The sequence below is a fragment of the Erigeron canadensis genome, chromosome 5 (assembly GCF_010389155.1).
Source record: "Erigeron canadensis isolate Cc75 chromosome 5, C_canadensis_v1, whole genome shotgun sequence".
NCBI classification, from domain to species: domain Eukaryota; kingdom Viridiplantae; phylum Streptophyta; class Magnoliopsida; order Asterales; family Asteraceae; genus Erigeron; species Erigeron canadensis.
The window spans coordinates 8537050-8609138 of NC_057765.1; the positions used below are offsets into that span (position 1 = coordinate 8537050).

The 72089-nt window shown below is 35.6% G+C and overlaps 3 protein-coding genes and 1 pseudogene across 3 annotated transcripts; 2 read left to right on the plus strand and 2 right to left on the minus strand.

Moving 5' to 3' along the window:
- The first annotated feature begins 7765 nt into the window (after nt 1-7765).
- LOC122601127 (ankyrin repeat-containing protein ITN1-like) lies at nt 7766-10704 on the plus strand. Its single transcript, XM_043773895.1, has 5 exons — nt 7766-8231; nt 8373-8951; nt 9059-9169; nt 9559-9980; nt 10066-10704. Exons 1-5 carry the CDS (start codon nt 7766-7768, stop codon nt 10702-10704), a joined length of 2217 nt encoding a protein of 738 aa, XP_043629830.1.
- A 1811-nt stretch (nt 10705-12515) lies between these two features.
- LOC122601128 lies at nt 12516-22582 on the plus strand (annotated as a pseudogene).
- Nucleotides 22583-27951: 5369 nt separating this feature from the next.
- LOC122600801 (cytochrome P450 CYP736A12-like) lies at nt 27952-32396 on the minus strand. Its single transcript, XM_043773568.1, has 2 exons — nt 31701-32396; nt 27952-28876 (listed from the first exon to the last, which is right to left on the minus strand). Exons 1-2 carry the CDS (start codon nt 32382-32384, stop codon nt 28037-28039), a joined length of 1524 nt encoding a protein of 507 aa, XP_043629503.1. The 5' UTR covers nt 32385-32396; the 3' UTR covers nt 27952-28036.
- Nucleotides 32397-62627: 30231 nt separating this feature from the next.
- LOC122601129 lies at nt 62628-65799 on the minus strand. Its single transcript, XM_043773897.1, has 5 exons — nt 65433-65799; nt 64792-65297; nt 63738-64685; nt 63300-63491; nt 62628-62957 (listed from the first exon to the last, which is right to left on the minus strand). The coding sequence occupies exons 1-5, from the start codon at nt 65797-65799 to the stop codon at nt 62628-62630; spliced, it is 2343 nt and encodes a 780-aa protein (XP_043629832.1).
- Nucleotides 65800-72089: the final 6290 nt, after the last annotated feature.

Below are 72089 nucleotides of genomic sequence, written 5' to 3' on the forward strand. Positions count from 1 at the left end.
AATTCCCGTGTTGCTTTGGCTTGCTTTTGGGCCGACCCGCTTCCTTGGCCCTCCTCAACCTGCTTCCTCTTGTCAGTTCCTGAAGCATCCTACAAGCACAAATCATAAGACAAATAAACATGTTAAATGCGGAATACAAACCAGGAACCGTATTAAAAACGAAGAAAATCTATGCAGGAAAGTGTCCCACTGTGGCGCAGTGGGCATCAATACCCCCTCACTGCGGCGCAGTGAGGCTAAGTCAGAACTTGGTCGAGGATTACCACTGTGGCGCAGTGGTCTGAAGCAACCCTCACTGCGGTGTACCCTTCAACCTAGGATTGAAATGTTCAATCCACTGTAACCTAACTACGGAATTCAAACTTTGTAAGAAACCGTCTCGACTTGTACCTTGGGTAGCAACTCATGATCCTCGTTAGCCAAGACCCTGAACGTTATTCTGCACAAATAAATCAAAATAATTTGCACACCAAGAATAGACATTAATTGACTTGACTAATGCCACTCCGACGCCCAAGTTAGTACCATATTAAAACAATAGTTTCCTACTGATAATAAATTTTAAGATGAATCGCATTCCATGCCCTTTGGAGCATTCTACCTTCTGTCTCTTGGAGCCAATAAGATCCTTTACCTGCTTCTGAATGTATGAAGTAAGGACCTTCCCATTTTGGTGCAAGCTTTCCATCAGACTTCTTTGTAGTATTTTTTAATGCTTTTCTCAACACTAAATCTCCGACTTTGAACCTTCTGATCCTTATGTTCTTATTGTATGCCTTTGTTACTTGATGTTGATATGCAGCTATACGAGTTTTTGCAGCTTCTCTTAATTCATCAACCAAGTCAAGATCTTAAAATAATGCTCGATTATTATCTTGAACTGTCTGCAAACTGTATCTTGCTGTTGGCACCATCATTTCTGCTGGGAGTACTGCTTCAGTTCCAAATACCAAAGAGAATGGCGTGTGTCCCGTTGCGTGCTTCACAGTAGTCCTATCAGCCCATAATACAAATGGTAATTCTTCTACCCATAAACCCTTCTTGCCTTTCAGCCTTTTCTTAAGATTATTGACAATTATCTTATTGCTTGACTCTGCTTGTCCATTAGCTTGAGGGTAAACGGGTGTAGAAGTGATCATTTTTATACCATAACTTTCACAAAATCCAGTTGTCCTTCTTCCAATAAATTGTGAACCATTATCACAAATTATCTCCGCTGGTACTCCAAATCTGGTGAGTATATTTCTTTTGATGAAAGAAATTACTTCTGTTTATTCTACTTGAACAAAAGCTTCAGCTTCTATCCACTTCGAAAAGTAATCCGTCATTGCCAGCATAAATCTTTTTCCACATGGTGCCTTTGGCATTGGTCCAACTATATCCATCCCCATTTCATGAAAGGCCATGAAGAAACAATGGGATACATTGGTTCAGCTGGTTGATGATACAGATTACCATGCCTTTGGCATCCATCGCACTTTTTGATGTATTCCTTTGTATCTCTATCCATAGTGGGTCAGTAATATCCTGTCCTTACTATCTTAGCTCGTAACGCTCTAGCTCCAGAATGATTCCCGCATTCCCCATCATGTATTTCTCTCATGACTTCTCGTGCTTCCTCTTTTTCCAAACATCTTAAATATGGACCTGCGAGTGATTTCTTGTACAATCTATTTTGTTTAATGAAGAAATATGATACCTTTACCTTGAAAGCTCTGTGATTTTCCTGTTCTGGAATAATTCCTTCCAGCAAATATTTCATAATTGGTTCAATCCAGGATTCTGAACTGTCCCCAGAACTATGCTCTCCCGATACTTGTTCATCAACTGCTTTAATTTGTATCGTTTCTATGGCCGGGTTCATTATTTTTATTATAGGTATCTTAGTATCTAGTGGAATATTGAGTGAGGATCCTAAATAAGCTAAAGCATCTGCTTCTATATTCTTTTGTCTTGGGACTTGTTCTATACTAAAGGAATCAAAGTGTTTAGCTAAAGTTTTTACTATTTCTAAATAAGCTATTAATTTCTCTCCTCTAACCGCATAAGATCCATTAAAATGATTTGCTAACAACAAAGAATCTACATAAACTTGAAAGCGTTTAATACCCATGTTTTTAGCTAATTCTAATCCTGCTATTAAAGCTTCATATTCTGTTTCATTATTAGTAGCAGTAAATTCACAACTATTAGATTGAGGTAACATATCCCTCTGTGGCGATTTTAGTATGATTCCTAAACCTATTCCCCTTACATTTGCTGCACCATCAGTATGCAATATCCATTTTTCACAATTTTCAGTTAACATTTTAACTTCTAAATCAGCTTCTGGTTGTAAATCATTAGTAAAATCAGCTAAAGCTTGAGATTTAATAGCAGTTCTAGGTTCATAAGTTATGTTAAATGCACTTAACTTTACAGACAATTTAGCCAATATATCTTCCTGACAATTCTGGTTTTCTGAGCACACTTTTTATAGGATAATTAGTTTTTATATGGATAGGATGTGTTTCAAAGTAATGCCTAAGTTTAGTTGATGCCATTATCAAAGCTAATATTAATTTTTCTAAATGTGAGTACCTAGTTTCAGCATTTAGTAAACTCTTACTAACATAATAAACAGGATGTTGTTTACCTTCGTGCTCTTTTAGGAGCACAACACTTACTGCTTCTGATGATACTGAGAGATATAGAAAAAGTATTTCACCTTTTTCCGGCTTCATCAATAAAGGTGGAGTTGATAGATAAACCTTTAATGCTTGGAATGCTTCTTCTTGTTTTCCCCCCCTTTGAACTTTATATTTTTCTTCAATATATCATAGAATTCCTTGCATTTGTCCGATGATCTTGATATAAATCTGTTCAGCGCTGCTAATCTCCCAGTTAATCTTTGAATATTCTTTACATTCCTGGGTGATTTTAGCTCCACAATTGTCTTTATCTGCTCTGGACTTGCCTCAATTCCTCTTTTGTTGAATAGGCCTGAAACTTTTATCAATACCTAAATTATGAGTGATAATATCTTTAGTGATACCTGTCTTATCTTCCTGCTTCCAAGCAAATGTAGATTTTCTTTTTCCTAGAAAATCGACGAGATCCTTTTCAAGATCCTCTGGTATCTTCTTTCCTATGAACACCTTAATATCAGGATCTTCATTTGATATCTGGACCTCTTTTTCGTCTTGATCTTCAGATTCCCTGATATCAAGAATGTTCTTCTTTGATTGCTATGCTTCAGTAGATTTGCTTGTAGATTTCATGGAGGCCATATAACATTCCTTAGCATCCTACTGGACTCCCTTTATCTTCACTACCCCCCAAGGAGTTGGGATCTTCACACATTGATGATAAGTTGAAGGAACAGTCTCGTTTCATGTATCTATGGCCTGCCTAAAATAATATTGCGACCAGGTAAAGAATCAATAACACAAAATTTTTGCATTGAATTTACCCCTTCGACATAGACTGGCAATTTTATTTCGCCATAAGTATTCTTAATTTCTCCGCTAAAACCAACGAGAACCGTGGATTTCCCGCCAATTTCTTCTTCAGAGATTCCCATCCTTTTCAAGGTTTCCAATCTAATGATATTGACCGAACTGCCATTATCAATTAAGATCTTGCGCACAAAATGGTTAGCCACATATAAAGTTACTACCAAACCATCATGATGAGGATCCTAGATGTTTTCCATATCATCCTCCTCAAAAGTCACTTTATCCATTCGTAACACATTAGATTTTTGTAGTGGCTTTTCCCCTTTTTCTGATTTAGCTTCCTTCGCATTCCTTTTTGCCGCTGAATAGGATGTACCACATACTTATGATCCACCTGAAATATAATTAATAATTCTAGCATTAGTTGGAGGTGATTTAGTTTTCGCTGGCTGTTGGAGGTGATTTGAGCCTTCTTTTTGCCAAATAGTTCTGTCAGATCTCCTTTGCCAAGGAGTATCCCGACTTCTCTCCTGAAAGCAAAACATTCTTCAATAGTATCCCTAAAATCTTCATGATAGGCACACCATCTTGACTTGTCTTTGTTTGCATCACTCTTAGGATTCTTGGGAAGCCATCTAACTTTGTCCCCAAGATTCTTCATTGCTGCTACAATTCCTGCAACATCAACAGGGAAACAATATATAGATAAGTCAGGATATTGATAACTTCCAGGTCTTTCGACTGTATTTTGTTGCACAGCTCTTGTATATGGCTTGTTTCTGCTTGGTCGGAATACAGGAGTTTCTGTTCTTCTGTTTGGACGATCATATGTTGATGGTGTCTCTATCCTTTTCCTCAGCATTTCGTCTTCTTCCAACCTGATGAACCTCAAAGCACGATTTCTTGCTTCGTCGAGTGACCTGCAAGGTGTCATAACAAGATCCTGATAATATAAAGAATCTTTGCTTAATCTCATCTTCAGGGCTTGAACTACAGTGTTCATGTCCAACTTTGGAATCTGCAGAGATTCTCTCGTAAACCTGTTAAGAAATTCTTTCAAAGATTCATTATTCCTTTGAGTGACTTGATAAAGATCACTCGTTATCTTATCAAAAAGTCTACTACAAGAAAATTGTAAATTAAACTGATTAACTAAATGTGCAAAAGAAGTGATAGATCCATTTGGTAAGTTTAATAACCACTTCAGGGCTGCTCCTGACAATGTAGCCCCAAAACCTTTGCATAAGCATGCTTCCCTCAGATCCATCGGAATTGGAACTGTCTCCATTTTTTTCCAAATATTGGGCCACATGTTCTTCCGGGTCAGTGGTTCCATCATATGTTTTCATATGAGGTGCTGAGAATTTCTTCAGAATTTCCACGTTAGCAATAGCTGGTATAAACTTGGAAACCCTGTACATCTGTAGATCGGCTTCTAGGATTGGCTGACAGTATCCCGGAAATGTTGAGATTAGTTCCTTGATTTTCTGCAACTCCCTCGCTAAATACACATTTGCCACATTGTCCTGCATATCGTTAGCAATATTTTCATAATTAAGAGGGGAATTAGTCAAACCTGGAGTTATCGTATGTCACACCCCACCTTAGGCGGAATTGTAGGATATGACGAAAAGATATAGCTATAGCACATGGACTTTATAATAGAGTCATACTAAATGAAATTCAAATAAATGTAAATTCCACAAGCAGAAAGTTTAAGCAACACGCCTCGAATATCAAAAGAAGTATCAAATTTCTAATAGAGTTCAATGTTTCAAATGCAATTTAGGAGTCCATGAAGGATCTCTTTATTGGTCTTCCTAAAGTCCATAAGCTCACTCTCCTTAAGCATTGTTATTACCTGAAAATGAATGCTCGAAAATGTCAACATAATGTTGGTGAGTTCGTAGGTTTAAAGGATTACAAATGAATTTGTTGTGCATGATAAATGAGGTTTAGACAATAGTGTAGATATAAACATGTAGTAGCATGTATGCATACCAAATACTGATCATTGCCATCATAGTTATCCAACAACATAAACTCACTACTGCTTGCCAACAACTCAATCACATCACTTGCCAACAACTCAATCACACATTGTTATACCAACAAACTACCAGCTGGAGTATAAAGTTGGTTATTTGTTATCATTGTTATCCATTGCCATAAATTGTCTTCAATAGATATCGACAGACATCTATTGCATCATGAAATCACGCAAACAAGCTAACATACACATTTCATAAGTACACGTATATGTCCAATAAAGCAAACTAGTTTTCGCACAGCTGGTAAAGAAATAAAAAATGTTTTGAGCATCATTTTCCCCCAAAGAAATAATATAAAAAGGGGCCACGAAACTCACCTCAATCAGCAAGTAGTTGTGCAAAGTCCAAAAGATCACTAGAATCTACACAACATATACATGCACAAGTTACAATTATCGACATGGTCAATAACCGTCCATTGTAACCCGCATTTGATGATATACATATATGGCTACTTTCATCAGGAAGAGAGAAGAAGTTTTCACAGGCTCGTTTTAAATCAATTCTTTTTGTTTTGATTGTGTCGGCAGAACCTTCATACATGCTGCACAGTCTTTCCCACACTTCCTTGGAAGTGGGATATTTGATGATGAGCTTCATGATGTCAGTAGGAAGAGTGGTGACAATCATGTTTTTGAGTCTGGAGTCAAGATTTACCAGCCTCTGCTCATCATCGGTCCATTGCACATCTGGTTTGACAAATTCAATCACAATCTCAGGAGTGTCAGCAGTTGCTCTTGGTGTTCTTTGTACCAGGGTGGGTACATATGGACTAACAATCAAAATGGTCATAAGGTAAGGTTCCACACCCACAATGTGAAGTAGCATTCTTTCATTCTAAGATCCAAAGTCCTTAGGCTCGAATCTTGGAGAAACAGACACATAACCAAAGTCACGTGTGTTAACGAGGGTTGGAACAACAGACATGTTCTTGTTTAAAAAAAAAAGAGATTTTTTGACAAGAAAAGAATAGAGGTACAGAAATTTAAAGTAAATACAAGAAGGCAAACAGATCTTGTTCCAATAGTTTAGGAACAGTAGCTCTGATACCACTTGACAGTCCACGATTTGCACAACTTGTAATCAATTAACTAGGCAGTAAGCAAATGAGAATAAGTAAATAAACAAGAACATAAATAATATTCAAGTACACGAGTCTATGCAAGTCTAATCATATGTATCATTGATTAAACAATGAATACATGATCGATATTACAATTTGTCTTACAAGGAATTACATTTGTCAAGTTTTTAGACACACTAGAAAAACTTAAACAATTTTACAGGATAAATAAGTGACACACACTTTTTTAAGGTGACAAACACAACAATTGTGTTGCGGTTGTGTTGCCTTTTATAGGGGAGAATTAGGGCAACACAACCTTCTTTTGATAGTGACTGATGGTGGTTGTCGACATCTCATTGGCTCGAAGTACTTGCATCTAGGAGCCTTTGTCTTCTTTACTAAATTGGGTATGAAAGAGAAAACCCTTAACTTTGGTCCACATGAATCTTTACCTTACAAGGTAAAATACAGTTGGAAGAACCACCATGTGACTCTTGTCTTCTTCTTGTTTAAATTCTTCCCGCCTTGACTTACAAATTGGAAAGAAATCATCCACTGATAAATAGTCACTGGACTCGCTGATGACTTGCTGACGACACACGTTAGCGACCAAGTCTGATAAGCGAATCCAAGTCTCAACAGATTATTGTTTTGTTAATTAGATTATGAAGTATAGAAAGTATATAGGGATAAGGAAAGAAAGATGAGAAATATGTACAGATAAAAGTGGCGATATAGATTAAAGGAAAAAATATTATGCCGGGGCACAGACGGCAAAATTATGCCGGGATCTGTTTTTTCTTTTTGTGTTAAAGACGCCATCCGGGGCGTTGTGAAAGGCGGAAAGGGGCTGTGTCAGGCTCTAAGGTGCGTCGCTCTCACAGTTTATGATTTTAAATGAGATATTGATGTTTTTAAAATTGTTTTTGGTGTATTGTTTGTCGTTGGATTATTTTTAATAACTCAAGTATTTTTTTAATTGATGATAACTGAACCAAATTACAAAAACTAAGGAGTGAAGCTCCCAAATATACGGAAACTTAATTAGGGCCATGTGGGCATCCCCACTTGACCCATTACTTAATTAGCTGAGATCCATGGAAAGCGGAAAGCACGTGTGTGAAGACTTCATGCAATGACCCGCTTCTCATCCGTATTTTATTGTGATTTATCAGATGAAGTTGAAAGGTTACAAATTAGTTGAAGTGATTATGGCAGCTTCAACATCCAACAACAATAATCCGAGCATCATAGTTGAAGTTAAAGACGATCCATACTCATACCCATACCCATACCCATACCCATCACATGTTATAGCTCCACATTTTGTTACTGTGAAGCTGGGTGATAAGAGCAAGTACAACACTTGGAAAACACAGATGCTATGTCTCTTCTCGAGTCACGGAATGCTTGGTTTCATTGATGGAACATTTGTAAGTCCCGATGATGGTCAAAATGAAAAAGGGAGAGGTGCGGAAGATATGAAGGAGGCATGGAAGAGATCAGATTCACTAGTCAAAGGTTGGATTCTTGGTTCACTCTCTGAAGATGCCGCCATTAAAGTTGTCAATCGCCTGACACGGAAGCACAAAGAGTCTAATTTTACTGCAAAACATGCATGGGATGAGCTACAGAGTAATTATGGTCCTTCAGTAGATCATCAAATGGCAGTAGCAGGTACACTAGATCTGCAATGTTCTATAGCTTATTTGATTATAATTTAACCCGATAAAAAACTAATTAAGTAGACACCCACTTTTTGTTTTGTTTTTTTTTTGGTTTATTTAATTTGATTTTCTTTTTTTGGCACGCTTGAAGATGAAGAAGAAATTACAAGTAAAGGGGATTCAGAACCTGAAGATGCAAAGTCGAAAGTTGAATTAACAAGAAAGGAAGAAACCGAAGAAGATAAGAGACAACAGACTAGAATCCAAAATATTTATTGGAATATCGTAAGTGGAGATTCGAGTGATGTGTTATATTATCTAAAACAAGAAGGTCTTGCACCCACGGACAAGCTAACCCATAATGGCAACACAACACTGCACGTAGCAGTGGGTTCTTCAACCAAAAATCATCAATTGTTAAAAGATTTGTTAGATATGGTACCAACAGAGAACACACTACTATTGAATTTGGTAAACTCGGATGGAAGCACCTTGCTTCATGTAGCTGCTATTGTTGGCAACACTGAAGCTGCTAGCATCTTGGTTGAAAGAAACCCAGATTTTTTATTGGCCAGGGATAAGGAAGGTTACACACCATTAGCCGTGTCCCTTTTGAATATGCAAATTGATACCTATTGGCGTCTGTTGCACCTCGCCAAAGCCACAGATTATCACAAAACTCTGTTTTCTGGCACGCGTGGTGATGAGCTTCTAGTTCTAGCTATCTCTTGTAAACTATTACGTACGTGTCGTCTATATATTGACTTCAAATTCCAGAACTAAAAAAGCTAACCCCCCATTGTACGTACGACTAACTTTCTCAAAATGTGCATGTAGACGTAGCACTGGACATCTCGTGGGAATACAAAACCAAATATAGTGAAGTTGTGCTAATGACTTTAGCTCAAAACTATCCAAGTAAACCCAACTTCTGGGAAAGGTTGAAAGGTTCGTTTATTGATATCTTGATTTTATTATAAGTTCCTTTTGACCAATTTCATGAACACCCGACCATTTACTATATATGTTGAAGCTAGGAATAATACCAGTGGACGATAGTGAGTTTCACCTTTTAACGTTCAAAGGATATTATGAATCGCTTGATAGAGCAGTAATAGTTATTACAATAGATAAATAACTGAAAAGACGGAGATTTAATCTCTTGTCCCACACTTCCAATAGACAAAATGTAGCGAACCACACCACCAGCCACATTTTTTTTTTTTTATAATTAGTTTTATGATTATATTTTATTTTAATTTTTAGCAAAAACTTATATAAATACTAATTAAAAACAAATTCTCATCAGTAACATATGATTTGGCCTTATGTTGCAGCAACGCGACCCGGTGACGTCCACTACTTTCTCGATTATGATTATGCCTACAACCTATTAAGGCGCGTATGTGAAGCAATAGACACCACCAATGGTAACCATTGTTACCTCAATCCTGTTTTTGAAGCCACAAGACTAAATAAACCCGAGTTTTGTAAAGATATCATGAAAATATTCCCGGATATGATTTGGAGTACCAATGAAGATGGGCACAACTTTATCCAGTATGCAGTGATAAATCGTTCGGAAAACATTTACAACCTGTTGTACCAGATGAGCGAGCATAAGAATATTTATAAAACAATCAAAGACTCTTATGGGAACAACCTCTTGCATTTGGCTGCAAGATTAGCACCTTCAAACAAATTGAGTCTTATATCAGGTGCAGCTTTGCAATTACAGCGGGAACTCCAATGGTTTAAGGTAAGAAATGACTCTACGTTTGACTTTTATTATACATACAAAATGTTAACATATTCTAATTTCAATTCCAATGCTAATACTTTAGGAAGTAGAAGGATTCGTACGTCCCATAAACAAAATTCAAAAGAACTCTTATGGTGAAACACCTGAAATGGTATTTACTTGCGAACATAAGGACTTGGCGATTGAAGGAGAAAAATGGATGAAGGCAACTGCAGAGTCGTACACGATTACAGCTGCTCTCATCACCACAATCGTATTTGCAGCGGCTATTACAGTACCGGGAGGAAACAAGGATACAGGGATACCAATTTTTTCCAACAAGGCAGCTTTCACAATATTTGCAATATCAAATGCCATATCATTATTCACGGCTGTTACATCATTGTTAATGTTTTTATCAATCCTCACCACACGTTTCGCTGAACAAGACTTTCTATTCAAGTTGCCTAAAAGGTTGATTATTGGTCTTGCTGCCTTGTTCATCTCGACGACGTCAATGATCATAGCTTTTGGTGCAACATTACTCCTTGTGTTTGGACAAGGGAGCTCATGGATTCTTCTTCCAATAGGGGTATTGACATGCTTACCAATTACTTCTTTTGTGACATTGCAATTTCCTCTTATTGCCGACTTGATAAATGCCACATATTTTCGTAGTATCTTTGTTAAAGAGAAATTTCATGACTATAGCTATGGGCATAAGCGTGACTTCTTCTACTAAATCTTTTGTAGATATAGGTCATTCCCCAATGATACATGATACATGATATATTGGGAAAAAAAAGTTGATTGCCTAATGTTGTAAACTAATTTATATGGCAATGGTTTTTTATGTTTTGCACCTTGTTTCCAAAATTTGAATGAATTTTGTTTTGGTAATAATAAAGAAAGTGAGAAGATTTTGTGAGTTAGTTTGCCAAGATTTTTAACATGAAATGTTGTCATGGTCCAACTTATAATACCAATTTTACTCACTTTAACCGGTTTCTGAACCAATGATCTAAAGTTGCCCGATCAACCTATAACGATTCCTCCAATATATATTATTAGGGAATATATTAGCTACTTTTAGCTGTAACATACTAACTAAACCTCCTAATATCTACTTTCTATATTTTACTTAAATAAAGAACTAGAGTGACCATTTTCTTAATAAACCTCCTGGAATATGTTCCATTTACATTCATTGTGAAGAAAATCTTTGAATTTTTTTTTAACGGCAAAAATGATATATATTAATATAATTCACAAACTAGCAAGGTACTTGTCCCGAAGAATACAATTACAAGTCCAGTATATAATAAATACACAAGACAGCTAAAAGTCAAGACTTTTCTTATACCATTAACGTACTGCGAGGACCACTTCGTGGTGTTTTTGATGTAGTCCCAGCCATGCCTTGAGGACCGACCCGAACCTACAAATACAATCATGAATCACAAGCCAAGTAATATTACAGTCATGCAACCGAACTCTAGAGACCAGATTCAATATTGAATCCATACAGCTACTACCAGGAAAGAACAATATAGCTATGACACCAACCGAAGATAACCAAACACTACTAGACAACCAGCCGCCCCGTGAATACCTGCTGTGACGATTGAATTTCTATAACAACCTCATCCAATAGACATAGGATTCACTTTCGATACACTCTAATCAAAATGATGTTTCCTGTCACGAGTAGAAATCCACCGAAAAGATACTAATATAATAGAAACGAACCCCAAACTTCTAAAGATACCCCAAATAATCCCCCTTCCACCCCACGCCCGACATATGTAAAATGTGAGGAGTGAATCTCGAACTCGGTTGCTTAATCCCTTGTACGAAGACACGTAAATTGTATTGAATTGTCTGAATAAGATATAAAATAGACTAATTGTAACATCCTAAACTTTTCATGTTTGACTTGTTGACTTGTCTGTAACGTTAAGTTTCCTCAAGTTTATGTGCCTTAATTGGATTATGTGATTAAATGCTTATGTGATTAATATGTTATGACTAATATGAGTTAAATGAAAGTAATTGAAAGTAAGTTATGAAAGTCGAGTGTTTGTTAAGTCATAAAGTATTCCCGTTGAAAGAAAAGCCTTCGAACGTAACGTTGATAGAGTCGGGGGACTTAAGATGACAATATGAAAGTGTTGGCCAGGGGTTAAATGACAATTAGGTTTCCCTAATTGCCATTATACAAATTTTCGGTACGTGAGAAACCCCCAAGGCACCCCTCTTCCATCTCAAAGCAATTCTCCATCCAAATCAATCCTTATCTTGATGTTTGATTCAAGTTTGAGCAAGACCTATCATCCTTGTGATCATCTACAAGTAATATATATGATATTCGTTTGATTTTGATCATATGAACCAATTATATTCCTGGTCTTAGGGTTTGGAACGGGATAATTACAATTCGTTACAGATTTTGAGTCATTCGGGTGATCAATTGAATGGGTAATGTTTATGATTGGTTAAGGAATCAATTGATTGAATAAAGTCATCAATTGTACCATAAAATATGTTAATTTTATGTCTCCAGGTCGATTTAAGGTGTTAAGGACGTATAGGATTCGAATAGGATTCCAAAAAGGGTTAAATCTGATCTGCACCACGATACCGCCAAGACCACACCAAGGTACCTTCGTGACCATTGTTTGGTTTTTTGATTCTGGTCCACGATACCGCCGAGACCACACCAAGGTACCTTCATGACCACTGTATGATCTTTTGGTTGGTGTGTTCTAGAGCTCGATATCGACAAAACCACTAATGGTCTCGGCGATATCACATGTCAGAGTGTTCCAAGGTGTGATTAAGTGTCTAGTTGACTTATGCTTCAATCATTCTTGTACCATAGGTTGTCGAGAATGCTTATCAAGTACGGTAGACTTATTAATGATTCTTGTGCACTCCATTGAGGTAAGATAACATCTTTTATCACATGAGGAACACCAAAACATAGTTTTCATAAGTTAACTTCCCCTAAATGAATGCTTGTATGTTTATATGTATTCGGGAATGTATGTGAGGTTATTATGGGATTGATTATGATTACCATTGATGATGAATGATAAGCTTATGCATGCTATGATGAAATGATAATATGGTTATATTATGAAATGATGTCATGATGGAATAATGTAAACGATAAGCTTGTATGTACATGATGTAAAGATAAAATGATATGATGATAATACGATAAGATGCCATGATGATATGGACGTATGATGCTATAATGCAATGTTAGGACGATATGGTTATGAAATGATATGACAATGTGTTGCACACATGTTAAGATCAAATGATGCCAATATGACATGATGATATGATGTTATTATGATACAATGATATGATGTCATGAATGATACATTGATAAGGATCTATTATGATATGATGAAGTGATGTTATTATGTGATGACGATATGTTGATGTACATATGTCATATGATTAATTGCATGGCTTGATCACCTAGTCACTAGATTTCTATAGGTTTGCCTTGACACGTGCACGAGTAAGAGCCCTAAAGTAAAGAAAGATGTATGTGATTAGTTTAGGTAAAAGTGTAGCCCAAGCTAATATAAATTAAAAAAAGATGAAAGTGATTAGTTTAGGTGAAAGTGTAGCCTAAGCTAATATAATAAAAAAGTCTCGAGCATAAGTAAAGTTGTGTTAAGCTTAACCCATGCTAGTTCTTTGGAGCTAGTGTGTATGTGATCACGTGGTGTGGAAATCTAGATACCTCCCCGTGGCATAGTTATGTTTGAGTGTAACCGGGTGGATTAACTAACCACTACATGCGCAAAGTTCAAACGGTATACTCAGTTGGATCGACTTTGTCTTTCCTTAACGACGATGATGGACCACCGTAAGGTCTACCCATCAAGTCGGGTGTGAGGATCCCATGTAAGGTCTTATGGCCGCCTACACACAACCCCACAACCCTAAGTATGTATGGCTTATGTCACATAGCCTACGTCTAGCCAAAAGAAAAGAAAGTAAAGAAAGATAAGAAATAAAGAAAGTAAAGAAAGATAGAAAGTAAAGCTTTATGATGATAGACACATTTAGGACTACGAAGAATTCCTAATGTGTTAACTGATGTATATTGCTTAAATGTTGATGATATGACTTGCTAATGTATGATGTGATGGACACCATAGTAATGTGGTGATCTTAATGTGCTATGACGAATAGGTGATATTAACAATATGAAATGCTTTTGTTAATATATAATGAAATGCTTGGTAAGGCGGGTAGTTGCTATGAAGAAGACATTTAGTTTTCCCGCTTAGTTATTATGTTAGCCTTATGATGATTGGCTACTTTTAATATGACTTATGTATTGTTTATGTTGGCATTTATGTTGGTGCCAAATCTGGATTAATCTTATACTATTTTAATGATATGAATATTGTAACACCACTTTTATAAATGAACTATCCATTAAGGGTTAGTTATGTTTTAAGGATTCTGTTTTCCGCAATTCTAAACGCCATTAGGAAAAAGTTTTTGAAAATCCAGATTTTAAAATGACGGGTGTTACACTAATTTACATTAAGATCTCTCTAATATTGACTAATATAATATTAAACCTAATATTTCTAATGTTCCTCCGCAAGCTGAGGCCGGGAAGCGACCTACAGCTTGTTCCGTAAGAATAGGAACCGATCTATTGATAAGGGTTTGGTGAAGACATCTGGGATCTGATCCTGTGTAGAAATGAATTGGACTCGTATTCTCCCCTGGGCAATCTTCTCAAGGACAACATGGAAATCAACCTCTACATGCTTTATACGAGCATGGAACACTGGATTGGCAGAGAGATAGGTTGCTCCTAAATTATCACACCATAAAATAGGGACAGGTCGCGACACCATTCCAAGCTCACGCAAAGGAGATTTAACCCATGTGAGTTCAGTGACTGTGTCCGCTAAGGCTTTGTATTCTGATTATGTAGAGGAGCGGGAGACAGTGCATTGTTTGCGAGCTGTCCAAGAAATCAGATTGGACCCAAGATAAATAGCAAAACCACCTATAGAGCGACGGTCAATGAGACAGCCAGCCCAATCGACATCAGAAAAGGCGGTAAGATCTTTCCAGCAAGTGTCAGTAAAGGCATGTAAAGTAGAACCAGAGGTATGCTTCATACATAAACCATAATTTGAAGTTCCAAGAAGATACCGCAAAATTTGTTTGACTGCAGCCCAATGTTGATCAGTTGGAGAGTGCATGAACTGGCAAACCTGATTCACAGCAAGTGAATGAATGCATCATATGTATTCATATCATATCATATCATATTGACCATGTTTCTTAGATCATTTTCTAGCACAATTGCTTCACATAATTTGTCTTCACGATCAGTCGATCACCATGGTTTCCCTTAATCCGAACTGCCATTGTGCAAACCGACTTGATGTTGGGTAAGGCCACACCTGCAGCTGCCATAAAGCATGGAAACACAACAGCTGACCGCTATCTTACAAACAATCTAATCAGCATGTATTCCAAGTGCGGCTCTTTAAGCTCCTCTCGCCATGTTTTCAATGTAACTCTGCACAAAGACCATGTTACATGGAATTCCATTTTGGCTGCTTATGCATTCAACTGTGATTTGCAGACAGGTATCGTGGAAGAGGGTTTGTGTCTTTTTGGACTTCTTCTTAGATCATTTGATGTTAACAAGCTAACAAATATGACAGTTGCTCCAGTTTTGAAGTTATGTTTGTATGTCAGAATGTGTACATGGGTATACTCTGAAACTTGGGTTGGAAATAGAAGTACTTGTTTCTGGAGCTCTTGTTAATATTTATATAAAGTACGGTATGATAAGAGAGGCGAGATTGATGTTTGACAACATGGCAGAGTATAATCGTGACGAGGTCTTATGGAATGTGATGCTGAGAGCCTATGTTAAAACAGGACTTTAAGAGGAAGCATTCCAATTTCTATTAGATTTTCGACGGTGTGAGGATTTAAATATGGATATTGACAGTGTGCATTGTGTTCTTAGTGCGTTTGCTAATGATGTTTATACAAACAAGAACCATATGGACCAAGTTTTACAAATCTCTTGATTCCGTGATGGCACTTGGTGAACCAAGTTTGGGGAAAAAATTCATGTTATAGCTTTGAAATCAGGATTTGATATCGATATTGATGTTTCCAATCGTTTGATTAACATTTACGCAAAGATGGGCTGCTTCACATCAGCAAAAAGAGTATTCTTTGAAATGAAAAAAACCGATATTGTTTAATGGAATTCAATTATAAGAAGTTATGTGCAAAATGGGTCACGGGAAGAATCTGTGGTCTTGTATATAGATATGTTACGCAATGGCCTAAAACCTGATCATTTCACATTTTCAGGCGTGTTAAGTTCGTGTTCTGCACCTCCTGCAGGTTTATATCTAACTGAGAAAATCCATGTTCATGCACTTAAAAGTGGGTTTGATATCGTCATCATTGTTTCCACAACACTTGTTAACTCTTACTCGAGAAATGGAGGAATAAACCAAGCAGAGTCACTTTTTGTCGATATAGATGAATTTGATTTGGGACTATGGAACACAATGATTTTTGCGTTTATAAATACTGGCAATAGTTATCGAGCATGGGAGCTCTTTATTATGATGAAAAGAGTTGGATACAGACCAGATGAGATTACACTAGCAACCATGGCTAGAGACTGCAGGTTACTAAAAAGTCTGAATCTTGGGAGCCAAGTTCACGGCTATGTTCTGAAATTTGGGGTTGATCAAGATTTGTATCTTAGTAGCAGCCTTCTGTTGGAACCATGTTAGTGTGACCGTCACTGATGATGTGTCATTCCTGATTTGATAATTGACGATAATTGAAATCCCTATGTCTAGTAAATATATAATGGGCGTATTAACTCTTAAAGACGTAGTATAGGGTTCCCATTAGATGATTGAAGTTATGAGGACCAATATTACACACATTAAACACCAAAGGGGTTAAATGTGTAAAAACTTTCATTATAAATAGAAAGTCATTAACCCTAAATTAGGTTAATGGAGAATCACATAAACACACCCTAATCCCTCCTAAATTCGTGTGTGTCTTCCTCATAAAATTTGTGCATCATGTTACAGCTGAATTTATCATCCCATTATCACTCAATCATCTTGTTATGGGAACTCGAAATCAATAGCAATTATGCTTTATGCTCTTACAGGTTTCACATGACGATTGGGGATGTTTTATCCCTCGAATCGAATCATGTTTATTCTAACATGTGGTATCAGAGCCTCGTTACGAACAATCAGTCGTGATTTGGTTCGAATTTGATGAATTTTGCGAACTAAAAATCTGCACAATAAGAACTTCGTGCTGACGTCATCACGAGTTCTCGTGCTGACGTCATCACGAACTAAAGCCCACGTCGTGCTGACGTCATCTCGTGCTGATGTCATCATGGCTTCTGCAGCTCCTCGCGCTTACGTCATCACGAACTTATGCTTATGTCACCACGAACTTCAGGTTAATTTCATACACGACTTACTGAAAACCCGTGCTTACGCCATCACGAGTTTATGACTTCATCGTGCTGACATCATCACGAATTTGTGACATCTTCGTGCGTACTGTTCACGACTTACTGATGTCTTCGTGTCTATGTCATCACGACTTATTGATGTCTTCGTACTTACATTATTAGGAGTTATTACTTATGTTCATGTTATAGTAAAGATGATCTTAGCTGGTGAATGTGTTCATGCTTATGATTTTACCCTATAACTTTGTGGTTGATCTGCCCCTTGGACCCTGCCAGGGGCTGCCGGCCCTTGGACCCCGCTCCCAGGGGCGCTGCCCCCGGACCCCAGTAGTGTGGGGGGGCTTCACACTATTGTACAAGATTTTATCATTTGTGCCCCAAGGTCAAATGTGATTCTCATGGTGCTATTGTTCTTTTCTTTTTACATAATGAACACTAAGTATATTGATTCTGCCCAATGGTGATTTAATATATTTTGTGTTCTTAAAGGAACATTTTCATGCATAATATACACGATTCTTGATTTTGTGCCCAAAGGTCAAAAGATAAGCGTTGTGTTGCATGACCTAATGCTCATTTGTACTTAGATATTAGTTACTTCTGCCCAAAGGTGATGTAAATTCTAAGTAGAGCCTTATGTTAACTTATTGTTTTGATGTTTACAATAGGTTACTTATCACTAGCTTCATTGATATAATGGTCTTAGTCTCATTATGTTTAGGAACATTACTTATGCCTCTTACGTATTCTAGGCATTACGTTAGTTCCATTACTTTTAGAGACATTACTTAATAAGTCTTAGATATCTAATTATGTTATTATAAAGAACATTATTATTAACCCTTAGTTAAGTTTAGGCATTACTTTAGTTCCATTAGTTTTATAGATATTGCTTAGTCTACCTTAGATAGCTAATTATGTCACTATAATCTTATTGCCCTTAGTTTTAGGCATTACTTTAATAATCTTCTATTACTTGTATCATAAACTGACATCCTCCTTATTTCCACTGTAGTACCTAACTTAGGCATTAAGCCGCTTATTGATGCAAACTTTGCTTTATGAAAGGATTAATTACCTCTAACTCTAAAGATGCTAGACCTTGACTTACACAACTATTATGACCAAGAAATTCATTATTATGAGTAATGGCAATCTCGTCGTAACCATGAATTATTACATAACTTTCAAGGTCTTAAACTAGAGAAATAGATACAAGGTTCCGAGAAATTCTTGGTACACATAAGGTATCCACTAGTCTAATACACTTTCAAGTGTTTATATGTAAATCATAAGTCTCCATGGTTTCGACATATAAGAGATCAACCCTTCCAACTCTAAGCTTTCTTTGGTCATTTGATAGCTTCTGAATTGTGTGGAATGCTTATGTTGAGTTAATCACATGAACCATAGAACTAGAATCACTCACACATGTATTAGAAGATACATTAAACATAAAAGAATCAAATATTACATGAAATAAGTTACCTTTCTTAGCTAGCAGTTCCTTGAAATTAAGGCAATCTGGGCACAATGAGAATTTGCAGTTAGGATTTCTAGTCAAGGACTTAAAGCTAGAGGCAGTAGCACCATGATTATCCTTTTGAACTGTAATTGTAGCCTTATTATTGTTATATCTTTCCTCTTAATGGAATTAACAGTGGTAGTAAGGTGAACACTTTAGGTTGGCCCAACTTAAGACGAACATTTTCTTGCACACACATTGCATTTAGTTCACTCATCGACCATTTATCCTTCATAGCGCTAAAGTTAATTTTGAAGGTGTCAAAATGAGCATGCAATGAGGTCATTAGAAAATGCACAAGAAAATTGTCAAAGACTTCCATTTTAGGACTCTTAAGCTTATGAGTCATGTCAGTCATCTTCATTATGTGTTCACAAATATTGTTATTTCCTTTATTCTTAAGCTACTTGCATACGCTTTGTACATTCCCTCAGATACTATGATGAAGTTCTTGACCATCATTAGTGACAAATGATCCGCCATATCCCACTTTCTTAAAATTCGCTTTCTGAGCTGCGGAAAAGTTAGCAGTAATAGCAGTAGGTTCATTATGGCGAATGACATAGTCAAGGTCTAGCATCTTTAGAGTTAGAGGTAATTAATCCTTTCATAAAGCAAAGTTTACATCAATAAGCGCCTTAATGCCTAATTGTTGTGTAAGTTACATTATCATAATTCTTGGTCATAATTCTTTTATGTCAACATGTCCAAGTTGCGTGAGTCGAAGCGTTTACTTTTCGCAGAATGTCTAGTTTCTTTATCAAAAGACTTATATTGAACACATCTTAGAATGCAATAACTTGCAACACTACACACCCACTATAGATCTATTAGTAAAAGGAGACGTATTTGATTGTTTTCGAAGTCTGAACATTGAGATTAATAAGTAGCAAATGAGGATGATACCTTACTCGTAAGTAGTTAAGAGCATTACGTAAGCTCAGGTCTGTACTCGTCCAGATATCGCTCATATTGCCAGTATGCTTGGGAGTTAAGTATATAATCCTGGATTAGCATATTGGAAAATGGCTAAAAAGATTCTACGATATCTGCAAAGGACCAAAGACTACATATTAACTTATAGAAGAGGTGAAAACTTAGAAGTAGTGGGAAGTTTTAATTTCAATAAGAAATCTACTTCTGTATTTATATTTGTGATTAGCTGGCAAACCTATCTTTTGACGAAGTCATTAGTAGAAACTGACTGCAACAGCTACCATTATGTCTGAACGTTCATAATTTCATGTCATGAGATGTTGTTAAAGAACCTGGTCAGTAGACTCGAAAGTCGTCAACTTTATTATTAGACCATTGAAGTTTTACTGTGATAACTCATCTACCGTAATTTTTGAACAGTAACAGTTCAACTGGCGCTGAGATGTATCTCGATACAAAATATTTGTTTTACATGAACGGATTGAGGAAAATGTTCTTTGTATTGAGTACATAAGTACACATAAATATGCTACTGGATCCAATGACCGAAGGTCTTCCTCCTAAAATCTTCGTAGGACACGTGTCGAAGATGAGGCTTACTTAAAGACATATTATGATATCATGTTATACTTATTGGTCATTATTATTATGTTAATGAAAAATTTTCCTCCTTATTCAGATTTTGTTTGTCTATTAGTTACACTTCGAGCTCATAACAGTGTAAAGACATTACATAACAAAATTTGTCTTAGTCAATTGATCATTGCTTATTAGTTTTAAATTTGAGTCATAGTTTGACTAGTAGGGGTCCTAAGTTGATGTTCTTCTCTACAACTGTACTTATTGGCTATGATTTCGGTTTAAAACAAAATGAGTATTATCCCGGCCGGACTTATTAAATACTCATAGATAAATGATCGCTTGGTCAAGTAGGAGAATGCTGGAAACACGTTAGTGTGACCGTCACTGATCATGTGTCATTCCTGATATAATAATTGACATAACTGAAATCCCTATGTCTAGTAAATATATAATGGGCGTATTAACTCTTAAAGACGTAGTATAGGGTTTCCCATTAGATGATTGGAATTATGAGGACTAATGTTACACACATTAAACAACAAAGAGGTTGAATGTGTAAAAACTTTCATTATAAATAGAGAGCCATTAACCCTAATTTAGGTTAATGGAGAATCACATAAACACACCCTAATCCCTCCTAAATTCGTGTGTCTTCCTCATTAAATCCGTGCATCATGTTACAGCCGAATTTATCATCCCATTATTACTCAATCATCTTGTTATGGGAACCCGAAATCAATAGCAATTATGCTTTATGCTCTTACAGGTTCCACAGGACGATTGGGGATGTTTTATCACTCGAATCGATCATTGTTATTCCAAACGTGATATGTATATAAAATGTGGATACATGGTGGATGCTGATAGTGTTTTTCAAGAAATCACATCTCCAGATGATGTGGTATGGACGTCTATGATATCTGGATAAGTAGAAAATGGAGATGAGGATCGTGCCCTTATAACATACCAGAAAATGAGGCAATCTGGTGTATTTACTGATGTTTATACCTTTGCAACGTTAATCAAAGCGAGCTCTTACTTAACTGCATTTTAACTCTGAAGACAAATACATGCTAATGCTATTAAGTCCAATTGTGTTTCAGATGCTTATGTCATCACTTCACTTATAGACTTTTATGCCAAATGTGGTAATATACAAGACTCCTTTCGGGTATTTAAAGGAACAAATGTCAGAAGTATCTTAATTTGGAACGCCATGTTGGTGGGCTTAGCTCAATATGGTCATGGTAAAGATGCACTTGATCTTCTCAAAGATTTGACATCAAATGGTAATATTTTGCCTGATCGGGTCACGTTTATTATTGGAGTGCTCTTGGCTTGTGGTCATTCTGGTTTAATTTCAGAAGCTTATTCGTATTTTCTGTCAATGATTAAAGATTATGGCATAGAAGCTGACACCGAGCACTACTGGTGTCTCGTAGATTGTCTCTTCAGAGCCGGAAATGTTCAAAGAGGCAGATAAACTGATCAACTTTATGCCATTAGAAACTTGTGGTTCAATGTACAAATCCGTGATCAGTGCTTGTCGGTTTCAAGGGGATGTTGAAACTGGAAAACGGGTGGCAACAAAGATTTTAAAACTGGAACCATTTGATTCATCAACATATGTACTTGTATCTAGTATCTATGCATCTTGTAACCAATGGAGTGAGATGGCCCAAGCTAGGAAAAACATGAAGAGGAAGAATGTTAAAAAGGATCCAGGATTTAGTCGGATAGATGTGTAAAATATAACACCCTTTCATTCGTTGTGGATGATAGATTGCATCCACAACGTGAAATGATATATGATGAGGTCGAACATTTGATAAACATGATAAAAGATGATGAGTACATTGAGGATACAGACTCGATCTGTGTTGCTTGAGGTATAGGAAGCAAAAAAAGAACAATGTTCTGTATGGTAGCATGGAATGGTCTAAGGAATGGAAAAGCTCATTCCATTTCCATCAAAAAATAAGTGCTGCAAGTGTTTACAGGTGCGTTATGTATGTGTGTATGTCCTTCCTCTCTGCTCATCCTTCCCCATTCCTAGCTTAGCTCTCACTATTGAAGCTCGTACGCAATGAGCCTCTCACGTTTCACTAAGATTGCCGCTTAGTCCTTCTCAAAAGCCTAATTCGTTCGCCTTAGAATAGTCAGAAAAGTCTAATTCTCTCGCCTATAGGTAGATCTGATGTGATAAAAAAAAACCGTCTGGTATGAAAATAGGGCTGCATTTACATGTATATTAGTCCAGTACCAAACACATAATAGAAGTCACTGTAACTTGTACTTCACTATCTAAAATAGATGTATGTTAATGTATTCTCAATACTATCTTTACATTTACCCGGTTTGTCACTAAAGCATTGTCGATTACAAGTAAAGAGACGGTCTGCCTGTACATTTGGACTAACAGTACCAAAGAACATACCTATAACAATCTAATCAATCAGTAACTAGACTTTTCAGAGGGCTTTTTTGGAAAAATATCTGAAGTAACCATCCATTCACCAAATCTTCTTAGGCAGGGGATAGACCAGGAAGTGTATTTAGTAGTGTACTTTTATCCATAACTTTTTTGAAAAAGTTATATGTAAAGGCCCCCAGCCCCAACCAACCAATCTTGGTTCAGCCCATCCTACTAAAATAGTCAATCTTGATTGTACTCAAAGATCCATATCATGGAACAATGTTTACCAGTTACTTACAAAGTGGTTCACAGGACTAATCTGCTGCTTTATATGTATACCGCTGTTACATGATTGCATAAGGCCCGATCATTTTACGTTTATTATACCATAGTCATTGTTTCTTGAATGGAAATTCAGAAGAAGCAAAGCTCAGAAGAAGCAGAGCTCTTTATGCAATATATCAATGAACTTGATTTAAACATGATGACAGTGGCCATAATAACAATATAATAATGCAAAAAAGAATCACAATATTCAAGAATTCATATGTACCATCTTTTCATTCAAATTATGTTCAAACAATAAAATCATTATATACTCTGAGTTAGTACCAATCAAATAAAACCCTGATAACAAAAACACTACAGACCATATAAACAAATTTAACTAACAAAACATACTCAGAACCAAATGACTGGTTCTGGAATCTGAATGTCTTCAAACTGTCTGATCAATTAAGTGCCAAACAGAGTTGCTCATCGACCCGAAACGCCCAAACTCTAATCACCATACCTTGTTTCAACCCATTTTCTTTGACAATATTGTTCCATCCTGTTTTCAACACATACACTTCCTTATTCATATTCCACCGAGCAAAATTCACCATTTCACCGTCGATTCACGCCTTTTCAGATCAAACAAAGACACACTTATATTTTCCTTCTTTCCCAGTTTCCTTCTCTCATCACTTGTCAAGAACCCGGAATTCTTGACATTCGTTCATGGTATCAAAAGCCGCCCTAGGCCCTTTGTTACATCTGATGACGTAAGCACTTTTTCGATCACCAATTTAGCCTCTGACCCACCAATACTTTTTATAAAATTATGGAACCCCATGCAGCCTTCATCAACAACATCATTCATAATCTGATCAAGATTAGTACTTTTTGAAAAAGATACATTCTTTTTATTATTATTATTATCATTATTTCTTAAATCTGCAATTTCCATATAATTATTATTATGATTATCAAAAGAATAATGTGGTTTAAGAGAAACCGTAGTCGTTTTTCCACCACATTTGAAAGTAATCTTCTTGAAAGTTGAAGAAACAACGGGTTTCTTGAATAATGTCGAATGGCCCGGTTTCTTGAATGTTGAAGAAACAACTGGTAATTTCTTGAATGTCGAATGGGCGGGTTTCTTGGACTTTTCTTGATTTTTTTTTAGTCTGCAAAGCATGATCTTGACAGTAGCAGCAGGGTCTTCATCTTTAAAACCCATCAGAGACAACAATGTAGCAATGTTGTTTCGACATTTTCTTTCTTTTGTGGGTTTGATTCTGCTTTTCACCATTTTTTGAAATCAAGAATTCAATTGATCAGAAAAGAAAGATAGAAAGATTACAATTAGGAAAGTATTGAAGTAGCAGGGAGTTGGAGTTGTCGAATAGATATAGATAGATATACAGATACTGTATATATATGTGATGTAATTATTATCAGGGGATCTTTGAGAAATTGAAATATAAAAACTTGGAACCCAAGCAGGGGATGGACTTGTGTTTTTAGTTTGGTTAAGTTCCAACGGTAAAATAAATCCAGCTAATCACCGCGGGTCATTTTTACGCTGCATTTTGAGCAAATTTCACCTTTTTTATTTTTCTAAAAATTAGTTGTTCCTCACTAATGGATTTTTTGGCTCAACCCAAATATTTATTCAGTTAATTTCCTGTTTGAGATTATATTTGAAGTAATTATTCTATTATTATATTTGTAAGTACAAGTAATTAAAAAAAATGTTTGGACGAAAAAGTAAGATTTGTTACGAAAATGCAAGCATGAAATGCAAAATCAATTTGAAATGTAAAATTTGTTTTAAAAACGCAACACTAAACGTCCTCTAATGTCATTTAAAAGAATAACATTAAATAAAGTAGAATTGTAAGTAAGAAGAAATTAAAAATCAAATGTACTATTTATGTGTTTACTTACTGTAAAGTATAAAAGTCTATAAAAAAATCGTTAAATTTATGTATAACATAGACTAAGGGGTGTTTGGTATTGCGATTATAAAACAAAATCTACGTTTTGAAAAAGCATGTAGGTACATGTTTCTTCAAAACTGCGTTTTCATATCCGATAATCACTTTTTCATACAAACACTTTTTTAGATTATTTGCGTTTTACAAACGCAATAATCAGATAATCACTTTATAACGCAATCCCAAACACCCTCTAAGTAGATGATTAAGTATCGGATTTATACATAATTCAAGCCATATAGTTTACGACAGCTAGTAGTAGCGAGAGATACAAGGGGTGGTCCGGCGGGTAGGCTGGAGGGGGGCTCGTCAGGGGGAGCAAATCGAGAAGTCCTTCGAAAGATAGGGCTTCCCGGAGAATTTGGTGTCTTTCTATTTAGAAACAAAGGAAATCTCTATTTTTGCTAATATTTTGCGTCTTTTTATTTATGGTTCTTATGGAGCTACATTGCAACAAATCTTCTTTTTCTGCAACATTGCTTCTATGATCTTAGGAGCGCTGAGCAATCTTAGTTATTGGTGGGGGTTCGGTTCGTTAGCTGGTGTTTGTTTAGTCATTCAGATAGTGACTGGCGTTTTTTTAGCTATGCATTACTGTAAATCTCAATTTAGTAATTAATATTGATAATTAACTTATATTACGATAATAGTCAAATATACAAATAAATTTATAAATTGAAATTATTTGGTACAAAAAATAAACGTCGGTTATTTTTTTTGTAAAGTTAGTTTCGATTAAGAAGTGTTGGATAATTTTAACAAGCGATTTGCTAGAGCTCCAACCCCCTCCTCATGGAAAATACCTTGAGATGAGAAACCCAAAACTCGAACCTGAAACCTTGAAAAAACTCACCTCAGGGGCCCACATAGTAGATTTAGAAGATAACCCTGACCAACCCATCTAAGTGGAGTTAGTTATTATTATGAGCATCAAGTTATTTGTTATAATATTCTTTTAAATTTTTTTACAAGTTATTGCTCCAATGGTAAAACTCAAATAAAGTATTTAGATTATTTTAGGGATAATGACATGGGAGGGTAACCAACTATGACCAAAAGGTTATGTAATGTAACCAACTACTCGACTAGCTATGTAGTGTAACCAACTTTGTTTTTTGGGTTATGCAATATAAGCTAGCTAGGAAACAAGTTGTCGGTTAACACTTTCATTTTTATTTCTTTTTTATTAAAAAAAACTGTCACATATCACGAATCGTCCATGTGGTTTGATAAAAACTTTTTTCTCCCTTAGGCCGCCGACCGCTTTTCTGACCAAATTCCGGCCATTCGGAGGTTGGATAGTTCCAAACAAAAACCCATCAGACCTCGTGTGTATGCTCGATGGAAAAGAGTGGTGGTGGTTAAGAACAAAAACCCAATCGAGTCAGTTTCTTCAAGTTGTATATATCGATGTGTATTATACAGATTTGGGAGTCTTACCAAAGACTAGATAATCAACTTTCCTGAATGTATCAATATTTTGTTACTTTGATACGTATATATTAAATATTTGCGAGATATTGATTTTTCCGGCGAGTGTTGGATTTGAAAACTTTTGGTCAGGGTTTGGTGCGGGATAAATTTTTGAGTCGATTGGTGGTAGTTTTGAAGTCTTAATTCGAAGAAACAACAAAGTTATCGCGCAATTTTAATTTTTCTGATAAATCACCATTTTTCCGGCGAACTTTATTTCTAACATCTTTTGGCTAGGGTTTGTTTGGAAGTTGTTTCTAAGAGTATTGGTACAAAGTGAATGAAATTTTGTTATTTGATAATATTGGATCCGTGTGCTTTTGTTTTTGTGGGTTTATGTTTTTTTTTCTTCATATTTTGATACGAGAGAATCGACTAGATTGTGGGTAAAAATATTAGAGTGGTGATAATGATATGATAGATACATGGCTTTGGCTAGATTATCATGTGGTTGTTTTTGGCTTTGGCTTTTGGACTAGTGAGGATGATGATGATAGTATGATATGATATAGGGTACAGATACATTATGTACATATAATAGATACAAGCAAAACGTAATTACATTTTGGGTCCTCTGACAAAAAAAAAATACAGTATCATTTAACCCATGGTGTGCGTGTCATTCCATGTGGCCACATGTGTATAACCGGATGAAAACCTTTTATATCCGGTTACTTACATCACATAACCCAAAAAACAAAGTTCGTTACATTACATAGTTAGTCGAGTAGTTGGTTACATTAAATAACCTTTTGGTCATAGTTGGTTATACTCCCATGCCATTATTCCAATATTTTATAGTGACAACAAAAAAAGAAGAGTATCTCAAATTCTTTTAAAAAATTAAAGTTCTTTTAAGGTATTGATAAAAACGTTTTCACTCCTATGATAAAAAAAAGTCTGTACAAAACCATTTTTAAATAATAAAAAGCTTATTTTTGTGAAAAGCTCTACTGAAAAGCCCTAAGGGCAAAAACAAATAAATTTGATTTGGCTGAAAATATTTAATTTTTTTTCATTCCCTCCGAATGAATATATTTTTCCATCAAACTTTTGGAGATGACAAACGGGACATTTGGCGACGACATAAGTCATCGCGAAATCCCCGATTTCTTGTATATATCGATGGTCTGGCCGTATAATTTTTTTGTTCATATGCATATATTTTATATTGAACATGAATATTTATAAAGATAAAAACAAGTTATGTTATACATAATTATTGAACATAACCCCCTGAGATAAGTTGGTCACTTTTCGCAAAAGGCTACTTATTCAATAAATATAGAAACCTATATACACTTTCAAGATAACTTTCAGCCATTCTTTCATCATTTATAAGCGATAAGTTGGTACGGCAAGTAAAGGCTTAGCTCTAGGCATACTCAAACCAAACCTCTCATCCATATTCAAGTCACTAGGTGACATCCCATTTGGTAGATCCCAATCGAAGGAATGAACCAACTGCGAAACCACCAACCCAGTGTTAATTAATCCCAATTTTAATCCCGGACATCCTCTTCTTCCAACACCAAATGGAATAAGCTCGAAATCCTGACCATATAGGTCAATTTCTTCATCAAGAAACCTTTCTGGCATAAAATCATCACAAGTTTCGGACCAAATATTTGAGTCGCGACCAAATGCCCAAAAGTTGACAAGAACATGCGTCTTCTTTGGTATGTGGTATCCGTTAATTATAACATCCTTCGTTGATGCTCGTGGAACTAATAACGGTGCAGTTGGGTATAATCGAAATGTTTCCTTGATTATCATCTCTAAGTAACTTAAATTTCTCAAATCTTTTTCATCCACCATCTTCTTTTCTCCAACAACATCTTTCAACTCTTGTCGTAGTTTCTTCATCACTCGTGGATACTTGATAAGTACGGATAAAACCCATTCGATGGATGTTGATGAAGCATCACCAGCACCCACTATCAAATCCAGTAAAACTGCTTTCAAGATTCCCTTATCAATTGAATAGGACTGGTCTCCCTGAGAATTCAAATGTTGTCTTTCAAGTGATAACAAAACATCAATAAAACACATGTGATCATCATCATCATTAGCTCTTAACAAAGTTGTATCGATGTCTCTTTCATGGTCCTTTATTATAGTCTCCAACATGTTATCGCACTCCTTGCTTATCAATTTGATACGTCGAGTCAAGCCCTGCAACGATTAGACGCACGGGGTGAGAATGTGAGATTTGATCCCTGACCATTGTTTTTATGATGCATGTCTCCCACCACTAGGCTACCTACCAGCGGGAGACAACTCCCCGTAGGAAATGCGATTCAAGGGATTAATAACTAATGCAAGTAATTAACAATAGATATAGAACTAAAACATACGTAATCAATGAAATGAACTCCATATGTCCCATTTTATATGTTCTAGTTCGATTTTCAAACCCTTCGATCTTTCCAAATTTTGACCGTATATATTTTCGTTCGTATTATATAAGGGTTAGTTACCGTAAAACAAATATTAAAGTAAAACAAATAAGACAAGATCATTACCCTTAAATAATGATAAAATTGATTCACGGAGATTCACGAAGTACAAGTATATATATATATATATATTGATGCAAGATGTTTTTCATGAAGCACGGTGATTTTCAGTGAAATAAAATCTATTATTTTATTTGTTTTACTTTGATACTTATTTTATTTTACCTTGAATATTGGATGAAATTTATATCAATGAAAAATAAATGAAAATTCAATCCATTCTTATACTTTATATTAAGTTTTATATAATACAAATAAAGTTAACTTTAGGTAAAAATTGGGAAAAAAGAAAGGACTACAAAAATCACGATATTTATAATGAAACCGAAAGAAATATTGTAACACATCTTTAATATATCTTCACCTTCAATTATGATAGGATTGAAGACTTTAGCTTGTAGGAGGCTTGTATATATTCTAAGAAGTGTAATGAGTCTCTCTTTAGCATATATATTTTGTTCCGACCAAATTCTTCATTATTGTTTCCGTTATGTTTTCTTTTCAAACATGTGTTCTAACACATTTTAGAACGTATTTTATCAACATGTAATTTTTTATGCACTTTAATTAAATATAGTTTCTAAAGTTATATTTAGCAAAACTCAAGAGATAATGCAGAGAAAAAAGCATCACTAATGTCATAGGCCTTACATTTAATCATGTGTCGTCATTATAAATTGATCTACTAATTTACTAATGAGTCGTTAGGATATAAAGCAAATAGAATCTAATCATATTTATTTTATTCCCTTCTTTTCCCTTCAAAAACTATGTTCACATGCACTAAATAACAATTCGATCTAATTCCAATTATTATCTATTATCTAATATACTATGATATATGATTGTGATGTTAAACTAATTAAACTTTTTTTAAATGAAATAGGGTTGGAACTTATGATCTTTAATTTAATAACAATGGTGTTAAGTTGACGCTAGATTTGTGTTTACTATAGATCTCTTCTTAATTACAACCTAAATTTGTATAACTTATACTTCATTATAGGTTTTAATAAAAATTTTTTAATAATTATAACAAGAAAAATGCTAAATAAAGCCCTCGAGGCTTCATTTAACGTGCATAAAAAAGTTGTACAGTTCTATATCAAATGTCGGCCCCTTGATTTTTATGGTAAGTATACAACTAATTAAAGTATCTTAACGAAAGCCCTTAGGGCTTTGTTTAGTAAAACCCTTATAACAATACATAAAATACAATTTAAATTATTCATAAAATATAATTTTATATTAAAAATCTGCAGGTTAGATGATTACCCCTTCTATGTATTACTACCCTTTGCAAAAAGAACATTTGTTTTCCAATTATAATCCTAAATTAAGAAAAATCAAGAAATGATTGTCAACATTTAATACCGATCACAATTCATATAAAAATATAGGAAAACTTGATCAAAGAATATATATACAAGTTCAATCCATGGTAGTGATAAAAGAAAGACACATAAGACTGATTCCAGTTTAATGAATTTTAAATTTTCTAATGACAGAGTTAGATGAGGTCAAGCCATGAGATTTAGAGACATCCTTAGGATTTGCAAGGTGATCTTTCTTGAGGTATTGAAGCCTCTTATTAGTCTTTAATATTAACACAATCAAGAAATCCAATTAATAAGTATAGATAATTATGTCCAGTACTATACCTTTTTTAATTTGAAAAGTGAATTTTGCTTCAAACTTTATGTCACGATTTGACAGCGAGAAATTTAACATACTTTGTCTTAACTGAATCCGCGCTAAAAAGTTTTTTTGAAGTAGAAATACCGACCTATTTCAATTAGCCGATGGCGAAAACCCCTACTAATCTACTGCATGACGATTAATAGAAGTAAACTTTGTCCTCTCAGACTTGAACCTGGGTAAGCCAAGCTCTATGTGAGGGACTACCTATATCTTAAAAATGCCCAAATAGGGATTCGAACCTGAGATGTGAAAGTCACCATATCCATCCCAACTTCAAGATAATTATGTCCATTATATAAAAAGATAAATGGATGGGAACCCTCTGATCCCATGTATCGTTTTTGGTACCCATAGTGCACACTGCATAGAACTTATGCCCAGTAATTCACCATCTTCACATATGGGATCACAAGATATTGTTTCTCTACTTGCTTTTGACAAGTTTTGAACCTTCGACCTCTAGTATTTATCTGTGAGCCCATGTGATCACATGATGGCGGTACCACTAAAGTTTCACCTCATTAGTTTATGTCCACTATATAATTAGACGTTTAACAGTAATTAGGTCATTGATTAATAAATGCATAATCTTAAGGGAGCATGAATAAATATTTTTTTTTCACATGCTTAATTTGAATGAGATCCTCTACAATTGGATTAAAATCATAGGTAAAAAAAAAAAAATTATATTTAAATTGGTTCATCAATTTTAATCCAGGATCAAGATCATCAATTATAAGTTAACTTTGATTTTAGGGATCTCAATCCATAATATTTACCTGCAGATCAAGAGGGGCTAGCAAGGGAACATAATCTGCCAAATTGAAGGCACCAACCACTTGTGAACTCTCCTCAACAACTCTATGAAAACCACTTTCCTTATAACTTTTTTTCCCAAAAAGCATCCTAAATGTCATCTTTTCTATCAATCTACTAGCCACCTCACTCAAATTCACAACCTTATTGTTCATGGAACTAGCTCTAACCTCATCTACACTCAACTCAATCTCTTCTTTTCTCATATTCGAGTAACCACTAAGCTTGGCAGAACTTAGCAATTCCATTGTGCACAATTTCCTCATACTTCGCCAATGTGGACCATATTCCGCAAATGCAATTCCTTTAGTTCCATACGACAAGAATTTCGATGCTTGCATTTGTGGACGAGAACAAAATACCTCATCATGGGTTCCAAGAAAAAGCTTGGTAGCCTCAGAAGACGAGAGTACCACAGTTTCAACGTTGCCTAAGCGGATAGACATAATCGGTCCATACACTTTGGACAGTTTGTCGAGAACGCGATGAGGATGGTTTCCTAGTAAGTGAATACTTCCAATAATTGGTAAGGGGAATGGACCGGGTGGTAGTTTGCGACGCACGAAATGGGTGTTGTTATTATGTATTCTAAACAATATTATTCCAATGAGTAGCAAGAATAACAATGAGAGGATGAGTGGAAACATTGTGTTCGGTTTTTTGTGAGACTTTTGTATAAATCAATGTTTTCAGTGCTAACATTTATTTATACTACTTTTTTTTTTTATCAAATTGACAATATATAATTCTCTATACATCCCCTCTTCTAATTTTTAACTGCTATATAAACGTTTTTTGAAAAAGTTAGATCTAGATTAACTTTTCAAAATTAACTAAAGTTTTAATTGAGTAAATTAAACTTTTCATCCCTGAAGTTAGCATGTTTTTCACTTTTGATCCCTAAACTTTAAAAATTACAATTTTGACCCTAAAGTTAGCCAATTTTTTCAATAATCATCCTTTAGCCTTACGGCGTTAAAAAATGGCCGTTAACGTACGCACGTGCTAGACATGTGAGGGCACTAATATCATTTCACGTTACACTGAGGGACGAAAAGTGAAAAAATAGCTACTTAAGAGACGAAAAGTGAACAAATAGCTACTTGAGGGACGAAAAATGAAAATCATACAAATAAATTTATTCTTCCATTCTTTCTTTTCCTATCATCTTTCTGATCATCTTTTCCGATGGAATTTTCCGACTAGACATTTATTTCCCCTTTACCCCCAAGCCTCTCCAATCAACACCACCTAATAACCACCAACAACAGCCGTTGCTGCCAGCCACCGCCGTTTGTAACCAACACTAGCCACCGCCGTCTATAACCAGCACGAGCCACTGCCACCCACCGCCGCCTATAATTACCACCAGCCACCGCCACTATAATCAACACCAGCCACCACCGCCTACAATCAACACTAGCCATCGCTGCCTACAATTACCACCAAACACCGCCGTCTACACTCACCTCCAACCACCGCCGTCTACACTCACCTCTAACCACCGCCGTCTACATTCACCAATAACCAACCGCTGTTGACATGTTTGAACTATAATTTGTTTGATTGGTTGTGTTTTGAATATCATAAATTTGAGTAAATGATTTTGTTTGTGGTTTAGGTTTGGATTCAAAGTCGAGTTTTTATTAGGTATCATCGGAAAATAAATGTCTAGTTCGAAAATTTCATTGGTAAAGATGATTGAAGAAGATGCTCGGAAAAGAGAGAATGAAAGAATAAATTTATTTGTATGTTTTTCATTTTTCGTCCCTCAAGTAGCTATTTTTTTATTTTTCGTCCTTCAACTAGCTATTTTGTCACTTTTTGTCCCTCGGTGTAAGGTGAAATTGTTAGAATGAAAAGATTGCGGTTCCCAAAAATAAGATAATCTCAACTTTGGCAGCAAGAAAAAGATCAACTCAAATCAAGAAAAGGATCAGCTCCGTTTTAATACCTATGATTTAGTTATCATAATTAAAGCTTCAAAATTATGTATAAATAGAGTGTTTGGCTCCGTTTGTAATCATCACAATCAATAACAATGTAGTTTTCAAATATCAATCGTTCTCTTTGTTCTTGATAATAAATCTTTTAGTTTTCTTTTATTTTTCAATCTCAGTTGTTATCATGGTATCAGAGCAGTGTTTTTGAACCTTGGAACAAGCTATTTACATATCACAAAATCCCCAATCAAATTCAGAGAAAAAAAAAATACCCAAACAATACTTTAAAAAAAGGAAAAAAACAAACAAACAATAATTTTTGAGTAGCAGCATCCGTGAAAGATCGAGGACCCATCTTTGGGATTCCTTGCTTCTCGAACAACAACAACAACATTTATAAATTTTGGGATAATGGCACCAGAATGTAACCAACTATGACCAAAAGGTTATGTAATGTAACCAACTACTAGACTAGATATGTAGTGTAACCACCTTTGCTTTTTGGGTTATGTAATGTAAGCAACCGAATAGAAAACAAGTTTTCGGCTACCACTTTCATTTTTATTCTTTTTTATTGGGATAATGGCAACGGAATGTAACCAACTATGACCAAAAGGTTATGTAATGTAACTAACTACTCGTCTAACTATGTAGTGTAACCACCTTTGCTTTTTGGGTTATGTAATGTAAGCAACCGGATGAGAAACAAGTTGCCAATTACCACTTTCATTATTGATGTGCAAAATCGAGCTTTAAATTTATAAAACTAGAATTATCTAAAAACTCACTACTACGCACTCACGGGCAGTGGACCCGATCGTTTGTTATATAGTTAAGAGATAAGTCCGTGTTCGTTCACAGGGATTGGATATGACTAGTTTCTTTTTATGAAATGGTTTGGAAAACAGGTGTTGCTTCGAAAATCCTCTTTGACAAATAAATTAAAATTGATTTGCAAGACAAATTGCATAAAATTAAAAAGAACTTCAGACAATAATATTAAAAGTCATCCACCTTGACTTCACTCGACTTCAATTGTGATTGCATTTAATTAGGACCAAATTCTTTAGAGTTTAAAGATAATCGTGACAAGATTAAGGTGCTCACGTGGTACTACCAACCGTGAACAAATTACCGAATCACCTAATTGCTAGTTAAATTAACCAAGCAGGTACCACCAAAGCAAAGACAACTTTTTTCAACAATTAGTTTTATTGACTATCGAATTATCAATTGCACCTGTGTGACAATAACGTGGTACCACCAACCGCTATGAATCACGTTGACAAAATTACTCTTTCTTAAAATGATATTCACTATCATACCATGAACTAGTGATAATTACTCATAGACAAGTAACCATTTTAAAATCACACATACATTCAACTGGTACCACCAACGAGGAAATATATGCAACCAATATCATATTTAATTATTAAAAAGAATTAAATCATCAAGATCACGGAACAACGATAATTAAATAAACCATTTTGAATTAAAAATATTGCCATCACATAATTCGTCTCGTTACATCAAGGTGGATGATTAAACGTTTAGCCACTCATGATCAATTCAAAATAATAATTAAAATAGAAGCAAAACATGATGTACCAATCGTTTGAGAAATTGAAATTGCAAGACAATAAGAGTAGATACGATCTAGATGGGTGCTCGTGAATCTTCAACGAATCCGTCTAAGAAAAGCTTGCTTGGAGATTGAAGAACCCTTGTAGAACAGCTCCTAGAAAGATTTTTGATAACTGGAAAAAATTAGGTTTTGGTTTATATTTATACCCCCCTCAAATCTGATGCTTAAGTCGGCTAAAATCCTCTTCAGATTCGTCAAGCCACTGCGGCGCAGTGGCTATTGGAGACCTCACTGCGTCGCAGTGCTTATTAACTGAGTTGGGCACGTTTTTCTTTCTCTTGACTGCGGCGTAGTGGACTTGTGTTCCCACGACTGCGGCGCAGTGTAAATAACCTGAGCAATTCCTCCCTTGTTTGAAGTCCACTGCGGCGCAGTGGCTCTAGTTGGTGCTCACTGCGTCGCAATACAAAGTAACTGATCTGAAAACCTCCTTCAATCATGAAATCTCGCAAAATTTCTCTAGCTTCCTTTACTTTAACAACTCTCGATCTTACAAAACAACTTCTAGGCCAATAAATCTTCCGAAAATGTGCCAAATGAACACGTAATCTGTCAAGTGCCTGAAAATACTAGCAAACACTAGCAAACACCATAAAAGCGCCTAATGCACATAAAATCAACTTAAAATACTTAATTAAATGGCCAATAATGACGTGGGCGATGGGTATAAATTGGTCACATGAATTATATATAACAATTATAGAATATACACCTCTTCTCTCTATCTCTTTCTTTTTTCACTTTCACTTCCGGTCACAACCATCACCCTTCGGCCACGGTTACCACCGGTTTTGATTTTGAAGATTCGATACGACGTTTTTGATTTTGAAGAGTCCGACAACAAGCGACCTCTCTTTTTCTATCAATTTGAGTTTGAAGATTTGTGGGTTTTATTGAGAAATCAAATTTATATGTAAATGGCTAGATTAATAGATGGATATTTATCGAGTAGATGGTGAATGACAACAGCGAAGAACAACACTAAATTCTGTCGATAGTGAAGAACAACATCAGATTCCGAAGACAAATTCCGGCAATAGTGAATAATAGCAATAGATTTCGGCAACAACAGCAGTAGCAGATTCCACCAACCAGCAACAGATTCTGGCAACATCGAACAACATTAGCGGATTCCGTGGACATGATCAGACTTTTTTGAGCTTTTGCATTTTTTGGTTGAGCCATTTCCATTCGGATCTTTGACAATAGTTGTGGAATCCAATAAAGCAAAACCCATTGACATATCTGATCATGGTATAGTGTGGTGATTAATATTATAGAATGAATCGGCATGGTGAAACCTTTTGTCTACGACGGCGAAGGAGAAATTTATATAGATATAGATATATAGTGATAGATAGAAGATGATATATTCATTGATGATATGATGAATCAGGTGGGTTAATATATTTGGGTTTAGATTCTCATTTTGGGTTGTATTGCATAGTCCATGTGATGAAATGAAAAAGATAAAAGAAGCAAAAGAAATGAATAATTTTATAATTTTATTTTTGTTAGTGGAATTACAAAGGTGGTTACACTACATATCTAGTTAAGTAGTTGGTTACATTACATAACCCTTTGGTTATAGTTGGTTACATTCCGGTGTCAATTTTCCTAACTTTATTTTTGGCTTAACCGGATGGAAACTTGCGATAGTAGGTAACTTACATGACATAACCCAAAAAATAAAGGTGGTTACACTATATAACCTTTTGGTCATAATTGGTTACACTTCAGTGTCATAATCCCTAAATCTTTTGACTCCCATCAATTAATAATTATAGTTGATTACTTTTTTTAAGTAACAATCGGAAAAAAAGGAAGGAGAAGAGCTCGGTGACTTATCTTAGCATAAGGGGAGCATTTAATATGTAGGTGCTTTGGAGTTTTCGTGGGGTCGGTTCGTGAGGGATGTCGGCAGAAGGTTTGTGGTGATTGGTTAGGTGCCACAAAAGACAAAAAGGATTTTATCCCATTTGAGTGAAGCAGCCACATTAAACATAGCCAAAAGCTTTTGTTGGTTTTGGATCGTGAGCTACAGCAGCCGAACAAAGGAGAAGGAGGTCAAGCTTTTGATTTATGGTTTTATATCAAAAGAAAAATATCAAAAGAAAAAAAGAGGTGATGGCTGTTGATTGGAAAAAAAAAAGAAAAAAAGGTTGGTTGTTAAATCGATCAACAAAGAAAAACAAAGAAAGTCGGGTCTTGGATCCGCAAGAAAAAAAGGTCGGGTTCAAGAATTTGAGCTCGCGAGAAAAAGTCAGGTTCAAAAATTTGAACCCGCAAAAACAAAAAGTCGGGTTCTGATTTGAAACTGCAAGAAAAACAAACACTCCAACTTGAGGGGGAGTATTAGACTAGTAAGAAATATACCTGTATTTTTTTTAAGCGGAGATATAGGTATATAAAAAAGTGAAGGCGGTACAACAGCTTAAACCAAAAGATACCATGTATGTTGAAGACGGTATCTCAAACCAAATCTACCATGTCCGAAGGCAGTATCTCACTAAATAAACTGTGAGACTACCATGTCTGAAGGCGGTAGATCAAACCAAACCTACCATGTCCGAAGGCGATATCTCACTAAATAAACTGTGAGACTACCATGTCTGAAGGCGGTAGATCAAGCCAAAAACTACCATGTCTGAAGAAGACGGTAGATCAATTATCAATCAAAGGCTCCCATGTCTGAAGGCGGTAGCTCAAGTCAAACTCAAAACCAAAAATAAAAACAAACGCAAGTTGAATATTGGAAATCTCACTATTCAACTGGGGGAGTGTTAGAATGAAAAGATTGCGGTTCCCAAAAATAAGATTATCTCAACTTTGGCAGCAAGAAAAAGATTAACTCAAATCAAGAAAAGGATCGGCTCCATTTTAATACCTATGATTTAGGTACCATAATTAAAGCTTCAATACTATGTATAAATAGAGTCTTTGGCTCCGTTTGTAATCATCACAATCAATAACAATGTAGTTTTCAAATTTCAATCGTTCTCTTTGTTCTTGATAATAAATCTTTTAGTTTTCTTTTATTTTTCAATCTCAATTATTATCAGAAATGACATTAGTGCCCTCACGTGTCTAGCACGTGCGTACGTTAACGACCATTTTTTAACGCCGTAAGGCCAAAGGACGATTATTGAAAAAGTTGGCCAACTTTAGGGTCAAAATTGTAATTTTTAAAGTTTAGAGATCAAAAGTGAAAGACGTGTCAACTTTAGGGACGAAAAGTGTAATTTACTCGTTTTAATTTAATGAAATCGAGTTTAGCCATTAGGGTAGTTAAACTGAGCTTTATGATTAGTATTTAAGCCATTATATTTTAAGCCATTCGGGTAGTTATTTTTTTGTTATATATAAAAATAAAGATATAAATAAAAGTATTGTATTGTAAAGTACACATGGTGACATTTTTTTTTGGAGCGGCCAATAATCTATAGATGCAATATAATGTCGCCATGGTACTATATTACAAAAATGACTTATAATCAATCAAACTTGCAACATAGTGTTGCCTAACAATGCTATAGCATACATTAAACATATAGGATACTATACTTAGATATGTAGTCTGTTTTTAAGTCATGGTACTATGTAGTCTGTTTTTAAACATTCTTTTACAAAATGAATTAAAGAGGTGAGCAACGAGTTAGAAAAAGTTAAACGTTAGTTCACTTTGTATTCATGGCATTATGCAATGAGTGTTCCGGTTGTTCTATTGGAGGTCGTTTTGTTTGCGCTTCATTGGGATCTCCTTTTTATTTTTAATAGTCGGCGTTATTTTACGTGTTTGTTTTTGTTATATGCCAAGTTAGAATTCTTGTTTTATATTTTGGATAGTCGTCTACGTATCGGCATCGGCTAGATTCTTACTAACAATTTTTATTTTTTTTTTATATCAATATAATTTAATGTTGTTCAAAAAACAAAAGTAATGGGTGGACTCGATTGTAACTCCTTATAGTCCAATCTTTGGAACATCTTTATTGCATATTTTACATTTTATAAATTTTTCTATACCTTTGGATTTTTTACCATAGATTTTTTAATTTCAGTCCTCTTTGGACTTTTTTTCTGAGCATTTCTAAATTCTAATATCAGAATGTCATTATTAAGTTTAGAGTAAATTACACTGGTAGTATCTGACATATATCCCAGATTATTCTTTTGGTAAATTCTTTTGAATCTTTACTCTAACCATACCTAAAGTTTCAAAATTCTACGCGTACAATACTTATGACTGATGACCGCTTATTTGGATGTAAGTCTATCCACATGAGGACTGTTTCAATATTTTGGTCTTTTTGGTATGAAAATAACGAAAACCGTCCTCACATGGATGGACTTAACAGCCAAATAGACGGCTATCAAAAATAGGTATGCTACGAGTAGGATTGAAACTTTAGGTATGGCCCAGATAGAGAATCAAAAGATTATACCAAAAAGATAATTGGATAATACTATATATATATTTAACTATCTAAATAACCCGGGTTTAACCCAGGATTTTAATACAAATTTTGTTAATTGTTATGTCCCAGAGGTGTAACAAGATACCAAGGTATAATGTACACAAGTAGTTGTAGAGGGGGGTGAATACAACTGTTTCGTTTTTCCTATACTTTCTTTTATAAAGTGTTTTATATGATCCAATAAGTATATTAAACAATGTGAGTTATAAGAATCAATAAAATAGTAAAGCAGAAAATAAACATTCTTAGTCACAGATTGCGTTTTTCAAATGTAATCCTTTATTAAAAAATAATCTATACAAAGAATTACAGGGTTGTTGCGGAAACAAGATAACCTACAATATCTAAAAAACCCTATGAATTGACAAACAATAATCAAATAAGTTCTTTCTCAAGAGAAGCAGCTCAAGCTGACTTCTCACAGACGAGGCTGTGTATAAGAGCAAAGAGAACTTTTGTGAAGAATGATTCAAAGGAATGCATACATATGCCTTCAAGGATTGTAGCTTTTATAGGCGAAAGCTTCAGTTTCTCTTGGTATCCAAATAAACCACGTATTGTTTTTCTGTTGGATGATTAGGGAATTGGAACATGCCTTCATCGTACTTATGGTCCCCAAAACCTGTAGCACGTCATTTTGATCATCCAATGAGAGTATGGACATGCATATGTAAGTAAACCACCAACCCAGATTCTAGGAACCTTCCTAGTCACATCACACGTCCTTATCAATAAATCCAGGCTGTAATCTTCACTGATTGTTTAGACACAGATTGCTCGTTTGTCAAGAGCAAATATGTCTAAGTGTTTCCAAGCTGACTGCTAATCCCAAGTTGTCTTCCACCAACAACTTGATCTTCTATCTTCAATCCTCCTCTTTGATTTGGACTGAATGCTATAACCATTTGATGCAGCTTGAACAACACTTGCTTACATAAGATAAACAATTACAATATATGAAGTATGATCTGAGTCAGTTACAGATCGCAAGCTGTGTCAGCTTAGTCTAACCCAGATCAGATTACAAGAACCAAAAGATTACTAAGTGTTTATATATCAGATTTGTCATCACCAAATTTACGGATAGCATTGGGACTCAACAATCTCCCCCTATTTGATAATGACAAAACCCTACACCCTTATATAACTATCAGCTTACAAGGAATCAAAGTAAAATATTACTAACAGATTTGACCCTTTGAATCTTTTGGGTTCTTTTTGATTAGACTAGAAGTTGTAACAAGAAAAACTGATTGAATATATATAATGAGCATTTCAAAGGAGAATATCTTACAAACACTTCACTTAATTTCCTAAGATATCTACAATTTCTTGTTTAACTTCAAATGAAGGGGCAACTGTTACATCAACTTTTCTATCCAATCCTTCCTAAATGAGAAACTGCTCGTACCCATTTCCTTGTTCACAAAAATTGACACAGAATCTGTACAAGGTAAATAGGTGCATTGTTGGTACCTGTTTCAGCTCAGCAGTTCTTTGAAATACAAGTTTCCTTCTAGCATTTGCAAAATACATCCCATGCTCAGGCTCAGTAATGTGCAATCCACACTTTGCATCTTGAGTGCTAGCAGCTAGAGACAGATTCAGATGACCAAGAAGTTTATCTAGAGCTTCAGGTGCCAATTGCTCAAGTAGCACTGAAGGGTTTAATTGCTTGATGAAATCTGTGTGATCCCCTTCAGGACAATCAAGCTTGACATGTTTTGTTCTTCTTCTTTTCAAAGTCTCTTCAGTTTCATCTTCTTCCATGTCATAGTATCTTGGTTTTGGAAGACTTGAGACATCAATCTTGTTTTTCACAATAATAGCCAACTTCTTCTCAAGTGCTTCCAAGACAGTCTCTCTATGAATGCTGGGTTGTTTATAGATGATGTCATATAGCTCAACCCACTCAGTGTAACCTAGATCAAACAGCTTGTCAAGATCATAGGTTTCCCAAGTATTTTCATAGCCTTCTCTAGTACATCTGATGCTTGGAGTGGATTGATTCTTCCTTCTTTTTAATACAACCTGAAGGATGGTTTGTGGATACTTTCTGTGATTCAATCTTTCCTTTGTTTTCTTGATATCCACAGCTTCCCATCCAGCATGAGCTTTGGAACTCTCCCTAACCTCCTTGACCTTCTGTGATGGTTTGGAGTGAACCACCACCTTTTTCTTCCCTTCTCTTTCTGCAGCCTTTCTCTTTGATCCCACAACTGGTAATACTTCCTCATCTTCCTTATTAAATTGTTCTTGAAGTGCTTTGGGAAGTTCAGGATCAGACTCAAGAGCTGTCAGCTCCAATCTTTCCATCCTGTCTTCCACAATCATTTTGTATGCATCCTTGATGAATACCTTCATCTCTTGAGCTCTTTCTGCAGCAAACTCCCGGTCTTTTTCTTCTTTAGTCAAGACCTTCACAACACTTGAGCCTTCACCAGATACTCTTTTCTTCATCATAAATTGACTCAAAGTGGTGGTGTCATCACTAGAAGTTGAATCAGCAACTACAACTTCGTTGGAAGCTGGGACAGCTTGTGCAGGGACAGATTGCGAAGACTTTCCTTTCTCAGCATCTCCTTCATCAAATTCCTTCCTTATCTCTCCAACAACATTCATCACAATATCGGTTTCCTCCCCCTCAACATTATCACATTTCCTAACAGCTTCCTCATTCTTTCCTTCAGATCTTTCACCACCAGACTCAGACTCTGGCATTTTTATCTTCTCCTCAGCTTCCTCATTTGGATTAGAGCCATAGACAACCATTCTTCTATCATTGGCCTCTCTTTCTCTTCTAGCCTTGGCATACCTTTCATCCAACTTCTTTAAGTAAGCCTCAGTTGCTTTCTCTACAGCCATTCTTTCTTGTTCAATTTCAGCTTCACTTCTTTTCTTTTTCTTTACCCCCTTTTTGTCATCATCAGTTGAAGGAAATGAGCATACTGGAGTAGCAAAGATTCCACTGAGTCTTGAATTTATCATGTCAATTCTGAAGTTGTTGGCAGCCCATGATCCGTGAAGATCAATGAAGTCATTATGAAGATTGACCATGTTGGATTTTACACCTTTTGAGATATCCACTAACTCCTTCTTGAATTCAGTTTGTGACTTGTTAGAATTTTTTAGTTCAATGGATACATCTCTAGTGAACTTGATTGCATTCTTCTCAATCTGACCCAGAGTGTTAGAAATCCAAAAATAGTGATAAATTGTAATTTAAGTTAGTGGACGTTGTTGTTGTTAAGACGTGGTGAAATGATTTCTAAGGTTGAGGGACTAGGAGTGTCAATTAGCTTAAGTATAGATTTAGACTATAAATACCCTCAACTCCTTAGAAATCATAAGCCTTTGATCCATATTTTTTACATACAACTTATTCAGATCGTCTCTCTCTAGAAATCATACACACTAAACACACCAAGAACACACACACTTGAACCGCCATTGTTGAGATCGAATCAAGAGCATAAATCGTGTTGTTACATGTGGTATCAGAGCAAAACATCACTTTGATATCGATCCATAACTGTTTTTGATCTCAATTTTCATTCAAAATCAATTCAAAACCATTTCCTCAAAAACCGTCCCTGTTTCATCATTATTTGTTATTCAAATCGCATAAAATCATCAATTTTTGTTCACCAATCGATTCCTCATAGCTCAAAACGTATTCCTGTTGAATTTTACAATCCAATTCAATCTAAATCTCTAGATTGAATTTTTGGTTTTTGGCGCTAAAATTTGGGTTTTGATTCTGTTGTGTAATAAGCTGAATTATGTTTAAGGATTTGTTGCGGACTGAAAAACAAACAGTTTGCAAGTGATTTCAAGTTCTAACTCCTTCTGAATCAAAAGTTATTGAAGAACTAAAATTCATCAATGGAGTTTCTTCTTTGTGTTCTGTTGGAGAAGACGACCTCAAACGATCTTCACTAGGACGATCTTCACAAGATCGTCTCAGTGTTTGATTCTTCATACTTGATTCATTCTGTGTTGTGGCTTGTAGGACGATCCTCACAAGATCGTTCTAGCAAGTGTGGTTGTTGGAAAAGTGTTGTTTGTGGCTAACTGATCCATTTTGGATTGGTTTGGTCAAAATTCAAAGTATTTTTACTTTGAAAAGATTGGCAGAAACTAAGACGATCTTGCCAAGATCGTCTCAGTTACCTGACTACTAGGACGATCTTGACCAAGATCGTCTCAGTGTCTGTTGTTTGTTGAGTTGATGTGGTTGATTATTTGAAGTTGTTGTGATTGAGAATCACACACTTCCTGGGTAACTGATCATTATTGATTGGTTTTGCTCAAATCAAATTTCTTCCAATTCAAATCAAATCTCTGTCCAAATTTTTCAAAAATACTTAGAAAAATTTTCCAAATCTTCCAAGACGATCTTCACAAGACCGTTTCATTTTCTTTATCAAAAATTCCAAAACGATCTTATCCAAGATCGTTTCATTTCCAAAGTTCTTTATACTTCAATTTCATTTTCAATTTCCTTTAATTCCTTTTTCAGTGTCCAATTCTAAAACTCAAAATCATTCCTCAATTTCAGTTTCGTTCAATACTTAGCCAAAGTTTATCAAATTTCATTCAAGACGATCTTCTTTGAATCGTCTCATTCTTCTTAAACTCAAGACGATTTGTTTCAAGTCGTTCTTACTTTCATTCATCTAGGACGATCTCTTCTAAGACGATATTATCCTAAGACGATCTTCCCAAGATCGTTTCATCTTCTGAAATTTTCAACTTTCATTCCAATTCAAGTTCCAAATCAAATCTCTTTCTAATGGCTTCTCGTGAAGCTTTGGCATTAGGTTCTGACACAAGACCTCCAGTTCTCTACCGTGGTTCTTATGGACTATGGAAGAAAAGATTCATGGATTATGTGGAATGTCAACCAAATGGTCACCTTCTTAAAGATTCCATTCTTAATGGACTTGCAATTCATCGCCATCCCACCACTGGTGCAATACTCACTCTTGATCTTTTGAATGCTGAACAAAAAGATCGAACAGCTGTAGATAACAGAGCTAGATCATACTTATACAAAGCACTGCCAGATGAAATCTATGGTTCTGTTGATTCTTATGATACAGCCAAGGAGATATGGGATGAGGTGGCAAGACAAATGGAAGGATCTGACCTAACTTCAACAATTAGATTGACAAATGTGTTGATTGAGTTTGACAACTTCAGCAAATTGCCAAATGAATCTCTAGAGGCTGTCTACTGTAGATTCTGCAATGTCATAAATGAAATTAGGAAGAACAATGTCAAGAAATCAGAAATGGAGTTTAACATCAAATTCATCAAAGCTCTTGGTCCTGAGTGGGAAGAGTATGGAACTCAGATTAAGCAACATCAAAATCTGGCCAAGTTCTCCATCCATAATCTTCATGAATCCTTCAAACTCAATGAACATCAAGTACTAAACAAAGCTTCATCGAACAAAATGCCAGAAGTTGTATCTTCTGATCCTTTGGCATTAATTGTTGAAAAGAAGGTTTCTGAAGCTCTTAAAAGGCAAATGGTAGTTGTTTCTTCATCTGATGAGGAGGGAGATGATATGTTGGCTCCAAAAGATGGTGTTTCTGACGAATTATATCAAGCTCTTGCCGCAGTTACCAAACACTTCAAGAAAAAGTACTACAAAGCGAGGCCAACTAACAACAATCTCCGCACTTCTTCCACAAGTGCATTTCCCAAGAAGGAACACTATCATTCAAAGAACAATGGTCAAGGAGAATCAAGTGGATCCAAGCATGTGGAAAAGAAAGTTGAAGGATATGACAAACAAGTTGTTGAGAAGGGGAAAGCTTCTGATAAAAAGTGCTACAACTGTGGTATTCCTGGTCATTTTGCAATTGATTGCAAGCAACCTCGCAAGAGAAACTATGAGTACTACAAGCAGAAGATGCTTTTAGCAAAGCAAGTGGAAGCTGGTCATGCATTACTGGCTGAAGATGACAAGTGGCTTTTGCTATCAGATAATGAAGATGAAGATCTCTCTGCAAATGTGTGCTTCATGGCGAGGTTGGCCAAGAACAAAGCATTCGAAGCTGAAAGCACTGATGATGAATACCCGGATGATGAGGTAAATCTACACTCTACTTTTTCTTTAGTTAAAGATAAAGAGTCGTTTGATTTAGCTTTATTTAACTTGACAACTCATATTACGTCTTTAGCCAACAAAAATAAGAAGTTGAAAAATAGTATTTCATTTTCTAAAAGTGAATTTTCAAAACTCTTTGAAGAACATTCGAAATTACTTTTTGATTATGATACTATTAAACAAGATTTTCAAACCTACAAAGATCAAATGTTGGTTAAAGAGTGTGAGTTGAATGCATCTCCTGATTCTAAGTTAGTACATAAATGTCACAAACTTGAAAAGACCATTCAAGATCTTGAAAAAGCCAATCAAGATCTTGAAATTCAAAAGACCAATGAGTGGCTTCGGGCAAATGCAAGACAAATGGATGTTGATATTCTTAACAAGAAACTTTTAGAATCCAAACCTAACAATATTGAACTTGAACGAAAGATTTCTGAATTAAATCATATTTGTTTTTTGAAAGGCGTTGAGATTGAAACTCTTCAAAACCAAATAGAGGAATTTAAAAGGAATATACTTTTCTATCAAGAGAAGTTATATAAAGTTGAACAAAACCCTCTTTTTGATTTTACCGCCTATTTTAACAAGTCAAAGATTGACAGATCGGAACTTCTTCATGGGTTGGGATTTGAGAATATCTCTCCATTACAAAAAGCCAAATAACAAATCGAACCCTTGTATGATAAAAGATTTCTTCGCCTTGGTATGGTACAACAATTTATTCGTCCACTGGATGACGATTTTGAGACTGATGAAATTGAAAAATTACCACAAAATGATTTTTTGGTTAACTATGATGTTATTAATGCTTCAAATAACTCGAAAGAATCTTCAATTTTCAAACCGGAAGAAATAGCATCAAATTTCCAAAACCAAAAGTCAGTTGGTAATTCACCTAAACCTACTAAAATGTATGTTCCATCTACCATTTTGGAAAAACAAATAGAAGGTTTGCAACATACGGTGAAATCTCAACAAAATGAAATTGAAAAACTTAAGTCTCAAAGTTTGAATTCGGAGGATAAATTAGTTGTTGTCGATACTAAGAAAGTTTGTATGGATGCTTCTACTCAAATTCACCTAAGTGCTTTAGTAGACCATTCCACTCAGACTACTTGTGTTTCATCTACTGTTTCCTCCACCCAAACCTTGACTGATTCTCTTGAGTGTTCATGTCAAAATGCTGCTACTGTTATAGCTGATGATTATGTGCAATCTGATTTAACTCATGATGAACTTGCGCATAGTTTAGTTTTGATATGGTACTACTTTAGGTTTTTCCCATGTGAATCTCTTGAAGAGTTAGTTGTTCACCCTAAGCTTAGTGCTAGTATAGGTGTTGATATCTCTACTTTAATTTCTTGTGAAACCAAAGATGTGTCAGTTCAAGTTGATTTCATTCTTGAGATTACCCATAGTGTAAAGTTAGATATATACCAAGATTCCTGATTTTTCAAAAATATCTCCGGTTGAACCTTTCACAAAAGATGATTTTGATAAATTCATGGAGGGAGAATATGCTTTTGATTCTGAAACTGAGAAAAAGATTGAATCTACCAAAATCAAAGTTGAATCAAAAGAGGAATCTCCAAAATTGTTTTCCAAATATCCAACTTCACATTATTCTAAGAAACAAGTCATTCCAAAACTTGTCAAGACTGAACCAAAGACTGTCAAAAAACCAAGAATCAATAAGTTAAAAAGAAAGTGTCCTACCTCTGAAATGCATGTCAAAAACAAACAAGTTGAGACCATTCCCAAAATCAAATACAACAAAGAGAAACTTTTGGAAATCAACTCAAATGTTTCTTCATCTAACTCTCATTCTAGTTCAATTTCTAAAGTGTCTAGGTCTAGCTCAGTTTTGCTAACTAGGGATGCTACAAATGGTGCAACTAGATATAGGGATAAATATGGCTGGTTTTCTCATGATAAACCTAAGAAACAAGAAGTTTCCGCACCCTCAAAAGAGACTAAAAAGATAAAAGTTCTTCAAAATTCTCGTTCTAATCTTCTTAGTGTCAATCCCACAGGTGGAAAGAGCTTGATTAGTGAGTCTAAATGGGTAGCTAAGTCATTAGTACCTAAGATCACTAAAGTTGAGAAAAAGAAGAAAAGGCAAAGGAAAAAAGCGGGTAATAAGAAGAAGCTTGTTTCTGATGTTTCAAACAATTTATCTTTTAAGTCATCTTTGAAAACAAATGTTAATAATGCCAAGGCAATGCCTTGTGATGTTGTAAACAATGTTAATTCTCGTTCTTATTTGTATGGTTTGAATGGTGGTAGACATTTTACTTTTGATTCGTGTGTTAATATTCGTTTGTTTGATCCAAATGTGCTTGTTGATAATGTGCTTGTTAATAAGTATGTTGATTCGAAAGCATGTCTGTATGCATCACCTAAGTTATATACCCTGCCTGTGCTAACTAACCACAAAGGACCCGTCTTCAAGTGGGTACCTAAAGTCGGATAATTCTATTTGATTGCAGGAAATAACCATCTGTGTTTGGATACTCGACTCTGGGTGTTCAAAACACATGACTGGCAATAAAGCATTGCTCAAGAACTTTATCGAACGATTCATGGGAACTTTTCGGTTTGGTAACAACAATTTCGCCCCTATTTTAGGCTATGGTGACATTGAACGCAATGGAATTGTTATTAAGAAAGTTCACTATGTTGAAGGATTAAGTCATAATTTGTTCAGTGTTGGACAATTCTGTGACAATAATCTTCAAGTTCTTTTTCGACAATCTCTCTGCAAGGTTCAAACTCTAGATGGAGTTGACATTTTGTGTGGCGACCGCGATGATAACTTATTTACCGTCAATCTTGATGATAACCAACCAACCGATAATATTTGTCTCATTTCTAAGGCTACTTCAAAGAATTCTTGGTTGTGGCATAGAAGACTTTCTCACCTAAATTTTCCTACCATCAATACTTTAGTCAATAAGAATCTTGTTGAAGGCTTGCCAGACTATAAGTATGAAAGTGAGCATGTCTGTCCTTCTTATGCCGTTGGGAAGATAAAACGAGCTTCTCATAAACCTAAGAAATCTCCAAATTCTTTAGCACCTCTTCATTTGTTTCACATGGATCTTTGTGGACCAATGAAAGTTTAAAGCCGAAATGGGAAGAGATACATTTTGGTTATCGTTGATGATTATTCAAGATATACTTGGGTCAAGTTTCTTGCCTCCAAAGATGAAACAACTCAAACTTTGATCGATTTCATCACTTCTACTCAAGTAAATCTTCAACTTCCAGTTCGTTACATCCGTTCGGATAATGGAACTGAGTTCAAAATGCCGTGTTTGATGAATTTTGTAAATCCAAAGGCATTACTCACCAATTCTCTGCAGTTCGTACCCCACAACAAAATGGTGTCGTTGAAAGGAGAAATCGAACGCTTGTAGAAGCTGCAAGAACCATGCTAGCTTATTCTAAGTTACCTTCCAACATGTGGGCTGAAGCTGTTGACACTGCTTGTCACACTCAGAATCGGTCCATTGTTAATCAGTGTTTTGAGAAGACTCCTTATGAAGTTGTTAAGAAACGGAAACCCAACATCAACTATTTTCATATCTTTGGGTGTGTTTGTTATACTCTGAATGACCGGGAGAATCTTGGAAAGTTCGAGAAGAAAGGTGATGAAGGTTACTTTGTTGGTTATTCCAAGACATCAATTGCCTATCGAATCTACAATCGTCGAACAAATATGATTCAAGAAACAATGAATGTTTGGTTTGATGAGATGTCGGGCATGATTTTCGAGCAAGAAAGTTTGCTACCAACAAATAATGGTCCAAGTGATTCAAGTACTTCATCAAGGACTTCTACTCTAGCATCCAAATTTAAGAAGTTTCCAGCTCCAATGAGTGATGAGTTAGATATTCTTTTTAAAGAATTCTTCAAATCAAAACTGATTCATGATGAGGAACCTCAAGTCATCATTGAACCAATTCCGAACAATGATCCAGTTCCTGACAACCTTCATGAATCATCATCAAGTTCTGCTGAGCAAGTTGCTACTTCTTCAAGTAGTAGTTCTTCATCCTCTTCTAATGATTCTTCTTCTCAATCCTCTCCTGATAATTCTTCGTCAGTGAATGTTCAAGAACAACCTACCCCATTTACCCAGACTACCAATCCGATAAACACTCCAAATGTATATGTGCCTTTTGACTTCGATCATCCATTGTACGAGGAAGCTGTTCTACCAAGCTATGATTCCATCTCTCAGCAAAACTCTGGTTTTCATGATGATGATGTTGATATCAATCAACAAGATCCTCTTCCTCATTATTGGAGATCCACAAGCCGGAGTAACTACTCGTACTTCAGTGAATGTGTCTTGTTGCACTTTCCCTTAGCAACATTGAACCCAAAACTGTTTCTGAAGCTCTTCGAGATCCAGAATGGGTTAAAGCTATGCAAGACGAACTCGCTCAGTTTGAAAGATTGAAAGTATGGAGATTAGTTCCAAATCCAAGGAAAAATGAACCTATTGGCACAAAGTGGATTTTCAAGAACAAGAAGGATGAGAATGGAGTGGTAGTAAGGAACAAGGCTCGATTAGTTGCAAAGGGTTATTGCCAACAGCCTGGTGTTGATTTCGACGAAACTTTTGCTCCAGTTGCAAGAATGGAAGCCATTCGGATCTTCTTAGCTTATGCTGCATTCAGAAAATTCACTGTGTTTCAAATGGATGTAAAGACAGCTTTCTTGAATGGTGATCTCAAAGAAGAAGTTTACGTTGAGCAACCAGAAGGTTTTGTTGATCCCAAAAGACCAAACCATGTCTACAGGTTAGACAAGGCTCTCTACGGTCTTAAGCAAGCACCCCGAGCATGGTATGATTCCTTATCTACTTTCTCCATTAGAGGTGGCTTTACCAAAGGTACAATTGACCCTACCTTATTCATTCGCAAATAAGGTAATCATGTTCTTCTTGTCCAAATATATGTTGATGACATTATCTTTGGGTCAACCAGTCAAACATTTTGTCGAAACTTTTCATCTCTAATGGTTAATCATTTTGAAATGAGCATGATTGGGGAAATGAACTACTTTTTGGGTCTTCAAATCAAACAACTACCAAATGGTATTTTCATATCACAAGGTAAGTATATTCATGACATGTTGAAAAAGTTTGATATGACTACTTGTTCTTCAATTTCAACTCCAATGGCTGCTCGTACAAGTATTAATGCTGATAAAAATGAGAAACCATTTGACCAAAAGAGATATAGAAGTATGATTGGTTCATTGTTGTATCTTACAGCATCTCTCCCAGATATAATGTTTGCAACATGTATGTGTGCTAGATATCAAGCTGCTCCAACTGATTTACATTTTCAAGCTGTGAAACGAATATTTCGTTATCTGAAGGGTACACCCAATTTAGGTCTCTGGTATCCAAGGGATACTGGATTCAATTTAACTGTCTATTCAGATGCAGATCATGCAGGTTGTAAGCTTGATCACAAGAGCACTTCTGGTACTTTACAATTTTTGGGTGATAAAATTGTGAGTTGGTTTTCCAAGAAACAAAATTGTGAGTCACTATCAATAGCTGAAGCTGAATATGTGGCTGCGACTAGTTGTTGTGCCAAGTGTTATAGATGAAGACTCAACTTACTGATTATGGTTTGAAATATGATCATATTCCCATCTATTGTGACTCTCAAAGTGCCATTGCTATTGCAGTCAACTCAGTAAAACCACTCTCGATCAAAGCATATTGATGTGAGATATCATTTTCTCAAAGATCATATTGAGAAAGGTGATATCGAGCTCTACTTTGTGGGAACTGACTATCAGCTTGCAGATTTGTTCACTAAACCACTGGATGAGAAAAGGTTTAACTTCCTTATCTCTAAGCTTGGTATGTTAAATCTTGAACCTTAACTTATTTTGTTCTTAATACATTCTTGAAAAACAAAATACAAAATTTGAAAAGACAAAAATCAAATACAAAAATATAAAATTTTGAAAAATAACAAAAAGATTTTCTTAAATGTTTTTCTTTATCTTGGTGGCTTACATATGCTATGTATGTAACCCGGGCTTCATAGTTTTATTTATATCTTAATGGCTTGCATATATTCTGTATGCAACCCGTTCTTCATTGAGCTATTTATTTCATTCTTATTTGAAATTATTTATATTTCAAACTTGGTATAAAATGTGTTATTATACATATAAATTGATATAAGATAACGCGAAATTGAACGCCTCTGTGTACTTCCAAGTAGTCTTATATGAATATGTATGTGTAATAGCAATTTTTCATTTGATTGAAATTGCAAACAATTCTCTTCAAGAGTCTTGATCTTGTTGCAAACAACTTCAAATTTTTCAAATGAATTTTATGTTTCAAAAAATTCTCAATTGTTGATATGAGAAACAAAGGATTGAACGCCTTTGTGTATTCCCGAGTTATCTCATTTTGAACAATTGATTGAGTTAAATTTGTGCTTAAATGTTTTATTTGCATCCAACTTGTTGATGTAAGATGCAAAAGATTAAAAGCCTTTGTGTACTCCCGAGTAGTCTTACTATGAACATTGTTGTTGACGCAAAAATTTGTGTTCCTTAAAATCTTGTTCACTTTTAGATTTTTTTTTGACTTCACAAAAATCAATTTTTGCTCTACCTTTCTATGAAAACTTTTAAGATCTACCTTTGCATAGATTAAGGGAGAGTTTGTGATTTCAAAACTTCAAATGTGTTTTCAAATCATTTTCTTACACACATTTGATGATTTTCAAATGATTTTCATCAATTGAAGTTCGGTGTTTAGTTTGCACTAGAGCGATTCGTTCACTCCATGAACTTCATTATCACCGATAAGTTCTAACCCCGGAGTATTCTATTCTTTCTTTAGATTGTAAGGGTATTTTTGAGTGATGATGGTTTCGTGCAAATAGGATGGAAGGAGTAAAGTTGAAAAGTGAGAGGTTATGGTGATATGTTGTGAGAAAAGGGTTAAAAGAAATGATACCCTTCCCTAAAACTCTCAAATCACCGGGGAAAACACATTTATATCGGATGTCATTTGTTGATATCTTGATTAAGACTTCATAGACCCAATGAAGCGATGCACATCTTTACCAAAACACTCAAGTGTTTCTTAACAAATGCTTGTTTTATTTCTCACGGAGATTTTCACATTTCTATTGACTCTTCATTTGGAAGATGTTAATATTGAATAAGGGCGACATTCTGCTCCGGTCCCCGACTTCATTTAATCACGTTGTGTCTAGAGCTATCTTGCTTGATCATTAATTTGATCCTTATTCATTTTCTTAAGACACCTTTGAGTCATATCGTTGTGATATTATTGCATATCTATGTAATATAGCCGGAACATTTGTAGTGATATCTTAAATGATATTCCACAATGATCAAATGGAAATCCTACCAATGCTAACATATTTTTCAACATTGAACGTAGGTCTCATAATCACATTTATGTGATTATTGAGTGAACGAGAAGTCTATCAGTGACCTCGGATATTTCCTAAAAAGTCTTTAAGGATAATAGATTGTGGTTATCGAACGCCTTAGGTGACACTGACCATGATTTCTATTCTTTGAAGCAATCTCGTAGTTGAAAAGCTACAAGACCGAACTATGTTAGAAAATTTCTTTGTGCATAATTCAATGATACATAGAAAATCCGAAAAATGTCATACATTTCTTTCAGTCATTTCATTAATCCTTTTGATTTTTGAACATGTTAACGGATCATCCTTATCCGGTCTTTCATTTCTTATCTCACAAACACAAAAACCACCATGCAAGCGGTTTCTTTTCGCATATTATCAATCAATGTTTACATAATGACATTGGTTTCCAACTTTGTCATTATGAGGGGGAGAAAAAGATTATGATTGATTGAGTAAGAAAAAGATTATTTGATGGAGTAAAGGTGGAATGAAATTAAATGTAATTGTAATTGAAAAAGAAGTGAATTTTGCCGCCGAAATATGTTCTCTTGAAAGTTTTTTTTTAAGGATGAGATCGAAAATAAGGATATTGTTCAAAGATGCTCCAAAATGCTTACACATGAATTGAGGGGGAGCATGATTAATTCAAAGTTTTGTTCAAAAGTTTACTCTCCAAAGTGTTTATGTCAAAATGACAAAGATCAAAGCTACAAAAGTTGAAAAGATTGATTGGAAGATTTAAGACAAAGAAGTTAAATTTCAAAAGAGTCTTCATCAACACATTTCATTCAAGATCTTCAAAGTCATAAATAATACTTGATCAAGAAGATTCAAGGCATATATCTAGGGGGAGAGTTTAAGTTTTTGATACTTCATTCCAAGGAAACAAATTTTTATTCAAGAATCGAAGATTGAAGAACCAAAGCCAAATTTATACCTTCCGCACTTCAAAAGACAACTCTGATTCACGGTTCAACAATTTTCAAAGATTCTAGACTCATTCAGTTTATTCTCTGTTCAAACAGAACATTGAGAATTTCATCATGTTTTAACTACAAGAAGTCCAAGACCGAGATTGATTCAAGTTCTCCAGAGACAATGAGAAAGCTTTGAAGAATTGTTTCATCACATTAATTGTCTTCACCATCGGGCTCATCAACTTAATTCCTACAAGACAAAATAACACGTATTTCATTCATTACAATATATCACTAAGGGGGAGAATGTTAGAAATCCAAAAATAGTGATAAATTGTAATTTAAGTTAGTGGACGTTGTTGTTGTTAAGACATGGTTAAATGATTTCTAAGGTTGAGGGACTAGGAGTGTCAATTAGCTTAAGTGTAGATTTAGACTATAAATACCCTCAACTCCTTAGAAATCATAAGCCTTTGATCCATATTTTTTACATACAACTTATTCAGATCGTCTCTCTCTCTCTCTCTCTAGAAATCACACACACTAAACACACCAAGAACACACACACTTGAACCGCCATTGTTGAGATCGAATCAAGAGCATAAATCGTGTTGTTACACAGAGTACTCTTGTTTAGTTCATTTTGTTCAATCATTGCTTTAGTCAACCCATCAAGAGACTCTGTCAGCTTGCTCTGGCTCTTCTCCATATTCTCAAGTGCCTTTATCACCCTTTCTTCAGTTTCTTTGTGATCTTGACATAGCTTCTCTACCTTCTTATCCGTCAATTCCTGATCCTTTTGGATCTTTACCAAGCCTTCAACCAACTTTGAGTTCTCAACCTTAGGGGTTGATATGAACTCAGTGAACTGATTTACCGTATCTAAGGATGAGATAGTGGCAGCTTGGGAAGGACTTGCAGTTAGCCTAAAGGCCACTGACTCTGGAAAGAGCAACCTGCAATCCTTAAAATCAGGGTCATTGGGCTCATATAGAAGGGGGTGGAGGCTAAGGGAGTTTTGGTGCATTTTCTCATGAGAATGAATCTCATGAGCAGATCTTTCAGAAATGATGATGTGCTGAACAATCTGAGAAGGATTGACATGTAATTCAGATTGAGGGCCAGTGGGAATTTGTTGATCTTGATTTTGATCAACACCTCCATTGGCATCTTCCATCAGAGCATCCCTTGAAGATGGATGGGCAAGCACATCATCGAATGAAGAATCAATTCCGGAGATAGTGATCTGATTCTCATTGACATCGTGAGGACCATCAATGGTTCCCTTTGCTGCACAAGGGGCTAACATGACCTCCCTAAAGAGAGCCATGTAACCTACAGGATCCCTCTGTCCAAGGACAGATGCAGACACAGACCCTGTAGGTGTAATGTTAAGGGTAGATGATTGCCCTTCAACAGAGGTGTGTTGTGTCACCAAAGTATCACACGGGAGAATTGAGGCATGTAGCCCTCCTTGTGATCTAGAAGGGGCATTGACAGCTAGTGTAGACTCAGAGTGTAAGAAAGTAGGAGTCTGACCAGCTTGGGGAATGAGAGCAGTGTCACTTAGGCGTTCAATGCTAACATTCTTTGGTTGATCATCGTCAGTCAACATGTGCACAGACTCTGACTCTTTTTGGATCTGGGCAGGATCCTTTGGTGTCCCTTTAGTGATATCATCAACCTTTTGGGAGGCTGATGATGGCGAATTAGGCTTAGACACAGTATGACCTTGGGAGGAGGTCTTTGTTTCAATGTCTTCACCCTGTTTGGAGGGTTGGACAGAAGTAGTTGTTCCCTTTGACTCGTTTACACTCTTTTGGGAGAATGCAGATGGGCGTGGTGAATCCGGCTTATCAGCTTGGGTGGCAGAGTCAGCTTTGGAACGTTCCTCAGCTTCCAATGCACTTTGGGAGACTTTAATTCTTATGGTTGTTTTGTCAACCCCTAAAGCTGATATATTTCTCTTGGATCTTTTCTTTTTGTATACATTGAGAGGTACTAAGTCCTCAACAATGGGTCTTTTGGAGGCGGATTTGGAAATGGTGGTTGAGGGTGTGGGTAGAGTGGCTTATGTTGTGGCCAACTCTTCACCCTCAGAAGAAGAAGAAGGAGTAGATTTGGAAGAGTTTAAGGGTTCAAGAGATTGAGTACCTTGACTCTCCTGATTGGGAGATTGAGTGTTGGACTCAGATCACGTCAAAGGAAAGGCAGCTTCCTCTAATGCTTGTTCCCTTTGTCTTCTCCTGCAAAAATCAAGGTAAACCTGCATTGCTTGGGTTAATCCCTACGCAGTTACCTTGGGACTGTTAAAAATATTAGTATTAATGGCCTTGCACTCCACAGTCTGGCCAGTTGCCAAACTGAAGTCGCCATCAACGATTGCTTCGATGATGAGACCAAGAATTCTACCATAAGGTATGGTAAAAGTCTTATTGTTGACTCAGCCAACTAAGTCTTTAAATATAAGTCCTGCATAATCTACTCTGGTCATAGTGACCAAGGAATGAAAAAGTTGTAATTCAAGAACATTAGGCTGATCAAAACTGTCTGCCTTCATTTGTAAAGATCTACATAAGGTACTTAGAAGATAATTCCAAATGCCAGTTAAATATTTCATTTTAACCACTGAAGCCAATGGACCTGAATATCCACAAATAGGTAGAATGTTTTTGGCTTCAGTGTGAGAGACAACATTTTCATAATCATCTTCAGGCATGTAAGACAGTTCAAAAGCAGACCTAAGTCTTCTTAAAGTAATGAATACCTGTTTCTTACCATTAAGGATGGTGCCTCGAATTACGGCATGTCCTTTCTTCGTCTGACCCACCACACAGCTTGCCCAAAACTCGCAGAGCATGTCCTGGTACACCACATTCGGTTTCTCAATCAATATCTTGCCAAAGGGATGATGCCATAAAAAGGCAACAATTTCATCATAACCTTCTGCCCAAGAAGGTGGATGAACATTGGCGGAGACAAGATTGACGATCTTGATTTTACTAGTATCAAGATCAGTCGGGCTTACAACTACATCAGAACCCGCAACATAGGGTAAAAGCTTGACCACGCTTACCGGAGCTGGGTGTAGAAACCCAGATTCAGATGAGAAATCGTTATTGTTAGAGTTATTAGCAGATTGAGATGATGATGATGAAGCCATTTATAATTAGATAATTAAAGAACAAAAGAAAAAGATTAAAAAATTTGATGGAACAGAACACAGGTTAGGTTAAAATGAGATGAGAGAAAAATAAGAGTATAAAAAATACAATTTGTTTGGGACAAGGGTTAAACAGAGTGCATATATGTTCGAGCAAAATATATACATATTTTAAAATAACCGTTTGGAGGGAAGAGAGAGAAATGATTTGATTGGATGAGAACAACTAGTGGGGGGTACTTTTGCAGTAAAAGTTCATTGCCTCCATACGTGTTACTAACTCATTGATCAGGAAAAGATATATAAGTTAAACTGAATAAAATATGCAAAATACTAAAACGCACTGAGATATTTAATAATAAAAACAGCTCCCAAGCTGGGTCAGACTCAGCTTACCCATTTTAACTTGATTTTAACCAAGTAAAAACAGGTAGTCTGTGTCAAACACAGCTTGCCCTTAAAACTTTAACAAAATTCAAAGGGGTTGAATTTATCATTACTTATCACACTGCCTTTTACATATTTAGCATTCCCAGCTTACTTATTAGAAAATTGAACCTGTTTTCATCCAATGGCTTGGTGAACAAATCAGCAAGCTGATTCTCAGTTGGAATGAAGTGCAGTTCAACATCTTCTTTCATCACATGATCTTTGATGAAGTGATATCTGATATCGATATGCTTGGTCCTAGAATGAAGTACTGGATTGTTGGAGATTGCTATGGCACTTGTATTGTCACAAAAGATAGGAGTCTTTGAGGCAGTGATATCATAATCTTGTAGCTGAAATTGCATCCACAAAATTTGTGAACAACAGCTCCCAGCAGCAACATGCTCAGCTTCCGCTGTAGAGATGGAAACTGAATGTTGCTTCTTGCTAGACCAGCTTACAAGTCTATTGCCAAGCAATTGACAAGCTCCAGAAGTACTTTTTCAATCAATCTTGTAACCTGCAAAGTCAGAATCTGAATAGCCAATTAGATCAAATCCAGAGTCTTTGGGATACCAAAGACCCAAATTGGGACTACCTTTAAGGTATCTAAAGATTCTCTTCACTGCTTTAAGATGTGATTCTTTAGGATTAGCCTGATATCTTGCACATAGACATGTAGCAAACATAATATCTGGTCTACTAGCAGTCAAGTAAAGTAGAGAGACTATCATACCCTTGTAAGCAGTGACATCAGTGGGTTTTCCACTGTTATTTTCACTAAGCTTATCACCAGTTCCCATAGGAGTTTTCATAGGTGAGCAATCACTAAAACCAAATTTGTTCAGTAAATCTTTAACATATTTTCCTTGATTTATGAAAATACCATTTTTGGTTTGTTTAACTTGTAAACCAAGAAAATAGTTAAGTTCTCCCATCATGCTCATCTCATACTTTTTAGACATTAATTTAGAAAACTTTTTGCAAAGTCTTTCACTGCTAGAACAAAAAATTATGTCATCTACATATATTTGTACAAGTAAAATATCACCATTGTATTTTCTCACAAATAAAGTCTTGTCAACATTACCTCTTTTGAACTTGTTTTCTAAAAAGAATTTAGATAAAGTATCATACCATGCTCTTGGAGCTTGTTTGAGGCCATAGAGAGCCTTGTCAAGCTTATACACATGATTAGGAAACTTTGAACTTTCAAAACCTGGAGGTTGTTCAACATAGACTTCTTCTTCCAATTTCCCATTCAGAAAAGCACTTTTCACATCCATTTGATAAACCTTGAAGCCTTTGTGAGCAGAGTAAGCCAAAACCATTCTGATGGCTTCCAGTATTGCCACTGGAGCAAAGGTTTCATCATAGTCAATCCCATCTTCCTGTTTGTATCTAAGAGCTACTAATCTTGCCTTGTTTCTGATCACAACTCCTCTTTCATCCATTTTGTTTCTATAGACCCATTTGGTTCCAATCACAGTTTTAGAATGATGAGGTCTTGGAACAAGTTCCCAAACCTTGTTTCTTTCAAACTGTGTTAATTCATCTTGCATTGTATTTACCCAAGATGGATCTGATAGAGCTTCAGCAACCTCAGTTGGTTCCATTTTACTCACAAAATTGAGAAACATGCAGAAATTGCATGTTGTCTTCCTTCTTGTTTTTACACCAGATAAAGGATCACCAATGATTTGGTTGATTAGATGACTCTTTGTCCATTTAGTTACATGATGGGTATTATTTGATTCCTGGAAAATGGGCTGACTCACATTAGACGTTCCAGCTTGATCATTTTGAGGAATCAAATGGTCAACTTGGATTGGAGTTGATGGAACAGAGTCAGCTTGGGAGTCATTCACTGTAACACCCCACCGTTGGCGGAAACATGAGGTGTCATGAAAAGCACATCACGACATGGAATTACATAGATACTGCTAAATGAAATAGAATATATTAAATATATTCCCAAAAACATGAGTTCAAAGTCATAACAGTGCTAAAATAGCTTATTGCAAACAAGGCCATAAAGAAATAATCCAAGGCATGTAGCCTTAAAGTCTGACAATAAATAAGGAGCACTAATCTCCGAAGTCCAGCCTAGCACAACAGTCTTTATCCGTGAATAACCTGTGCACCTGAAAAGTATACTAAAATGTGTCAACACAAAGGTTGGTGAGTTCGTAGGTTTTATGTCAAAAGTCTAATTAAAGAAATAAGTCTTTTGTCGATTCTTTTAAGTCTAATCAAGTAATAGTTCAATATTTAACGAGCAGAGTTACGCCATAATAAGTCCAAATGCCTCAATGTCTCAAAGTCCGGCCTTACGGTACCTGCCTTAGTCCAAAGTCTCAAGTCTCAACTCATACAATAAGTACGTCCAAAGCACAACAAACAAACACATAATCACACACATACAACAAGATCAAGCACGTCAAATGGCACAAGTAACTCTATACGCACAGGCTCAATAATGAACATAAAACAGAAATCGACAAAACTGTTTGAAAATAAGTATACTTTCCACCCCAAAACTTGTAAAAAGAGGGGCTACGAAACTCACCTGAAAGCAGCACAAGTATAAGAACCCTAGATCAACGAACAAGAACACAAATAGTCAGATACACTCGAAACATGCTCACTATCTACCCAACAGTCCTACATTGTCCACAAGTCACTCCATAAGGCTTATTTAATTGCACAAGTCCATGTCTTATACTAGTGTCTTAGGAAATGCCATTGTGTCTCGTCAAATGTCATAATATATTATATATATGTATATATAACATAGTCTCCGGTCCTTATTAATTGTCCAAATGAAATTGTTCGTCTGATAAGGTCATGTTTTAATGTTTATATCCCGACAAGTCTTCTTATATAACGTCATGATAAACTATGTTAGGTCCGGAAGTCGTGTAATTTATATAACCTTTATAAGGTCCTTTTTAAAGTAATTAACTTCGATTAACTTATGTCTTGTACATTCGTATAAATAAGTCATTTTAAATTAATTCATATACATATATATATATATATTTATATATTTGATTATTCTTTAATTAAATTTTTAAACAAAGACTTAATTTTAACCAAAAATACTAACACTTTAACTTTTAACAAAAATACCAACAATAACCAAACCCTAAATTTGACCAAAAGATCTCAAATCAATCAAAAAAGTGTAATCTGCCCTTTGACCAAGTTTGACCGAACCGAAAAATTTAGATCTAATCGCCAAAAGTAATTCAAATCGACTTCTAGACTCAAAAATATGCATTTCAACCAGTTTGACCCAGTTTGACCAACCCACACATTTCCCGGCCGGTTTGATCGGCGTTGACCGATAGTTGACCGGACGGAAATCAATCCCAAGAACAAAATATCACTAATACACTTCGGATCTAAGGAGATTTCGGATCAAGAACCCGGATTCGAAGAATTTCGGGTATAAACAACCGAAATATATATAGTTTTAATCAAAACTCGAGTCTATATCTATATGTGTAATCACAACCTGTTTATGTATGTACAAAAATAATGTTTTCGGACCTATATATATACATATATATATAACGTTTTTGAAAGAAGGAAGAAGAAGAAGGCCCGATCTATTCATATTTTTATAAAACTTTTCGGTTCCATATATATATATACATGGCCGAATTATATATATACATAATATATAAAAAGAAACGATTTTTGATGAAGAAAAACCGATCTAAAGCATGGATTTATGTAAATCTTACCACAACTCTAAGAAAATAAGAAAAGAAGAACGAATTTGTGGTGGTTCGTGGGGTGGTTCGCGTGGTTAGGGGTGGTTCGTGGTGGTTCGTGGTGCAAAAAGAGAGAAGAAGAAGAGAAGGGGGGAGGGGACGGCTAGAGAGAAAGAGGGAGAAGAGTGAGAGAGTGAAATGGGAAAATGGGAGGCTAGGGTTGGGAATTTTAGGGTTTTGTTTACTCTTTTCCCTAGTTTGACCGAAATTTGACCATCTTTGACTCTACCAAGACTCGTTTGACCCGACCATTCCAGAAGACTTGTGGCCCGTTAATCTATTTTGTCGTCATATTTAAACGTAACTTTTTAATAGCTTTTTATCGGATATAAACATGTCTATATTTATTTATTAAACCTTTTATTGATTTAATTTTAAGTATTTTACTTAATTTGGAACTTCCACAAGACAACTAGTATTCCTCCTGTTCTTGAGTCCACGTACAATTTTTCTAAAGTCTCGGTGCTCATAAAGCCCGAATCAAACATAAATTCATTTATTCCCTGATAAAGTCTTAGAATCTAACGACGTACATAACGAAACAACTAAAAATGGCTAGAAAGGTATTTCGGAAAGTACGGTCAGATGACGGTTGTCACATTCACTGGAATAATTTCTTGAGAAGGATCAACTTGCACATTTTCAAAAATAGGTAACTCTTCTTCTTCAAATACTTGCTCCCCCTGAGTTTGAGCATTGTTATTTTCAATTGGTGGATTAGAGGGAGGCTCATTTTCAGGAACAGCCAGTTCTTCAAAATCAATATTGTCATCTTCAAGTAGAGACCAATCTGGCTTGGAGCAGCCTTCATCAATTGTCACGTTTACAGAGCTTTCAATAGTTTTGGTTCTTTTATTGTACACTCTGTAGGCCTTCATCATTGTGGCATATCCAAGTAGGATGCCTTCATCTGCTTTTTCTTCAAACTTGCCAAGATGGTTTTTTTGATTCAGAATGTAACAAGGACTGATCTGTTTTGAGTGAAGCAGGCTGTGTGAATAGCTTCAGCCCAAAAATGAGGCTTGACATTATTTTGTGCCATCATGGATTTGGCAGCTTCAATCAGGGTTCTGTTTCTTCTTTCTGTAACTCCATTTTGTTGGGGAGTTCTTGCTGCTGAGTACACTTGTGAAATACCTTTCTCACTACAGAATGAGTTGAGAGTGACATTCTTGAATTCGGTACCATTGTCACTCCTCAACTGCCTAATAGGCCTTTTGTATAGTATTTCAGCTTGCTTGATGAAATGAATAATACTATCAGCTGCATCACTCTTATGCTTCAAAAAGAAAACCCATGTATATCTTGAATATTCATCAACAATGACCAAAGTATACCTCATTCCATTAAATGAAGGAGTACTTATTGGTCCAAACAGATCCATGTGCAGCAAATCTAAACAACTGTCAATGGTTGAACATGTTTTTGACTTAAAGGAAGCTTTGTGTTGCTTACCCTTTTCACAAGGACCACACACCTTGTCCTTCTCATATTTTATCACTGGCAGACCAGACACCAACTCTTTCTTACACAGCTTGCTGATGTCTTTGAAATTCATATGAGACAGCCTCTTATGCCACAATCAATTCAACTCATCTTGATTCTTTGACATGAAACATACTTCTCTTGTCACAGTTGCACTTCTCATATCAAAAGAATACAAGGAATCATCTCTCTCAGCAATTAACACCACATTACCTTCCAAATCCAGAACAATGCCCTTATCAGCTCGGAATCTTACTTCATAGCCAGCATCACACAATTGACTCAACTTATCAGATTGTGCTTCAAGCCATTCACATAAGACACTCTTCTAAAAGTAAGGGGACCATTTGACAAAATGCCAAATCCTTCAGTTCTTCCTTGGGAATCATCTCCAAATGTAACACTAGGACCAGCGCTTGTCCTAAAGCTACGTAGCAGGGACTTACATCCGGTCATATGCTTGGAACACCCACTGTCCAAGTGCCAGGTATGTGCATCGTGATAGCCCTGCATTTTCAATAAGATATTAGTTCATTTTGGGAACCCATCCAAGGATGGGTTCACTAGAGCTGACCACAGGGTCTGACTCAGATTGGGAAACATAACCAATATTCTTATCACATTTAGAAACCCATTGTTGCTTAAGCTGACCCTTGCCAGATTTGAAATTCTTTCTTGCAACATTTAGAGTTTCCTCTTGAACAAAACCTTTGCCTATTCCAGATTTCTTACATTCAGACCTTAATTTACTTTGATCAACAATATTTGAATCAGACACACTTGTAAGTAAATTAGTGTCACTAGAAATCTTACCTTTTCTGGACTCAACATATTTAGAAGTTATTTTGTCAGAGTCAGATTTGAGGTGGTTTGGATTAGACACAGATTCGGTTGGTAAAACATTTCCATTTGAAACAGACTTCTTATTCTTCAGAATTTTGCTCTTTTCTTTTGGAACAACATGATCTCTAATCTTCCTTTTATTTCTTTTTGATTCACCATTGTTTGACTTAAATTTTGAATTTGACACAAATTGGGTAATTGATAGTTTTGATAAATCAAGAGTTTCCTCGGGTTTTAATTCAACTACCCTATCAGATTCAGACACAGCTTTAGCAATGGTTTGACCAACTTTCTCGAGATCATTAAACCCAATACCAGACTTCTGAACCAATATAATTGGTTTAGAGTTCTTTCCTTTGGTTTGGACTTTGGGTGGTGAAGGAGGCTGATAACAAGGTTCCATGGCACAGACTTCACTGATAGCAATAGCTCTATCATAGTCACCATCAAAAATAGCTTGAACATGATGAGGAACTTGCACATTAACACATTTTGCAGCTCTTTTGGAACAAGTGCACCATGATTCAGTTATATGCTTGATTTTCAAAAACTTTTCTTCTGAAGTTTTAGCTTCAGTGACCAAAATAGCATTTAATTGCTTTTGAGCTTTTACTTCAGATTCAAGCTTTTCAATGGTGAAATTCTTTGAGCTTACTTCTTGTTTTAAAATTGAAATTTCCTTTTTAAGTTCTTGATTAAAGTGTTTTTGCAAGAGAACCCCATCACCAAGTCTATTTAGCCTTGACAGTTTTTTCATTGTCACACAGATTAGAAAAGATATTTACCTTAGGTGGAGCAGTCTGACTTGAAGATGCCTTGTGAGCTGACTCAGATTGCTGTTGAATCTTGACAAGATCCTCAGCAAACTTTTCTTTAGCCATAAAGCACTTGGCATCCTTAAACTTCTCATCATCAGAGGAAGTGGCACTCTCAGCCCAGTCTTTGGCTATCAGACTCTTCTCATCTTTTTCAACTTTCTTACTCAGCTCAGCCACTTGTGCTTTCAAGGCCTTGTATTTGGTCTTGAGCTTTGAGTATTTTTCATTTCTTCCACCTTTGGATGGCACAGCTTGAGAAGACTCTTTGGATCTACAATCACCAGCCATGTGTCCAGGCTTACCACACTTGTAGCAAGTGACCTTGGACACGTCAAATGGCTTCTTGGTCTTATCAGCTTGCCCACTTCTACCTTTTCCTTTAAATTTATTGAATGATCTCCTTCTTATCCTTTCAGCTAACAAAGCCACCTCATTGGCTAAGTCCTCACCATCAGATTCATCAACATCAGATTCTGAACAAACAGAATTTGTGTTAGAAATCATAGGAATAGATTCATTGATGCATGGAATGATCTCATTAGAAATTGAACTAGGGTGTTCAGTCATAGATGCAACAAGTGCACTAGCAGGCTAACTATAAGAATCACCCATAGCAATTAGTTTCTCAGCTTCTGAAGATTCTTGATTATGAAGTAAACCAAAAAGTCCAGGGAGATAAAGATCTTGATACACAGAACTTAGTTTCACAGAAGAAATATAATTATTCCATTTAGGTGGTAATGAATCAAGAAATTTACTTTTCAACACATCAGTTTTCTTAGTAATTCCAATAGCAGCTAAATCATTCACTAAAGCATTACAGCGGGTATGAGTGTCAGTCAAGGATTCATTTCTCAATGAGAAAAATCTCTCATACCTCCTAGTGAGAGTAGTAATGGTAGATTCCATGGAAGTAGAGCAACCCTCAAACATGACAGTCAATGTACCCCACATTTTCTTTGTTGTAGAACACATTTTAATTGAATGGTAAATGTCTTTAGGCACAGCTTGGACAATGAAGTTACGTGCCTTCACATCCAAGTTGGCCAATCTCCTATCCTTATCTCCCTAATCTGCCTTGTCCTTAACAATGGATTTGACTGTGGCAGGAATGGTTGGGTGACCTTCCCTGACCACAACATCAATCACAACAGTCGATGTAGGAACATAAGGACCATCCACAAGGATGTCAGGCATATTGTTGTCAATGGATTCAAGGAACAAAGACATACGACCTTTCCACCCACTGAAATCATCTTTATCAAACATAGGTGGTCGGGTAGAAGAACCATTATCAACATACGATGACATTATGCTTTACAAAAGGAAAATAAGCAAGGATCAAGTCAAGTTAATTCTTAACCCCTGCTCTGATACCACTTGTTATGTCCCAGAGGTGTAATAAGATACCAAGGTATAATGTACACAAGTAGTTGTAGAGGGGGGTGAATACAACTGTTTCGTTTTTCCTATACTTTCTTTTATAAAGGGTTTTAATTGATCCAATAAGTATATTAAACAATGTGAGTTATAAGAATCAATAAAACAGTAATGCAGAAAATAAACATTCTTAGTCACAGATTGCATTTTTCAAATGTAATACTTTTCTAAGAAATAATCTATACAAAGAATTACAGGGTTGTTGCGGAAACAAGATAACCGACAATATCTAAACAACCCTATGAATTGACAAACAACAATCAAATAAGTTATTTCTCAAGAGAAGTAGCCCAAGCTGACTTCTCACAGATGAGGCTGTGCATAAGAGCAAAGAGAACTATTGTGAAGAACGATTCAAAGGAATGCATACATATGTCTTCAAGGATTGTAGCTTTTATAGGCGAAAGCTTCAGTTTCTCTTGGTGTCCAAATAAGCCACGTATTGTTTTTCTGTTGGATGATCAGGGAATATTGGAACGTGCCTTCATCGTACTTGTGGTCCCCAAAACCTGCAGCACGTCATTTTGATCGTCCAATGAGAGTATGGACATGCATATGTAAGTAAACCACCAACCCAAATTCTAAGAACCTTCCTAGTCACGTCATACGTCCTTATCAATAAATCCAGGCTGTAATCTACACTGATTGTTTAGACACAGATTGCTCGTTTGTCAAGAGCAAATCTATCTAAGTGTTTCCAAGCTGACTGCTAATCCTAAGTTGTCTTCCACCAACAACTTGATCTTCTATCTTCAATCCTTCTCTTTGATTTGGACTGAATGCTATAACCATTTGATGCAGCTTGAACAACACTTGCTTCCATAAGATAAACAATTACAATATATGAAGTATGATCTGAGTCAGTTACAGATTGCAAGTTGTGTCAGCTTAGTCTGACCCAGATCAGATTACAAGAACCAAAAGATTACTAAGTATTTATATATCAGATTTGTCATCACCAAATTTACAGATAGCATTGGGACTCAACACTAATCAATAATCAATAATGTTTATTAAAACAATAATTGCAGGTTTGTTTCATTATTATATATGAAAAGTTGATATGTCAAATACTGAATCAAATAATGCAATAGTAATCGAATATGATGTAATAGAATATTTTAGCATTGACTATATGTCACATAAATGAGTACACATGATAAAATAATACATGAGAATGAGAAAAAAAAGAGAAAAAGTTATAAGCATAATAATGTATTAAAACCTTTAATTGGATATCACACAATTAACTTTTCATTTGCTGTACACCTTCAAGTTAAAGAGAATAAAGTTTTTTATGTAAATTATTACTTACTCATAGTGTTCAAGAAGAAAAATCATTATAAAAACTAAAAATCTCATAAAATAAACACAATTTCATAATTATATTTCTTCAATTAAGTTACAATTTAAAAGAAACTAATAATTAAGCTACAAATTAAAATATACTGTAACTCTATATTATTAATAATAACATTAGCATAATTATTTAATAATTGTGAATAACTACTCGTATAAAGGATTTGACATAAAATGTGTGGGGTTTTGATTTGTTATTTGTAAGAGATATATTAATTTAAAAAGTAATTTGGTTTCCATATTAGATTAAATTATATAAAGATCAAAAGAAAAAAAATCAAAAGATTTATGATGTCATGAATTTTTAAAACACTTGTAGGAAAGAATAAGAAGTTGCAACATAAGATTTTTGTCTAAAAAAGCTTCTAGAAACAATTGTCTTTTATTTATATAAGAGATATGCCAAAATTAAAAAGTTTAATGGAACTAAAATCAAATTCCATGTAACACAATATCATTGTTGATTTGCTTCGCTTACGATTTTTGTCCTATATACGAGGCTGTCGAGAAAAATAAATTTATACCACGTATTAAGGGAAGCTATAATCCTCGGTACTTCCACAACACTGACACATAAACCTCACAAACCAAGTGTGTTGGTGAACAAATTGTCCATAACCGCTACATGTATGAGGTTCGAACCAATTTTCAAACCCACGCCTTGAATTATTGGAAGAGCTTCGCATGTGGGGACCCATGGCATTTTCGATGATGGTACCAATTGATCTATGATTCATTGATTTTCTGTTACGAGTAGAATTGTAGAAGAAGAATTTTAGAGAAGAACTATGATCAAATCAATATCTGATTAGGAAAGGAACATACAGATGGCTTATATAGCCTTGAATATTCAAACGACAACAATAATTGCTCTACTAGTTTCACTATCAGTCCCTATACTTTCTAATATGACTACTACACCCCTTTTATTTATTTTACACGTAACAATACATCCCTCTTATAAGATTTTTGTCCTCAAAAATCAAAATCATGAAGCTTCTTCTCAGTCCACTCAAACTTGCAACTTCACAACTTCTTTTATGCAACTCAATGAATAGCCAAAACCAATCTTTAAACGCTTTGGAACTTGAATTCCATTCTCATTTGGTAATCCAGGTGAATGCAGGTTAAAGGAATCTAAGTTACTTTCTGGTTCGGCCCTTTTAATGCAAAATGCAAAATGCCCCTTTAGAAATTATGCCTCATCACCCCTGCCATACACTAGCTTGCACTTCATCATAAATCCAACAAATTGAGGCTCCGCCACTTCTATCTCATGATGGTCAAATACATTTCCTTTCCTTTTGGAAATGTCTCTATATTGCTAGCAGAATCCACTTCCAGTTGATCAGACTTCCCATGGGTGGCACTATCTACAGCTTGCTTTGTCCTTTGACATTTGTTGTCTTTAAGCCCTTCGTTGCTTTCTTCAATTATATTCTCATCAATTATATTCTTGGATATGTATGTATCTAATTCCATTTCTTCATCGAGAACTAGAGATTCCCAATGGATCCTTAATGGACCAAGCTGATCCAAGACCCCATCTTTCAAAACGTTGACATCGGTTAAGCTAGTTTAAGCTAGCTGCCTGAATTATCCCAAACTCTAGTGCATTCCTTTTCGAGTAAGAAATTTCTCCTTTGACAAATCTTGATAATAGACCAGGCTCCTGGACAACCCATACCATGAAGGACCATAACACTTTATTGGTGTACCAGTTGCTATCAACAGTAACACCTTACAGCTTGGTTACACTATTCTGGTCATTTCCTAATTCAGGCATTCCCTTCAATGATGTTGAGAAATTTATTATGAGTTGCAGTTGCATTCTCAGCACATGAATTGATTGGTCGATAACCAATGCATTTATAGCCGCTGGCTCTTGTTTCACTATATCGATATCCATATCAGATGTTGTGTACCCATTTTCTTGGACTTGTCTTCCATTCAATAATAGTTCAGGCTGCAACTGACATGTAACAAGATAAGTCAAAACATCCTGTTTCAACGGCAACTCTGATAGTTTCTTGACTCTTTTCATAAAATGCTTTTATCCTCCTGGTCTTAACTATTAGCTCCAACTTATCGATGGCAACTCTGATAGTTACTTGACTCTTTTCAACAACTGCAAGTGCAGACGCAATATTCTCAAGCCACCTCATTGCAACTTCAAACAACCTTAATCTCATTGGTATCCCTTGTATGTCGTCTTTCCTTAGTTTTTCCAGTTGCAGGGCAGGCTGAATTTCGACGGTCAGTGCCTTCAAGATTATGTCTTTATTTTGTTCCGCCCTAAAATCTCCTACCTCAAATGTTGACCAAAGTGTGCACTCCCCTGACCAGATCACTTCACAAAACATCATCAAGGAATCTGATTCTGATCCATAATAAGCTTCTTGCAAATCAATATTTTCACTTTTGTTGAACATATTCTTATCAAAACTAACCCAAGCATGTTTCCATCCAAAAGATTCAACTATTATTGATGCAAAACTCAATAGCCATCTTTTCTTAGTGTTAATCGCAACAAGTTTCTTATCCATGGTTAGAATACAACCTGGTTTCCAATTAAATGCTCTAATGCTTCCATTCTTGAGCCACACATCCTCTACATTTGAATCAGCCTTATCATCGCTCTTTACTACCTTATTTATACTAACAATTGACCCATACTCAAGACACACATATTCCTTAATATCTTTAACCTCAGTCTCATCACCTTTTGTCATCATATCCACCCATTCAACCATACTAATGCAATCTGGTTTCCATTCACAACTTTCAATGGTCATCCAACCCGGTTTCCAACCAAAATATTCTATATCCATAACCATACTAGTAATACCTAATACTTCATCCTTAACGGATTTTTGCCCCCAAAAATCACATACAAAGCACACCATATTATTGAAAAATCTGGATTCATTAATCACACAACTAGTATCGACAATCACATCTGGATGTAAACTCTCAACTTTCTTCTTAACAACCCAAAAATCAAGATTACTACAAACATTATTAACATCCAAATCTTTTCCGTTGCCTAATTTCCTATCATCATGATCATTCATCACTGATTTATCACCAACTGAAATGATCATACCAACAATTTCATCACGGGGAATTTCATCAAACACCTTAATGTACACTTATCTCAATCTCATAATTCTGTAACAACCAATATTTAAAAATATGGATTTCCAAAAACTTTCGCCTAACGGCGTAAAAAAAAAACGAAAGTAAACTTTAAAAGTCCAAACCAGCATAATCTGTTTGGTTTATTCATTAAATGGTGTTACTAGCCATATCATCAAAATAAGTTCAAATGGAAACCTATCGGTTGCCCAACATTAAACAACCGACTACATAATCAAGACAAGTCATTATTATCTAAACATAAAGCAAATGTCTAAAGCGAGCAGCCACTATGGGTAAACTATAGCCAGCTTCAAGATCATCTACCCATGCCTCACGTCTTCTCACATCTACCTGCTCACTAATGTTGGACCTGAGGGAACAACACATTTTAAAAGAGCAAGTGTTAGCTAACGAATTAGCTAAGTAAGATAACACCTCATTAATAAAACATTTGTCCATTTAAACATTATATAAAAGTCATATTAAATCGTTAAGACACATATCACATCAATGCATCACATCATCCATAACATATCATCGCATCAAACATCATCATAATAGGTTAAATCACCCTAGATGTGCCTAGTCATCTTTTACTTCATATATATCATATAAGCATCATCGTATAGTGTGACATAAGTCACTTACATTAGGTGTGACATAGGTCACTCATCACATGTAAGGTGTAAGTTTGTGTGTAGGCGGTCATAAGACCTAACAGGGAACCTCACACCCAACTGGATGGACAAGCTTTTCAGCGGTCCATTAATGTCGTTAAGGAATGGCAAGCCAATCCAGGAGTAATCCGTATGTTCAATGACAATGGGGCTAGTAAGACCTACCGTATTACTCTTCACGTTATACCTCGTTGCAAGGAGCCACCCGACCAACCACATCAACGCACTTAACCGGGCTAGGGCAAGTACGGGTTAAGCTTAACACTTTCACGTTAAATTTACGAGCTTGATTTCACATCACATATAGTTTAGGTGTTTACACAACCTAAACAGTCATCACATATATACATCTTTACGTGTGGGCCCTTAAACGTGCACGTGACATGGCAACTTAAAGAGTCTAGTGAACTAGATGAACAAGCCATGTAGTCATGCACATTATACATATCATCAACATATAACACATTTCTATTCATCTCAAGACATTACATAACATTTCATAGCATATCATTACATCGCATACATTGTTACATCACGTACATCATCATATATCATTCCATATCGTATATCATTACAACATTGCATATCATTTATCATCTCATATCGTACATCATTTCATAACATCTTCCGTATCATAATATATATATA

What these genes read in the sequence shown, in the direction of transcription:
- LOC122601127 (XM_043773895.1), top strand. Translation starts at nt 7,766, where the DNA reads ATGGCAGCTTCAACATCCAACAACAATAATCCGAGCATCATAGTTGAA. An exon ending in TCTAGTTCTAGCTATCTCTT is followed by an intron (nt 8,952 to 9,058) that starts GTAAACTATTAC and finishes ATGTGCATGTAG; the next exon opens with ACGTAGCACTGGACATCTCG. An exon ending in CTTCTGGGAAAGGTTGAAAG is followed by an intron (nt 9,170 to 9,558) that starts GTTCGTTTATTG and finishes CTTATGTTGCAG; the next exon opens with CAACGCGACCCGGTGACGTC.
- LOC122600801 (XM_043773568.1), bottom strand. Translation starts at nt 32,384, where the DNA reads ATGTTTCCACTCATCCTCTCATTGTTATTCTTGCTACTCATTGGAATA. An exon ending in TAGCCCCTCTTGATCTGCAG is followed by an intron (nt 28,877 to 31,700) that starts GTAAATATTATG and finishes TAATCGTTGCAG; the next exon opens with GGCTTGACTCGACGTATCAA.
- LOC122601129 (XM_043773897.1), bottom strand. Translation starts at nt 65,799, where the DNA reads ATGTGTTCTACAACAAAGAAAATGTGGGGTACATTGACTGTCATGTTT. An exon ending in GTCAGACTGCTCCACCTAAG is followed by an intron (nt 64,686 to 64,791) that starts GTAAATATCTTT and finishes GAACTTAAAAAG; the next exon opens with GAAATTTCAATTTTAAAACA. An exon ending in AATCTGAGTCAGACCCTGTG is followed by an intron (nt 63,492 to 63,737) that starts GTCAGCTCTAGT and finishes CCTTACTTTTAG; the next exon opens with AAGAGTGTCTTATGTGAATG.